This window comes from Stegostoma tigrinum, chromosome 24, assembly GCF_030684315.1.
Source record: "Stegostoma tigrinum isolate sSteTig4 chromosome 24, sSteTig4.hap1, whole genome shotgun sequence".
NCBI classification, from domain to species: domain Eukaryota; kingdom Metazoa; phylum Chordata; class Chondrichthyes; order Orectolobiformes; family Stegostomatidae; genus Stegostoma; species Stegostoma tigrinum.
Window position 1 is genome coordinate 25237027 of NC_081377.1, and position 72089 is coordinate 25309115.

The window sequence follows — 72089 nt, forward strand, 5'->3', positions numbered from 1 at the left end:
CTTTGCGCACAACAGAACACATCCACCATCTTCAAAGGTTTCAAATTTGTTTTTTCTGGCATGGAAAATATTTTTAAAATTAGTTATAAAACATGGTATGTTGTTCTTTGTTCCCAAATATCTCATACTGTTGGCCTACAAAGCCAATGTTGGATAGATTAGTAAAATTTATACTTTCTACTCAGGGTAGGGGAGGTGAACTCACATTATAAAATTAACATTCCAAATGACATTTTCAATAAAAGTGAACCCAGACTGTTGCTGTTGGCTGATTATTCGATTTGTTTTATTCACAGATATTTTTCCACCAAAGATCTTAGATGGAAATAATAACGCAAGCTGATTTTTCCTGTTTTTTTCCAAGGGATACAGAAGTAATTGCAAAAGCATATTGTTGGCTTAGTTGACATTATCTAACTCAGCACAGACCATGGAGTCCTGATTATGGAATCTTCCTGGTCTGGATGAGTCAGAGTGCAATGAATTTCTTAAATATTCCATGAAAGAAGTTTCACCTTTTCTAAATAGTTACAACGTCAATGTTTCTTCAACAGTTTTAATGCTAGCTTATAAGTTTACACATGATCAAGACATGCAAGTTTTCACATATTCAGTACAATACTTAATCAAAAACAGAAACAACCAAACAATATGTAAAGTTCTGGTGTTTTGACAAGTGCTTATACAGTCCACTTGTTTAACATGTGTTTTCAACATGCATGGATGTGTTTTATATTACATTTGGGCAGTAGCACAGCAGACACAATCATGTATAATCGCTTGCTTAAATTCAACAGACCTTTGTTCTTTTGTGTACTTCTTGTGAAATTACTTCAAACCTTTGGAAATTGATCAACATCTGTCGTCGGTAGTCTTATTGTTTCCATATAGACACAATGCTGGTGAATGTTTTCAGATCATAGTTGCTAAGTGTGGAAACTATATAAAAAAGGAAAATGAATCAGCTCCATTGTCAACTATTTAAAGTTCAGTTTTACAGTAGACATTTATTCTTTAGAGCAGCTGATGGTTTATGTGTCATTTAAAATTGCATACACCTTAATCTATAAAATTGTAGAAAGAAATGTTTTAGCTTGTGAAGATAAACCAGACCTGATTTAGAAGTACTGAAGACAGTGGCATTTTTATTTCAAATGATAAAGCATGCAACAGTTCAGTTTAAGGTCGGGGCAATTATTTGAAAGGCACAGGATGGAATTTTCCCTTTCTATTTGGTCCACGGGGGGCTGAATGTATTAAGTGGTGAAGCAGACGTCGCCACAACCACCGAGAAAGTTCCTCAATTGCCTGGCAAGCAGCTGTTTAAGAAGTGAGCATGGACTGGTGTCTTGGAGGATTACAAGACTCAACACTGGTGCTCCAGGTGGCCAGAAGCTTATGGGTCTTAAAGTCTGCCAGTTGAGGTCAATACTTCAAAGGACCCAGGAGCAATAAGTAAATATTCCTATATACTTCTCACAGAAGAGGGTGTTCATGCAGAGAGGAGGGTGTTAAGAGGGTCTAAGACAAGGAAATAAAATGGCCTTCTAAGATTACCCATCCATGCATCCAACTGAACTCAGACTAGAGGGATTAGAGACCACACCCATGACACTGGCTGGCAGGTCGCCATCGTTTCTTAGTCCCCTTTTTTGCCTGCCTGGGGAGGCTGATGGTGGAGAGGTGGCAAGTTGGGACAATGGCTGGGTCTGACATGTTGGTATTTCCAGAAGGTCGCACAGGGACCTTTTTGCCCAAAATTTATTTAGTGAGAAGTGAAAAGGGGAAATAATTGGGCAAGCCAGAGAGAAACTCACCCACTTCTCACCAAGTCAAGGAGGAATAAAGAATAATCACACCAGAAGGTCACTAAGGAAAACCCTGGTAACCATCAATTATGATCAACTCTAATCTTTCAAATGATTTACAGAATAGTTTAATAAAACCTTTTTGCCACTTGACAACTCTATGATGTGAATCTGCAGGCATAAATGCCATATGTGCAAATAGCCTACAGCTCAATGGGACAGCTCAGTTCTGCTGCTGCTATGCCTAGAATGAGACAGTTCATCTATTTTCTAGAATGGTCCACCCCTTGGACAGAAATAGTCACAAGAGAGGTAAATGGAGGACAGAAAGGGAAAAATTGAAAGATTGGACAAGCATATGGACGTACATGGAATAGTGTAGGTTAGATGGGCTTCAGATCGGTATGAGAGGTCGGCACAACATCGAGGAACGAAGGGCCTGTACTGTGCTGTAATGTTCTATGTTCTATGTTCTATAAAATGTGGAGGCAGACAAGGAGACCTAGAGGACAGGAGCATTGAAGTCTCAGCCTTTGAAATTGTTGAAGAGGCCTGAGATTTTTTCAACTTGTTTGTATGAGAGTGGGGTGGCTGCAAAGTGGATGGGCTAACCAACTACGGCAATGTGGCACAAGTAACTATTCAAATTGGGGGAGCAAATAGTAACCAGAAAATTGAGGAAGGAAAGATTAGAGTATGAAAGAAAACTAACCAGATAGCAAGAGTTTTTGTAAACATTTTTAAAAAGGTCAACAAGGTGCTATTGATTAAATTGTTGGAGCAGTGGATTCATAAATGTTTGGATTCTGATAGACTTTTTGAAATTCATTCATGAGGTGTGCATATTGCTGGCTGGGCTAGCATTTATTGCTCAACTCCTAATGGCGCTTGAGAAGGTATTGGCAACTTGACTTCTTGAATTGTTGCAGGACATTTAGTACAAGTAGGGAGTTCCAGAATTTTGATCCAGTGACACTGAAAGAACAGCAATATGTTTCCAGGTTAGGGTGGTGAGTGACTTAGAAGGGAACTTGCAGATGTTGTCTGCTACCCTTATCCTTCTAGATGGTGTGATTGTGAGTTCAGAGGTGTTGTCTAAGGGGCCCTGATAAATTTCTACAGTGCATCTTGTAGATGGCAAACATTGCCAATATTGAGCAACAGAAATAGAGAGGCTTAATGCTTGTGGGTGTGGTGCTAATCAAACAAACTGCTTTGTTCCGAGATACAGAGGGATCTGGGTGTCCTAGTCCATGAACCACAAAAGACTAGTATGGAGTTGCAGCAAGTAATTAGAAATTTAATAGTGTGTTATCATTTTTCATGAACAGAATTAAATACAAAAGTTGGGAGATTATCCTTCACTAATAAAGTTATCACTGTATTTAAGGAATGATCTAAGTATGTTGGAAGCAGTTCAGAGAAATTTTATAGGACTAATATCCAGAATGGGCAGGTGGTCTGATGAGGAAAGGTTAGACAGACTAGTGTGTATCCATTGGCATTTGGAAGAATAAGTGGTGATTTGACTGAAACATGTCAGATAATGAGGGGTATTAACAGAATGATTGTGAAGAGGATGATTCTTCTCATGGGAAAATTTTACTTGGGGACACTGTTTAAAAGAAGGGGGTTGCCTATTTAAAAATGAAATGAGGCAAACTTTTTTTTCTCACAAAAGTTCATAAATTTTTTGAACTCTTTTCCAGAAAAGGCAATGGAAGGGAATATTTGTATATTTTTAAGGCAGTGGTATATCAATTCTTGATAAGCAAGGGGGTGAGAGATTATCGTAATAGGTAAGAACATAGATTTGAGGTTACAATCAGATGAATCTTTGAATTTATAAAATGGCAGACCAGGCTCAAGGGGCTGATTGGATTACTCCTCCTCCTTGTTTATATGTTGATGTGAAGGAGGACAGAAATTTTAACAGGAGGTAGATTAAAGCCAATGGGGGAAAAAAAAGAAAATTGGAAGTGCAGAAAATAGACTGTTGATGCATTATTGCCTAGTTTTATTGCTGCTTAAGATGAATTTCATCCTTTCTATTTTTGCTAAGATCAGTTAGGGTACTTGGGTAAAAATAGTAGACAACTTAAGTGGGGCCTGGCCTGGCAAAATTTGAAGAACCACTAAATCAATTGTTCTTGTTGAAATTCATGATTAAGGATAACAACAGAGGTGACCAAGAGACTTCTTTATAGGAACATAGATGATATTGTCGTATTTGGAGCACTAATACATTGTACAAGAGGATGTTCATTTACTTCTACTTCCTAATGAACTGCTCACCTCAAAGGCACAACTGTTGAGAAATGTAAAGTGACACAAGGTAATTTTCCAGGTGGAGACAGAGACAATCATATTGATGTCTATCTCTTATTCTGGCTAAATAACAATGTAGTTGTGAGCCTGTGATTAAGTAACTTGCCCACTGTTGTGGGTGCAGAATGTGCATCACTGAATGAGGTTAAAAAAGGGACAGACATAGAAAGATAAAGATATTGTTAAAAACACTGGTAGTAACTGAAAACAAAAGGTACTGGAAATGATAGCAGGTCAGGCAGCATCCATGGAGAGAGAGTCAGCTAACGTTTCCTCTCTAGATGAATTGTCATGAGAGCTCATGTGATGTTTGGAGGGGACAGCATTTGTGCAATAGTGAAGGGAGGTTTCTGGGGGAGAAACAGCGCAGATCGTGCAGATTAAGTGATCGAAATGTGAGAAAGGCTGAACAACAGGGAGTCTAACTGTCAGCCTGGAAAGAACAGACTGTCCCACTAGAGTTGGAAGAGGGGAGAGAAGACATGGTGATGGGTAGTAATGGATGAGTCCTCAAGTAAAAAAATGTCAAATAATTGGAAATTCATATCCAAAATTGTGCTGCCACAAAATTAATATGTATTCATGGTTAATTTTTGAACATGTGTGTAAAATCTTATTTAGAACCCAGTAACATTCTTAACGTTTCTGTCCAAAATCGGTAGTTTCCTCCTTACCTTCCAATAAATTTGGTCATCATAGCATTTTAAATCAGAGGGCTGCTTCCAAATCTTTAACTTCAGGATCAAACCTGCAACCAAAGTAAAATGGTGTAAGTTTGTATCCTTAAAGGCACAGACATAATGAGTTTAAAACTACATTCAACTTTCACTGAAGATTTAAGCATTGAAACTAGTGTTGTGCTGATGGAGTGCTGCTTGGTTAGAGGTGTCATAATTTTGACAAAATATTAAACTGGGCTTCCATGCATACATTTTGATTTTTGAAATTGCTGATATATTAACATCAAGTGAAGCAGAGAGCTGGTCCATAGTGTTCTGGTCAACATTTTGATTACAATCATTCTTCTTCAGATTTTCTGAAGATGGGTCTAGGCCCGAAACGTCAGCCTTCCTGCTCCTCTGATGCTGCTTGGCCTGCTGTGTTCATCCAGCTTTACACCTTGCCTTAGATCCCACCTTCATTTGTCATTGGTAAAAATAAAATGCTTTTTAGAGAATCTTCATTTCAAGATAGTACTTCCAGGAAGGTCTATTCCAAATATAAAAAAGATCAAACATATGGCTATTAAACCGAAAAGAAGCAGTAGGTCCTTTAGATCTGGTCCATTTATTGAGATCAATGCTGATCTGATCATCCTCAACTCCACTTACGTACTTTTATCTTGTAACCCTTGATTCCTTTCCTGATTAAAAATCTGTCTACCCCATCCTTGAGTATACATAATGATGGAACCTCGACAGACCTCAGTGGTAAAGAATTTCACAGATTCACTACCCTCTGAAACAAATGATGTGGGGGTATCGTTGTTGGATTGGGGTGGGCAAGGTCAGAAGTCACTCAAAACCAGGTTATAGTTCAACTGGTCATTTGAAATCACAAGCTTTCTGAGCGTTGCTCCTTCATCAGGTGAAGTGAAGAAAAACACAGTTACAGAATTTATAGCCAGAGAGATCAATAGGTAGAGAGATCAAAGTCTCATATCGATAGTTTAAGAGGAATGTTCATAGGCTGAATAATAAATCTCTGTGGGTGATCAAGTGTCAGACGGTGCGAGTGAAGCATCAACAGCTGAATAACAAGTGAAGGGATGACCTATAATCCGATTAATTGAGACAGATTGATAATTACAAAAAAAATTAAAAATAAGGCGGTGCTGAAGACAAACCAAATTGCTAGAATAACTCCATTTGAATACTCTTTTGATCTCTCTGCCCATTGATCTCTCTGTCTAAATTCCGTGCCTGTGTGTTTTTCTTTACTTCACCTGTTGGACTATAACTTGGTGTTGTGTGACTTCTGACTCTGAAATAAATGCATTTCCCTGATCTCTGTCTTAAATTGGTGACCTGTTATTCTGAGATTATGCCCTCAAATCCTAGACTCTCCCACAAGGGGAAACCTCTCTGCATCTCCCCTGCCAAGACCACTTAGAAATTTTTATGTTTCAATAACGTCTCCTCTCACTCTTTTAAACATCAATGTGTAGAAGCCGGATGTACTCAACAACTCTTCATAAGAAAATTGGCCTAGCAAGCCACTCAGTTCAAAAGCAACCAGGGATGGGCATTAAATACTACCCCCAGCGATGCCCATGTCCCATGCATGAATAAAAAAAATCTCTCAATACCTGGTATAAGCCTTGCAAACCTTCTCTGGATGGCTTCCAATACCTTTCCTTAGATAAGGGGACTAAAGATGTTCACAATATTCCAGCTATGTCTGCATTGTTTCAGCAAATCTCCCCTACTTTTATATTCCATTTCCTTTGAAATGCATGCCAACAGTTTATTTTCCTTCTCTGTCACTTGCTGAACTTGGATGCTACCTTGCTGTGATTCATGCACAAGGACCTCCCCAAATCACTCAGTGCTTCAGCTTTATAAAAGGATTCATCCGTTTGAAATCTATTCAGCTTCTCTAATCTTCCCATCAAATTTTATAAGCTTATATTTATCCACGTTATATTTTACATACCAGTTTCTGTCCTATTCACTTAGCCTGACTATATCCCTCTGTTGACTGTATGTGTTATTCTCACTATTTACCTTCCCTTCTATTTTTGTGTCATCTACAAACTTGGTGATTGTACATTCACTTCTGCAGCTAAAATATATTGTAGTAATTGTAATCCCAGCACTAATCCCTGTGGCACCTCATGTTACAGCACTACTTCCAGTATTATATGTTTTCCTGGTCCGCATGTTATTTGGGAAAAGGTTAATGCTGGGGAATGGGAATTGGGAATCTTCAGTGTCAATTTTCTCCTATTCGGAAATATTAAAAATTTAATCTTAAGAAAAATCCAGCAATCAATATGGATAGTTGTTTTCTTCGTCTTCTATCAAAAAAGTTAGCACTGAGCATTGGTGTGGAGGATTTCCCACAGTTGACTAAGATGATATTACCTTCGTCTTAGCTTGATTTTATGGCTGATGGGTCACCTGATTTTCCTCACATGAATGAGTTCCATTGTGATTACTGAATCTGCTAGATCACGACAGAGTGCATTTAGAACCAATCACCAAGAATTAGCCTGGAGTCACATGGTGGCCTGATTGGTCAGGTTGTCAGACCTCTTTTCTTGAAGGGAATTAATGAACCAATTAGATTTTTTACAACAAATGAAGTCCAGAGCATTTTATTTTCATGACTTCAAAGTTTGATGATATTAAAAAATTTAAGAAAAGAACTTTCAGTTTTATGAACAAAGCCATTGACAGTCAAAGCGTAGACTTTGGTGCAATGGTCAATGTGACCAGTAGAGGGAGAAATTGTGTCACTTTAATTAAGTTACATAATGAGGTTCATTTGTTAAATATACTGTCTAAGATATAACTGAAACTGAAGGTTTCTGCATCTTAATTTCCAATCTTGAAAATCACGGCAACTTCTGCAAATAAGAATCCTTTAGTTTTACAATGTTTGAATGATTATACAAATAACATTTTCATGAACTACTTCTGTTTTTCCTTCAAATTTAACGTACTATTATAGTTTCGGCACAATCAAATTAAGGAAGTTTCATTCTGGAATGCATTTCAATTGTTAAGTTTTGTTAAGTTATAAAACGTATAGTTTTTTTATTTTCATGCCACCCACCTTTACCACTATTTCTTCCGACATCAGTATTTCATTTTAAGTAATAGTGTTATCTGTCCTAACCCATGAGCACGTTGTCCAACTGTCTGTGATCATTGTCGTTATCTAACCTACCACTTTCAAAATCCACAAGAACTTTCTCCAGTTTACCACTCTATTGTCCCCATGTAAGGATAAAGCTTTCCATTCCTGAGGGAAAGTGCCACAAAACTAAGCCAATTCCCTGAATTCCACCATCAATACTAGGCTATCTTTCACTTTGATCCATCAGGCGATCCTAATAGTGCCTTCAAAGACATCATCATCAGCATTCACAATTTTTATTCTCCTTAATCTAATCCAGTGAAGAATATAACATGTTTCCTTTGCTTGCCTATCAAAAAGTCTTCATCCTACTCGAACTGTATGCAGCCTTTGACAATGTTTAAGTGTGTCATCTTCCTCCAAAGCTTCTCTACTGTCGTAATCTGGTTGGCACCGTACTCACCTGGCCACAATAACGTGCATTTGCATGCTACCTTTAATATACTAAAATCTTCCAAGATGCTTCACATTACTTTTCTACATTGATGATGAGTCCTTATTTTCAAATTCCTCCAGTGCTAAAATTATCCGATATCTACACTCTTTTATTTCTACCCTCTTGAGCATTCTAGGCATTAATTACTCTTCCTCTGGTTTCCACTCCCTCAGCTGTTTAGGCTCTAAGTTCTGGAATTCCTGCCTGTTCTATTTCTCCCTTTACAAATTAAAAAAAAACTCCTTAAAATCTACCTCTGACCAAATCATATTAGCCCTGCATGCAGCTCAGTGTCAAACGTTGTTTGCTCTTTTTCAGAAAGTGACAGGATGTTGGCAGGTTTCCCGTGGATCCTAAGTGACTGCTGAGAACAATCTGTGCCCAGAGGATTCTACTGAAAACTGCACAGGATATAGCAGATCATTGAATTTTGGACGAGGTGCTGGTTTGAGATTTCCTGTACTCTGTTTCCTTTGACTGATTTGATTTTGGCTTGGAAGGTGGCCACATGCCACTTTTACTTTTGTTTTGCTAGGTTCTGTGATCTTGGACATACTTCTTACAGGGCTTGAAGTTCTTATCAAAGTTCCTTAATGAAGTTTATATCACTGCATCGACTGTCTTGAAAGCATATCCCAAACTCAAGCTCCATAATGAAAAATTCATTTTGGCATCCACCTGCATGACCAGCTAACTCAATTATGACCATCTCAAAATGGTATGGATGCTTGGCATGCTAGTTTGACTGAGCATGTGACTATCTGGTATTTCACATTGCTATCTGATCTTCAGATGCTTCTGAATGCAGCTCATACAAAATTAGTTGAGCTTCTTGGTAAAATGCTGCGACATTGCTCAAGTCTCATGGTTATATAGCAGACTGGGCAGGAAGAATGCATTACAGACTCTCTGTCACGGCGGCAGAGTTACTCATTTTCATTCCCAGGCTGATCTTTGAAGTCTGCCAACAGTTACACTTTCTTTGCAAATTCTTTCATTTGTCTTGTCATCTACATAGACACTCCTATGAAGCACCTTTGGAGATTTTTGTGTATTAAAGTTGCCATGTAAATACAAATTATTGTGGCCATAAAATTCTGTTGGGAAAAGACCTGCATTTTAACAATTCCATGATGCTGATGTAATGTTGGTGGTTACAGCACTCATTGTTTTGCTCGACAACAGATTAAAAATATTTAGAATATCGTTAGGCTGGAGAAGACTTGATTTTAAATATCTGACACTTCTCACAGCTAGTTAGAGCATTTTCTGTATCCAGATTTTATCATGTCACTCATGGATGACAGCTATCTCTCACCTGTGACAAATCCTGTTAAAATGCCCATTGTCATGGTAACAAACAGGGCTGTTTGCCAGTAGTCAGTATGTGACGTCTTAACTCTGAAAGCAGAAAAATACACAAAGTTTAAAATTGTGCTGGAAAGAAACCTACAGATGTACTTTTTGCAAGTCTACCCACCATCGAGAGAAATTAGTCATTCAGGCACACAATATTAAAATGAAAAGTTGCGTGGCATATATGTGTGCTTTCAATTTGTGCTGAACTAGTGGAGTCGGAAAATCACATCCTTATTTAGAAGTCACAAACCTTGGAAATCACAATAAACTAGTTAGAACACGGTTAGCTCTAGGATAAATACAGAATGTTTTTTGCTAATAAATAAGTGGCATGACCTCTGGAGAATAGGAACCTCTTCAACTCTACTCCTAGAGTTAATGTAAACAAGATCCCTAGAATTCTACAGCACTTTAAAGTCAATTTCTGTATAAAATCTATCAGGTTCTGCAGAACAGAATAGAATGAGAGAGTCTTAGACCATTCAAGAGGTCTTTTGCCACATTGTGCCTGTACTGGTTCTTTGAAAGAACTCTCCAATTTAATCGATTCAAAAAAGGAATCTAGATTTTGTGACGCATTGCCAAGTGAACTAAGTATAGCTATGGCTTAAGGATGATGCAACGGGTAAGATTTATGGTCTCAGCTCTCTTGAACTTTAAACATATGGTCTGCCATGAGAAGGAGAAGATACAGAAAGCAGCAGTGGAGCAAGAGTGAATGCAGAGACTGGAGACAGGAACTAACTTGCAAATCAATTTGTAGTCAATCGGCTTCCTGTCACCAGCCAGACAAGCCACAGGCAATCAATCAAACTGTAGTAAAATTCTTTCCCTGTAATGACTGTAGCCAGCATCTGTGTGATGCACTCAGCAAAGATTACTGCCCAAACCCCACCCATGGCTTTTCCGTCTAATTTTAGAAGACAGATGCTCCAAGCTGTACCACCTTAGCCCATTATTGTGGTAGAGGTTTTTCCCGCAGCCATGAATTGGCCTATTCTAGTGACTACTCCACCTGATTGCTGCTGTGTTGGCCTAAGCGCGATTGACAATAGCTGATCTCCTTCTAACTGAAGATTTGGATCAAGAGCAAAGCCATACAACCAAGAAACACATTTGAGCTGGGAATGAAGCAGAAATGCCAGCAATCACCAAAATGAATTGATGGAACTCAAATAAAATCTCTTTCTAATTCCACGCTGAGGTGAAATTCTAAGTTTCCACTGCTATTAAATCTTGGAGAATTGGTCCTCATGCTCAGGAATGTCTTGGACCTGATACATAGTGAAGCTCTCTTTACTCTGCCAGAGCATTTGTGATCCATGTTCCAAGAAAGGAACTTCTTGAACCTTGATTTTTCTTTCTATTCCACATGAGCAGAAAAAAAGGTTATATAAACAAATTGGTATAGAGGATCCAACTGCACTTTACAATCAAATGTTTGTTTAATGATTTGTAAGCCAATATTTCCTGCAACTGAGACTATTGCCTTCCACATCTCCAAACACAACTGTCTATTTGGAGGAGTAGATACCTAGCAGCTGACTTAGCAATTACTAACTCACCCAACATGGCTTGTTCAGAGTGAGGTAAATTAACTTTGCTCTCTTATCTTTCTGTAAAACTATTATTTTCTGTGAAGGAAGTAATCCAACGTTACAGAATCACATATGAAATGGGTCAATTATGGAGATCAGATTGAGATTAATTGAAAATGAAATAACTCAGTAAAATTACGCTAAAAACTAACTCAAAGACCAACGTGCTTACTTGTTCATCCTAAAAGCAATTTTATGATAATCTGTTTCCGTTGAAAGTGTACAATTCTGACACAGATGCTAAAAGCAGAAATATTCAATTCTTCAACATAAACTTACAGGAATGGGAATTGAGCTAGGAAAAGAAACTGAAGATTTCTCTACTTGAAGGAAACTAGACTAAAAATACATTTGGAAAAGATGTAAAATGAGAGAACGAAACAGAATTTGTTAAAAATGTAAATGAAGTGTTTCTTATAAAGCAACATGAATCATACTGGTGTAAAAGATAGGTCATGTATAAGGAGTTCAAGCAGATTTAATGTAATAAATTCATTAAAATGTTGAATAAATTAATTTGTGTATGAATGCATCATGCATTCAAATGTTGATGTAGCAAAATGTTTCAGGCTGTTATTTTAGCATTACGTTTGAAAACATACCTTTGCAAATCCTCACTCACAGAGGGCACTGAAAGTAGGACAATGTACACTATGCCTCCTATGATTCCAGGTAAGCCGTGGGTGTATAAAATGCCAGAAGTATCATTCAGGTTCAAATATACTTCCAATGTGCCCTATAAAAGATGTTAAAATGTTAGATATTGTCTACATATGTAAGCAAACAAGCAAAGACAGCAGCAACACTTTAGAGTAATTTATCAAAAATGAAACCTGACACATGCAATAATGGAACCTTGATGGGGTGAGTATGATGAGTTTGACAGTGAAAGCATTTTTTAAAAAATATTTTTAGATGTTTCCACTGCCCTCTCTTCAAAGTATTGTTCTTGCAGGTGTACTGTTTTACATATGCCTGCAACCCTTTGGTACGTGACCCAGCTGCTCATTCTACACGTGTAAGCTTCAACAGTGAGTATTAGCAGGTAGCTCAACTTTGGACATGTGCCAGGGCTAAACATATGCCTACTCTCCACACTTGTACGCTCTCCGGTCCAAGTGACTGAACAGCAATCAACAGTAGGAGTTTTGTCAACTGATTTCTTTCTCTTTGCTTAGTACAGCAGCTCACTTATGATGAGCCAAATCGACATAAACCAGGGATCAAAACATGGTCCTGCAGTCTGCATGGATGAATGCATTCTTACATTGACATATGCTTATGCATTTGGCTTGCTTAGCTAGAGAGCTTCTTCAGCAGACTTTCTCCAAACTGTTCTGATAACCATCTGTGTATTAATAGTACCTTCCAGAAAATCCAGTAAGTCGCTTACAAACATCTGAAAGATGTACTCTTGAATTTACATGGGTGGCCAGTCAATATAAGATCAGCCATGTAAACAGAACAGGAATTAAGAAACTAGAGTAGGCCATTCAGCCCTGTAAGTCAATTCTATCATTTAGAGAAATTGTGGTGACTGAATACAATGGCTCCATACTCTAATATTTTTAACTAATAGAAATCTATTATTCTCAGTCTGAGAGTTAACAATTTTTCTTTCAGCAAATTCCATTTGCATAGGAGAGTTCTAAATGTGTATCCCTTTCCCATTCAGGTTCCTAATTTTATTCCTGAAAGGTCTGGCTGTAATTTTTTGACTTTGCCTAACTTTCCGGTCTTAGACTGTGTGGGAATAGTTTCTCCAAATCTACCCTGTCTGTTACCCTCAGCATCTTGAATGCTCAATCAACGCACCCTTCGGCTTCTCCATTTCAGAGAATACAAGTTCACTGGCAACACCACTGTAGTACAATAGATATCTAACAACGACGACTCAAAATACAGAAGAGAGCTAGAGGGCTTGGTGACGCGGTGCAATGAGAACAACATCTCTCTCAATGTGAACAAAACTAAGGAACTAATCATTTGACTTCAGAAAGAAAGGAGAAGAATATGCCCCCATCTAAATCAACAGAACTGAGGTTGAGAGGGTGGAGAGTGTCAAGTTCCCTCAGAGTGACAATAACTGACAACCTGTCCTGGACTTTCCACATAGATGCAATGGTCAAGAACGCACAACACTCCTTTTCTTCGTCACGTGGGTCTGGAAACTTGGCATGTCCATAAGGCCTTCTACAGGTGCTCCTTTGAAAGCATACTGTCCTAATGCATAAAGGCCTTGTATGGCAACTTCCAGGACTGTAGGAAACTACATAAGGTGGTGTGCACTGCCCAGACCATCATGGAAACCAACTTTCCATCCATGGTCTGTGTTATCATGGCTTGCTGCCACTGAAACGCTGCCAACATCATCAAAGACCCACCACTCCCTGGTAATGAACTCCTATAACCCTTTCCGTTAGGCAGGACAGACAGAAGCCTGAGATAACAAGGTGTGGAGCTGGATGAACACAGCAGGCCAAGCAGCATCACAGGAGCAGGAACGCTGATGTTTCGGGCCTAGACTTGACATAAGCCTAGCAGGTTCAGGAACAGCTACTTCCCAGCCATTATTAGACTGATGATTGGACTCACTAGCCTCAAATAATGCTCATCTTGCTAATGTTGATCTCACCTAGCACACACCCTGTGCAATATAACCTGTATGCCTCTGCATCTTTTTGATCTGTACATCTTTGCTTATTATGATCTGCCTGTACCACTCATAAACAAAGCTTTTCACTGTACTTTGGTACAGGTGACAATAAATCAATGAATGAATCAATCAATACATCCCTAGTTTATTTAATCTCTCCATGTAGATTGACTGGGAGCCCAGTTATTTTCTAATAAATGTAAGCCCCACTCTGTCAAAGGCCAGTACACTCTTTTTAAGATGAGGTGGCCCCAACTGCTCACAGCATTACTATTGTGAGACATGAGGTTCATTTAACAACCTGCAAAAACGATTGGATTCAAAGACTGGATTTCACAGGCTTTGCAATAGCAAACTGCTGGTCTTAACTGTGAATTACAACCACTACTGCAAGCTCAATTTTCTCTCTTAACTTTGAATTTCAAAGATAAAAGGACATTAAATGACAACAGAATAGAAAAGGGAGCTATATAAACATTTTATTTATGATCTTGTTTCAGTACTACCTTTAGGTATTTCATCCCCAGTGTAGAAGTACCACCAGCAATGAAGCCGATTATCATTGCAATGTAAGCAGATGGTATCAAAGGAGCAGAAAGCCCGACAGCAACTCCTCCTGCCAACATAGCATTGCGGATATGTGACTGTAGGAACACAATTAAAAGATTTATGTAATACTCCAATTATTTTCAAACAATTATTTTAAACACTAAATGTGGCTAAAAGCCGAAAGTCCCGAAATTCAGGTCCACTGATACAACCTGCGAATTTGTGAAGGGTCATGGGTGAAGGGGAGGTGCACCGTTAACAATAATATTCTAGCATATTTCTCTATTATCACAGATTCTGTCTTTGCCAAAAAAAATTGGTGAAAAAAGGCACATTTTGTCAAAGACTTTTGTCTTATGCACATTACGACAGTTCACAAGAATATAAATTGAAGAGGAAGATCTTAATTTGACATTTTTATCAATTGTCTGGATGAGTGGCAGATAAAAATCATTGACGAAATGTCTCTGTTTTCAACAATACTCAAGTTCTGTACGACCAAGACTATTAACCAAAACACCATAAATTATAAGCATCTTTCCAGATGGTAGGCAAAAAAATTGATCTTTAACAAAAAACTCTTTGCAATCAGTGATATGTAAATACAAAATAAGTAAATTTGGAAAGAAAGAGGGTCCACAGAAATATACTGATAAGTCACAAAGGTACATACAAATGGAACACACAGCACAGAGAAAAGTCAGAATCTGAAAGAGTAACATAGACAGAAAACTGGAAATGGAGTCATAATGAAGAGCAAAAGTGAGAAAAAGATGAAAATAGAACTTCACTTTGCAAGAGATAAGGCAAGACTTCAAAGAATAGGAATTCATATGAATGGGCCAGAAATTCCATCATGCAGTGCACTCCAAGCTGATCTGTTTTGCCATAATCTCATCCCAAATCTTGAATGAGGGATATTTCTGTTTAGGCCAGGAATATAAGTATTGACCAGGCAAATAATTAGGTGAGCTTATAAGCATAAGTGTGAGCAAGCAGCTTAAATACAGGACACATTCTACATCTTATCCCCACGCAGATTCCTGGTTTCCAGTGGATGATGTCTGATAGCAATCAGGAGAAGGCACTTTGGTCAATTTATGCAGAGACATCAGAAACAATAGAACCAATTACTACTGCCCTGGCAACTAACCCAATGCAGTGAGTGTCAAAGGTATGGCCATACATATGAGATAATAAAGTGTGAAGTTGGATGAACACAGCAGGCCAAGCAGCATCTCAGGAGCATGCTGCTTGGCCTGCTGTGTTCATCCAGCTTCACACTTTATTATCTTGGATTCTCCAGCATCTGCAGTTCCTATTATCTCCGCCATACATATGACCTGGGTGACTCAGCTTGTCATTATCCGAACCTCCTCTGCATTGGTGAATTGCTTTTATTTTCATGCAGTCAACTTTGTGCAATTCAGTACTCAAGTCTGGCTTATAACAGAGTGCTAGGGTTAAGTGTTTAAGGAGTTTAAGAGGAGGAAGGAGAGAGGTGTTCTATTGCTTTTGCTTTTCCCAGTATATGTTGCAGCCCCAGGAATTGATTTTAGTCTGCCGGAATTGAAGAAGCTGGTTAATTATTGAGTATCCAATAAATGACTATGATCTTTTGTATTCCTAAAATTCAACACAAATTGAAACTGGTGACAAGGTAAATAAAGTATATAAAAATATAACTGAACATAAAATTGTATAAAACAACTAAATAGCTCCTTTGAACACATTAAAGGTGGCAAGACAAATTGTGCATCAGAGTTACAGCATGTAGAAGTACCCAGATGCCAGTTTTAACTGAAACAAACATATCTGTGGCAACAATATAAAATTCAAGAAACTCCAGCTCAGGGCTTATGAGCTAGAGGCCGAACTGTAGACACCATTGTGGGGAATAGGGAAAGGTACCTGGATTCTTTGTACCAGGTGGCAGTCATACCAATTAACATAGGATTGTCTCATTTTGTCAATGTTCAGGGTTAGGACAGTATGACTGCACATGAGACAGGTAAGGGGGCCCAAAGTGGAGGGAGCACAAGAGAGTCAGCTTTTGTAATTCATAGAATATCTACACTCTGGAAACAGGTCCTTTAGCCCAACAAATCCACATCAACCCTCAGAGTATCTCACCCAGACCCATCACCCTATAACCCACTTAATCTACATACCACTATGGGCAATTTAGCATGGCCAGTCCACTTAGCCTGCACATCTTTGGAGTGTGGTGGAGGGGGGGGGGGGGGGGGGGTGGAAACCAGAGCTCCTGGAGGAAACCCACAAAGACAGTGGCCTGAGGGGGGAATTGAACCTGTGTTCCTTGCGCGAGAGGCAGAAGTGCTAACTTCTGTGCCACTGTGCCACCCCAAATTTGTCCAACATGTTTGAGGTTCTCCCATTTAGTCTGGATTAAAGTGAAGCTTGTAGGCTGGATGAGCTGATTGATCATAGATGTGGTACAGGAAGCCTTTAAAGGGAAGGAAATGAGAAGGAATGTAGTGGTAATAGGTGACAGTACTGTGAGGGGATTCACACTGCTCTCTGTTGCAAAGAGTGAGTCCAGATGGCTGTGTTGGCTGCTCAGTGTCAGGCTTTGGGATATCTATTCAAAGCTGGAAAGCATCCTGAAGCAGAAGGAGGAAGATCCCACAATCATGGTCCACACCAGTATCAACACTATTGGTCTGTCAAAAAATGAAGTTCTGTATTGACAGAATGATGAGCCAAACACCAAATGATGAAGCAAAGGTCATCAACTCTGCATTATGACTTGAGCCACATGCAAATTGGCATTGGGCAAGTAGGCTTACAGAGATGTGTGTGGCTCAAAGATTATGGGAGAAATGGGTTCTGTTTTGACACTCAGTAACGTCACGTCTGTACTGATGGAATGATTTCTATCTGATCCGTGTCAGGGATGGTGTCGTTGTCAACCACATAACTAGGGAAATTGAAAGAGTTTTATACTAACTAGTGGAGAGAGGAATCAAATTGGGGAAGTTGTTGAAATTGAAAACACAGACAAGATAAAAGGAAAAGAGATTAATACAGGGAATGATTAAACAGAATATGACAGAATAGGATAGTGAGTATTAGTCCAGGAGTCAACCAGCAGATACAATATACAAAGAGAATGAAAGGATAAATCTAAAGTATCTGTTTCTGAAAAAAAAATAGAACTCAGAAAAAAAATAGAAGAAGGGGCAAAGTGAGTGAACAATAATGTGGCAAATGGAGCACAATGTGTGAAATTGTCCATTTTGCCAGGAATAATAACAAAGGAACATAATCTCTTCAGAGTGGGAGATTGTAGAGTTTTGAGGTGTAGAGCGTTCTGAGTATTCTTGTGCATGAGTCACACTAGATTAGGACACAGGTACTGCAAGTAATTGGGAAAACTACTAGATTGTGATAATTTACCATGAGGGGGGTTGAATGTAAAAGTAGGTAGGTTATGCTTCAATTTTACAGGTCACTGGTGAGACTGCATCATGAGTACTGAATGTTGTATTGGTCATGTTATTGAAGGAAATATTTGAATGCATTAGAAACAGTTTGCCAGACTTATATCTGGAATGGGCTGGTCATCTAATGAGAAAAGACTTGAATCCACTAGAGTTCAGAAGAGTAAGAGAAGACTTGATTATGACATTAAATCCTGAGTGGTCCTGATGGAGGGCATAGAGAGGCTGTTCTCTCAGCTGGGAGAATCTATAACTAGGAATCACTGTTAAATATTAAGGGATAACGTGATTCTTTTACTCACGTAGAGGATTGTGGATCTTTGGAACTCACTTCCTCAAAATATGATGGAAGTAGATTCCTTGAATACTTTCAAAGCTGAGGTAGATGAATTCTTGTTAGGCAAGGGAGTGATAAGTATCAGGGATAGACAGGAATGTGATTTATTGTTACAATCAGATCAGCCATCATTCTTATTGAATGACTGGGTAGACTCAAGGGGTTAATCTTGCTTGTCATTCATATGTTTGTAGGTAACTAGGGAAAAATAATCTTTTTATATTAAACTTGAAATTGTGAGTTCTATAAAGATTTTGTGACATTATCTCTACGCTCCTTTCAGGAGCAACTAAAACTGATGGAATGCTCAACTTGGCCTTGTAATTTGTTGCAAAATCTCCATATAAATAAAAATTATGTTGAATTTACAGAAAAAATACTGGATAACACTGGAGATTCGAACAAAATGCAGAATCTGAAGAGATAACTCTAGCAAATGTTTCTGCCACTGAACTAGAAATTGTTCATTCTTTAATAAAGTAAATAACTGCAGATGCTGATGATCTGAACCAAAAATGAAAATAGCTGTAGAAACTCATCAGGTCTGGCATCTTCCATGGGGAGAAAGCAGAGTTAACATTTCAAGTTCAGTGACGCTACATCAGAAGTGTTCTTGTTTGTTATTGACAATTCTTTACCTTTCAGATTGTCTCGGATCATTTATTCCTACATAATATGTTTTTTATCCTTCCAAGAATTGTGAAGTAAACAACTCCTATTAATTTTTATGCATCAAGTAAGGTGGTAGGTCTGTAAAGATATCTATAAAGAAGTAAAATACTACAGATGCTGGAGATCTGAAATAAAAGCAACAATTACTCGAGAACCTGAAGCAGTTCAGGCAAGAGTTAACATTTTAAGACCAACAGGACTCATCTTCAGGACTGCTTTATGACAGCAAAACCCAACATAGACTTATATAAAATAGCTTTAAAAGCAGAAGTGCTGTAGCACTGGTAAAACATTACACAGAGTATTTTTCCTCTGTCTCAGTGAACAGAATATTCTACTTTGAGGCTTAAACTTAAAGCTTGCAAAGAAACAATACAAGCATGTAATATCTTGGCATGGTAATAATGTACTTTTTGGAGACAAATACACTGATCATACACCTTAGCTCTTAGTCTGTTTAAAACTGGAATGAATTGCAATGCTTACCTCAAAAGTTTAAAGCAGATCTATTATTTAAGCAGTGTCCTAATAGTATATACTTTATCCCTTTGAGTGAATAATGAAGCATTGTGATCCCACGCAAGCTTATTGTTTACAACCCAGAATAATAACAGTGCAACAGTAGTACAGTAATTATATGGAGGAAGCGGGTTAGTTGTCACTGATAGAATTCTGATAAACATGGTTAAATGAAGTGGATGAAAAATATTCTGTTACCATGTCTAATTTCCCTTTATTATGGATCTGACTGGAAATCGCAAACGTTGCAATAGTGCAAGCAGCCAAGGCATAGTAGGTGTTGTAAACAGCTTTTGCCCTATTTAAAGTAAGAAGGGCTGCATTAAAACTGGGCCAGAACATCCACAGAAAGCTTGTACCTGTTGGCAGGAAGAAGAAATTCAATCAGTGGACATAGGACTGCAAGATATTCAACATGACATTTGTCGAGAGAAAGGACAAAGATCAACCATAAACACGCATTATAATTTTATCCACTTGTAACAAATATTTCTCAACATAGTATTTACTACAAGTGGACTATCACACACTACAGGTTTCCTGGAAAATTGCTGAATTTGTTTATTTAATTGGCTGTTTTCTCTATTTATAATAATATTGCTGGTTTTTAAGGGCATTTTACAATGTTTTACTTTATTTTGTAAATTTTGAAAAGTAATTAGAAGCATACAAAAGTAAAACCAAACCTGGTTGTGGCCAGAGGGATAGAACTGGATTCTAAAATCTGACAAATGCAGATTGTTTCGGAGCAATTCCATCAGATAAATAGATGGGAGACACCACTAGATGAAAGTATCTTATCTGTGGTCCTATCTATTGTGGAGTGGTCCGAGAGATGTGTCAAACATTATTGGCATAATTCAAAGATTGGAAAGTTTTCTCATGTCATGATGAACATTTTTCCGTCAACAAATGCTGCCAAAAGCATTTTGCTGTTTACAAAATGTTGCTGTAAGGAAAATGGCTGCTATGTTTATCCGCATAGATGTTCAGATTCATTACATTTGAAGGATTTTAGGATTTATCTGAAGTCATATAAATACAGCCCCTCCTTTCTTGTCAAAGTGTAAAAATTAAGTAAGTAACTATTGGAGAAGTATTTCATTTTTGGTTTAATCTCTTTTTTCATTGTATTTAAATATTTTCCAAAAAACATTACTTTCTACATGAGACCAGAGTTGATTTTGGCTTGATTTCGCAGCAGTAATGATTGTGAAACTGTCAGCATTCATTTTTGTTGCTCATTTGAAGCTGGCTGGAGCTTCTGGAGTCCTCGTATGCATAATTAAAGACACACACCCAGAAATTACTTTCAATGATTCTCTACTCATCTGCAGGCTATGCTGCTGAATTGCAATCAATTAAAAATCACTGAAGTGGTGAGAATTTCCACTGTTGTAGTATTTGACTCATTCTAAAATAAACCCTTCAAAGTGTTATGTCTTCTTCAATGAGGCATAACTCAGATGTTTAACTACAAACTATGCTCTTTAATATTGTTAAACCACCACTTTAAACACAAAAAAATTTTATACTTGCAGAATGTAAAATTTCTCCGCTAGGACAAAAGATATATTCACTTAGGTTTTCATTTTATTTAAAGCATGTTTATTTTGTTTCATTTTCTACTGTAAACCTTTGTGTATTCCCCAATCTTTATTTCACTTCTGGTAAAACAATAGTAGAAAGATGAAGAGTAGTCAGTGCTTTGCGAACAATGGAATTTTTTCAAGTGATTGGTTGCTTGCCCTACTTGATGGCATCATTGTTGCTCTGGTGACTCTGGTGATCTCCTTTACTTGGTTCCAGAATCAGGTCTACTTTGGGAAAGGTGAAATTCACTCCAAAGAGATCATTAGATCTTTGATAAAATGGTGTGAAGCTGGATGAACACGGCAGGCCAAGCAGCAACAGAGCAGCAGGAAAGCTGACATTTTGGGTCGAGGCCTTCTTCAGATCTTTGATGGTAGCTTTGTTTGAGATTGACAGCAACTGTCTTTGCTTACCAACTGACTGAAAAATCCTGGCCAATATTACTATCCTTTCTAATGTACTAAGTAAAACTTCATCCTGCTAGCTACCAGTAAAAAAATGTCTCGTAACAATTGTTATCTTCTCTCGTCTTTTTTAGCGCATGGTATATTAGATATTTCACAATTCAATTTTTTTTGATGATTTGAATTGTAAAACATGGTGTGTAAGGTTGTAGACACGTTTGCTGCATTGCAATATATGATAATGACTCTTCCACACTTCAGCACCAAGGACATGGTCTGATTTTTATTGAGCATTTTCAAGAAAAATACACAATTCTTTAAAAAAATGCAAACATTAATTTAACCATAACAAAAATTCTTTATGCATACAAGTTTGCTTGCCATGATATTGAGACATAGGGCGGAATTTCCCCATTTTCAGTTAAAGTGTGTTGTCATGCGAGAAATCATGTCACCTGGTGTGCCATGACTCAATGATGTTACTCAAGCAATTTTCCTTTCTTCACTTTAATATTTACGCAACTGGGCACTGGGGGTCCATTCTCGGGGACTTCATGGGGCAGAGAACGAAATGTTCTTGTCACTGCTGCCACCTTCTAACATTCATGCCTCTGGCACCGATGTTAAAATCCAGCTGCACACACTTCAGATGCTGCAATCCAGGAACTGACCTTCAGCCTGTGGTACACATGCTTCAACATTCCAACACATGGCATAGAGGAGAGAAAACTCACTCCCAGCTTTGCAGGCGGGATCCTGGAGGTATTGGTGAAGTGTGGAGGATAGGGGGATGTAGTCCTTTCTCCAGCCAAATAAAAATCAAAAGAACGGCGGATGCTGTAAGGATACTGTCAGTTCTGAGGAAGGGTCACCAGACCCGAAACATTAACTCTGTTTTTTCCTTCACAGATGCTGCCAGACTTGCTGGGCTTTTCCTGCAATGTTGTTTTTGGTCTTTTTTTCTAGCTGACTGTAATGAAAGGCCACAAGAAGGGATCCAACCAGCTTTCACACAGATTTCAGCCACTTATGTCCTGAGTGAATTAGAAACCCTGACAGTATAGGAAGAAGGTCAGTGATCTTCTGCCCTCCACAAATTAAGTGCCATCATCTTCTGTCTGGTACCTCATGCTCACAGAGCCAACGTACTCTCTAACTCTGCCACTAAACACACATCCTACCGAGGCTCATGGAGTACAACTTTCAATATTAAAGGAGTCATGTCTACTCATCTTCTCAATCTATTAATTCTTCATCTCTGTGCTTCCCATTCAGTCACTCAGGACACATCACCATCTCTCTTCATGTGTCACAGCTTAACTACACTTTTATCCTCTTCTGTTATGCTCAAACCTTCCCTTGCAGTCAAAAGGTTGTACATGACAATGCTTAGCCTGATGCGGCTCATTGTCACTGAGCAACAACGGGGACCTCAAGAGTGACCATTCAGAAAGAGGTATATTTAGGGCAAAGATAGAGCGAAGAGCTGTGATCAGGGAGCTTAGTTGGTTCTTGGGAAGATAGGCAGAGCATTCCTTCTCCACAAAAATAATTTCAGCACTTTATTGAATAGAGCATCCCCGTTTGCTGTTTCAAGAAACGGGTAGTGAAACTGAAATTGGGTTTTCTGTGTGAATGTTAATTTTCTGATTTGCAGGCATAAATGAAGTCTTTCCATGGTTTTGGTTAGGGTTTCAGCAGAAGGCACTGAGAAAAGTTGTCAGTGGAGCAGGAGAGAAACATTCAACGTGTTATCTCCATTTGAACTTCTCAACATTTAAATGACTGGAGGGAGTTAAAATTTCCCTTAGGGAATGATAAGTCGTCAAACCTGGTGCAATTAGTAACCAATTTCACAACCTCAAGTTGTCCTAGTATGTTTTAGAGCCAATGAAGCATGACACATCCAGGACTTGGAGATGCTCTCTGGAATGAGGCAGTTGCAGCCAATAACAGAGCAAAGATTAAAAAAAATCTTAAACTAACTGATAGGTTTCCATGAACATATCTTTGAATTCCAAAGCCAATCTGTAAATTGACACATAGGCAAAAGTAAAGTTGCCATTGTTCCAAAGTATTTTAGGGCTATTCTCTCATTGGAGAGGAATGACTAGTGGTGATATAATGAGAGGGGTTAAACACCTCAGGTGAAGAGAGATGCTGAGATGGACAATCCTTCATGGTTACCTCAGCTGGTGCAGGAAATGAACCAATACTATTCACATCACTCTACTTCGCAACCCAGCTATCCAGCCAAATCAACTAACTGACCCCCAATGTGGTACATACCAATCATGGAAAAGAGGTCAGATATCGGGAGTGATCCTTTCTTTTCATGGCCTTTTTGTAGCCCTGGGCGATAGAGAATTCGTGACACTGTCAATCCAAACATTGCTCCGAAAAGGTGAAGATACATGGCACTAGTTTTGCGGTCAATCTGCAATAGAAAAGAACTTACAGCTGTTTGCATTTCAGTAAATTATGAATTAATTTTGAACATTATTTCTCTTATTCTAAAGCAACGTTACAAATAGCACCAGCTCCACTTCCCGAGGGCTTACTGAGGAGATGCCTTTGGAAAAATACATGGCCACAGGAGTATGAGACATTCAGCACCTCAAGCCTGTTTCATCATTCAGTTAGATCATGGCTGATGTGGCCCCCAATTCTAGTTACTCACTCTTGTTTCCCATAACAGCCTGCCACTCTAAACTTTCTTAATTCATCTTGAAAATGCAATTGAACTGGCAGGTACAGCCTTTTTTGTGGCAGAGAGTGACAATGTTTGTAAATGATGAAATCTTTAAGCCCATTCACCTGAGATAATAGACAGCAGCTAATGCTCTTTAAGGTGTAGATTTAATAGCTGGCTTTCATTTGACTTAGCTTACTCCCTACCCCTCCTTCACCTTTGGTATGTGCATTGTCCTTAACAGCTTTTGCTTGCAAATTAATCAATTGGAAAACATGGGTGATTTACTGGTGGTGGTTAATAGATGAAAAATGTCAGTAGTGACTGAATTAAAAAATGCATGTAAAAGAAATTTTGAATATATTTTAAAAGGGGTTGGTTTTCCCCAGTAAGTAAAATTGGTGAGAAAGGGGAGAATGTAAATTAGAGTTTGTGTCGAACTATGAAATGCAAATAAACAGTTGCGGATGATAGCTTGACTCCAGATTTAATAAATGGATGATTTACAATTTAACAGAGTTCCAGTTTTCCACTAGCCTTTACTTTTCTGAACAAATACTTCCTTATTTAACACCAACATATCTCTTTTTTGTAGATTCCCCTACCAGATGACATAATTTCCCTAAATCTACCTAATGGATCCCTGATTGTTTCATACACCTTGATAAGACCATCCTTCAACCACAGCTATAGCTGAAATTAATAAAATAGGACCTAAGGTTTGAGAACCTCAGCTATATCTTGAGTCTCCAGTTTCTGGTGTATGCATAATGTGCTCACCATTATGAGTTGTATATCCTTTGGCTGGTTCCTCCTGGAGGACAGGTAATCAAGGGGCACGCAGCAAGAGTTAGTGCCTAAAGGCACAAAAAGTAAGGATGGGGTAGGGAACTCAGCAAGATTGCTCCACCATTTAATATGATCAGGGCTGATCTCATCTTGGCCTAAACTCCATTTTCCTACCTATGCCCATAACCTCTTGACGTGTTACTATCTAAAAATCAGTCTATTCCTTCCTTAAACTTATTCAGTGTCCTGGTCTCCACTATACTCTGGGGCAGTGAATTCCGCAGATCCGTTATCCTTTGCTTCCTCATCTCTGTTTTAAATCAGCCCTAGTCTAAAACAATGACACCTCATTCTAGGTTGCTTCATTAAGGGAATCGTCTGCCATTTTTCCAATTCCCAATAATGTCTTGTACACCTCAATTAGACCTCCTCTTGTTCTTTAACCCTTGGTGAGGAGGCTTAAACAGCTTATTGTTTCAGAGTAACTGGAGTGTATACACCAGCCATGGTTAAACTGAATGATGAGGCAGCCTGGAGGTACTGATCGGTTTATGTTCCTGTTTCCTGCTCCTCTGATGCTGCTTGGCCTGCTGTGTTTATCCAGCTCTACACCTTGTTATCTCAGATTCTCCAGCATCTGCAGTTTCTACTATCTCTGGGCTGATAGCCTCCCTGGCTACCACCCACAGGTAAGCTCTCAGGGAGCATGGGAACAGAGTGATGCTGCTGGGGGTGTACTGACTGTACTTCATCTGAAATTGGGCCTTGACTAAATTTCTAAGCTTAGATTTCTAATGCAAATTGGTTACTTTACTAAGAACATAGCTGTAGAATGTCATACATCGTTCAATGGTCGAAACAATGCCAGATATTTTAATGGGTAAATGCAACAAGAAGATCCCTGAATTAATTCCTTCCATTAGCTTGTGGGTCATCATCCATAACCCTAACCCTAATGCATCAAATGGAGGAAATTAACAATGGCTGATGTTCCAAGACCAATTTCCTGTTACAGCTGTCCAATACAATCCAGGTATGGACAGAGTTGAGCTCAATGTTTTGACATGAGGACCCTGAGATAGGCAGTCAGCATCAATTAGAGGAGCTGGCAAACTGAGGATGCAGAAGCAGAAGGTGGGCATTTGAGGGACTCAAGCGTCAGCAGTGAGATTAAAGGGAATAGAGACAGCAGAGGCATCCCAGAAGCAGACAGAGAACAGTGATCTGTGTGGGACTCGGGAGCAAGGACAGTGAGGTTAAGGGGGCTGTGAGTGCAGAGAGAAAGGAGACAAGACTGCTTCAAAAGAATCAGAACGTGACACTGTAGGAAAGTGGTAAGTAATTGTTGGTATTTCACTCTGTTGTCTTCTGACTAGATATTATTTAAGCCACGACCATAACTACAGCTTAAATGCATTACAAAGATGATTCAGATTTTAGAACTGCAAAACTAAATTGCTCCATTTGATAGAAAATTGTTATGGTTGTTTATGCGATGTAAACAATAGTAAGATTTCTCTGGTCTATACTTAAATAGGCATCAGGATAAAATAAAAGCTAAGGTCCATATTCTATTCAATTAAAATATGCCTGAGGAGCTCAAGCCTGTGATTTGCACATGCTGCATTATTTGGTAATTCCTCAGTGTTCCTGGAAATCTGGATGTGACCCTGTACAAGAGGTGCCTCAGAGCTCCAGGTTTTCGAGCTTATTCTTCTGTTGGGGATCCCCTGTGCATTCATGAGACTGAGAGGGTGGTAGTAAGTGGATAGGTTCAAGAATCTCTGATGATATAATGATTCTGGGTGAAGATATGGCACAGATGCATTACCAAATGGAGATTTATTAGCCACTCCCAGAATGAAACATAGGAGATGTGAGGAGCAGTGTTCTGATCAGTAACAAGAACATCTCAGAAAACCTAATGGACAGGAGACACTGTACTGCTTTCTCTGTTTTCCCTCCACTCACATCATCAACATTTTTGTATGTGTTTGTAGAGGAAGTTTTATGAGTGGGTTAGAGTTTTGACTAGTGAGTAATATATTGATAGCTCATAATTGTTTACCTGTAATTAGATCTTTTTGTTTTGTAATAAATAGTAACTTCCATTAAGCACAGACACCTAGTCCATGCCTTACGCCAACCTGAATCTAAAAAACAGGTAAATTTGGGAATGCCCAATTTATTTTAAAAAGCTTTAGCATTTTGTTACAACCCCAGGAATATTGGGGCATGACTTTCAGTGCACTCTCCCAGTGAGGTGCGACAGTAAACAGGCACTCTTGTGGCATTAGACTGGACTCCAGGATAGTCCTGGTGGCTCAGTGTTTCGCACTGTGGAAGGAAACCAGAGCACCCGGTGGAAATCCACACAGACAAGGGAAGGATATGCAAACTCCATGCAGACCGTCATTCAAGGCTGGAATCAAACTCGGGCGCCTGGCACTGTGAGGCAGGAATAGTACCTGGAGGTAAGGTGGATTGGCTATGTTAAATTGTCCAGAGTGTTCAGGGATGTGTGGGCTAAATGGATTGTCCAATGGCAAATGTGGGATTATGAGTGTGAGCTGGTGGGGGGGGTTCTGGGAGGAATGCTCTTTGGATGGTTGGTGCAGACGTGATGAGCCAAATGGCCACAATCTGCACTGTAGGGACTCTATGATTCTATGATGGTATGTTGGCTACCAGGTGCCAGAGCTACAGGGCACTCTTAGTGGGGTGGATGAACAGCCAGAGGTAGTAATCCATATTGGAATCAATGACATAAGAAGAAAATGAAATAATGTCCTCCAATCAGTCCTTAGTGAATTAGGTAAAAAAGAAATTGGAAAGAAGGACTTGAAAGGTAGTAACCTCTGGATACCCCTGGAGCTACACAGTAGTTAGGGTAAGAATGGAAGGGCAGAGCAGATAAATGTACGGCTGAAGGGATGACATTGAACTCAGTATTTTCAAGCATTGAGACCATTTCTGAGGGAAGTGGAAACTGTACAACTCAGATAGGTTACACCTGAACAGGAGTACTGCCAACATCCTCGCTGGGATATTAGCTAATGCTGTTCAAGCAGATTGTAAACTGGATTGGCAGGGGAATGGGATCCTGACAAACAGTTCAGAGGGGAGAGAAGCTGTTATAGAATTAGAAGTTAAAAGGCGAGTGAGTGCAGCAGAGAAATATCGGTTACATAAAAATGAAGTGAATTTAGCAAGGCTAGATGGAATATGTTTTAATGCAGAAGGCACCAGGAATAAGACAGTCAAGCTGCTGGCAAAGAAAGGAACGTGGGAGGATGATATCATAGTTACGATTGAGGCTTGGCTGAAAGATGGACTGATTGGCAGCTCAGATTATAGAATATTCAGACACGACAAAAAGGGAGATAGAAGAGTACGGGATGTTGTGTTATTGCTCAAGGAGTCGATTATCCCAGAGCCCTAGTCTAAAACTAGTCTATCCCAGAGAGGGAGGATAATATCTTGGAAGCATCATCAAATGGGACCATACAGGTAGAAGTAGAAAACACAAAAGAGGGAAACACATTGGTGGTGATTGGTATAGGTCTCCAAACTGTCAGAAAGAGACAGGATCAAATCTGTAATTAAATTTCAAGGAAGTATAAGAATGATAAGGCAGCCAAGATAGGGATATTAACTGAGACAATTTTAATAGGCAGAGAAATTCTTAAATTGCATTGAGGAGATTACATCAGTCCAACCCAGTGGTGGGGAGCTACTTAGAAAGAATTCTGAGGAACAGGATAGATCTGCACTCAGATAGCTACAGATTAATCAAGGAGAGTCAGCATGGCATTGTGGAGGGAACACCATGTTTGACAAGTTTGATCATTTTTTTTGAGAAAGTAACCAGGGAGTGTTGATGGGACTAATGCATTGGATATTGCCTACATGGGCTTGAGCAAAGGTTTTGTTAAGGCCCCTTGTGACAGACTAGTCAAGATAGAAAGAGGTCATGGGATCCAATGTAAAGGGACACATTGGATCTAAAATTTTCTGAGAGGAAGAAAATGGATGATAGTGATTGATCGATGTTTCTGTGAATGGTGCTGTTTTAAGTAGGGTTCTGCAAGGCTTGCTGATGGTCCTTGCTATCTTTGATGCACATTAATGCTTTGGACTTCAATATCAAGGGTACGGTCAAAAGTTCACAGATGACACACAAATTGGTCAGGTTGGAAATAGTAAGAACAGGCATAACCTGCAGAAGGATAGCAACTGACTGCTCAGGTTGGCAGATCAGTGGCAAATGAAATTCAACACAGAAAAGTGTGAGATAAAACACTTGGAGAGGGCTAACAAAGCAAGGGACTACATTATGAATGTTAGGAAAGTTCCCTGGAGCGAGTTGAAGGTTAGAGTCATTTTAGTGTGCATTTCCATGGATTCCTGAAAATAACAAGGCTGGCAGATAAGCTGGTTAAGAAGGCAAGCGTTCAAGTCATAGAGTACAAGAGCAGGAGCTTTATGGTGGAATTGTATAAAGCACTGGTTAGGCCACAACTGGGACACTGCATGTAATTCTGGTCACCACATTATAGGAAGGATGTGTTTGCACTTGCGTTGGTGTAGATGAGATTTGTCAGAAAGTTGCATGGGCTGGCGGTCTAGGAATGAGAAATATTGAATTTGCTGGGATTGTTTTCCTTGGATCAATGAATGTTGAATGGAGACCTGAGAGTGGAGTAAACAGTTATGAGCAGTGTAGATCAGGTGGAAAGGGAAGCATTTTACTATTGGTGGATGGGTTAGTTTTCCATTCTTGGGGTGTAGATTTAGGGTAAGAAGTGAATGGCAAAGAGTAGAGTTGAATAGAGCATTTTTTCCCCAGATGATGATGGGAGTCTGGAAATCATTATTTGAAGGGTGGTTGAATTAGAAACTCTCTTAATAGGTATGCAGTATCTAGATATTCACTTGTGGAGCCAGTGCTTCCAGAGTAATGGAATAAGGGCTGAAAAATGGGATTAGTGCAGTCAGATCTTTGTTGACTAGCCAACAAATGATAGGCCAAGTAGTAGCCTCCTTTTGCTCTGTAAATGTCTATGATTCTTTCAACCTGCCAACAATTAGTCTCTGAACTTAGGTGTTGGGTCACTTCAGTGACATATCGAATGACCATTGGCGCCCACGAAATCATTCCTCAAAATTAATCCAAAGCAATGAGGTTAAAACCCAGGAAAGTTAATTGGAAAGAATGCTAGTCTGCAGGTAACGTTATTATCCATAAACTGATGAATACCAATATTTCTTACTATTACCTACAGAAAAATTGGATCAGGACAACATTAGATGTAAGAAAGCACTGACATACCACATGGGGAGAACTTAGAACAGACTTCTTTTGCCTTTCTAATTTTTTTCAATTAAATGCAATTAATATCTCCATTAAAAAAAACTCCCAAATGCAGCTTTTTCCTTCACTGTTTACTTACCTGAAACAAAAACTTCAGAAGCCATTTATTAGCAGTGAAGGATGTCACCTCCAGGATGGCCATCAGGAGTAATTGTATATGACTGGTATTTCCCAGTATTGCTCCTATTGAGACCAGTGCAGATACTGCACTCAGGTCTGCATGGATTACACTAGAAATAACAATAAGTTCAATTAGCCATAATAAGTGATCAGGAAAATGAACCAAATAAAAATAGATGCATACCAAGACAACGTGGATTGTAACAATATCCTTTCAGATACATCTGTAGAAACTAAAAGTTGTATTTATGTAGGGAGTGATATAATATTGCAGCTTTAACCATCTGCTTCATTTAAAGTAGTAACATTCAGTGTATCAGTGCAAACACTGGCAAATGAATCAGATCCTCATATTATACTGAGTGTGCTAAAGCAAAGCGGTGTGTGACTTCCTTAACACTTCCAGATAAAAAATTTCTGAAAAAAAGACTCATTTTGTTAGATTTTTCATCTTACACTCATCTGGACATTTCTCAAAAATACCAATTCAAGGGTAAACCCAATCTTTATATTGCATGAGTGGTAAGAGTGTTGACATGAAGAATGTACCCCTTAATGCTGATTTAACAGTTCACTACCAGGACTGGTTTAAATTTTAAGACAGCAGATTAATTCTGACTCTAATTGGTCAGTGCATTGCCCTGAAAAATGAACCAGCAAATGAATGTCACCAAATTGGTTGAGTTGAAACAGGCACAGTGCAAGTACATGTTCTTAATGTCTGGAATGAATCAATCAGAGTGGAGAGTCTCCTGTCATGCCTCCCCTCGTGGTATTCTTGTGAAATATCCTGCTAGAATGTAAGATGAGAAGTATGGACAAACTGTGTATTATCTTCTGCAATACTCAAGCCCTGTACTTCCAAACAACTACTGCTAATTTGCAAAATCCAAGATTCTGGCAGAGTAGGGCTCCTCACCAGAGCTCATCCAATCTGATCACTTTTCTTTATCTTCTTTCTTTGTCTGCCCTTTATTCCCACATTTCTCTCTCTTTCTTTTGGTTCTCTGGTCATTTGGAGCTCAGACATAAACGCGGCAGCAGCGGCTGGGGGTCTTTGATGATTGGCTTTGAGGCAGCTGGTTGTGGTCAGCGGCAGCACAGCTTCATTGATGTCCACAGAAGTGCTGGACCAGGGCTTTGCAGCTAAAGGGTAGCAGTAGCTGGGGCTCAGAGGAGGCCCAAATGGCAGCAGCGGCCGGTGGCAAAGAATGGCAGTGGTCAGCAACGTAAGGTGGCAGCAGCAGCAGAAGTCAGTTATGAAGGATCACAGCAGCAGCAAGGCAGCAGTTGTGGTCAAAGTCCTGTGAGCGGTGGCAAGGTCTGGCGTGCCTGATGGAGGTCAGCAGCAGGGGCTGATGGTGAGTACTGGTGGGTCTTGGCCCACCACGGGTGAAAACATGTCTGGAGCAGGGGAGAGTAGGTTTCTTGGGGAAAGCCCAGCGTGGAGTGTCTGTAGACCTACAGCTTAAGTAACGACTGTAATGTTTGACTTTTTAACTTTATTTCTTTATTTTTCCACCCTTTTTCTGAGAAAAATGTAGTGCTCAGCGTTCTAGCTTATTTATTTTTCTATTTCTGTAACTAAAATTTGTAGCTAGGTAATTTATACCACAATGACGTGTGTGGCAGCATTGTACACTTTTCACTTTACTTTGTACCCCGCAATTGAGTACACATGACAATAAAACCTAAACCTAAAGCTAAAGCTAAATCTAAATCTGGCAGCGGTAAAATTCCACTCTAGTGTTTTGCTGCATTTCCAATGTTTTTAGATTGCTAATTCTGTCTTAAACTAACTATATCCACAACCAACTGAGATTGTTTACACTTCTGAGCAATCCTGCTTTTTGATGAACAATGTGATGAATTTACTTCTTCACAGAACAGTTTTCAGAAGCAAATTGATTTGAAACTAAAGAGAAAATCAGGAGAAAAGAAAGTCAGGATATTCAATATGCAACTTCACAGATTTAGGAATATGGATAAGAATGAGTCTTCAGTGCACAACCCATTGGATAGTCTAAAACCAAGATCTATCATTACTCATAGTTCTCTCTGATTTATGCCAAATTATTTTAAAAAGTGGAAATTAAACTGTACCCCTTCACTTTACCCGGTAGCATTCTGCTGCCCCTCTTGCAATGATCAGGCAAGAACTGCATGGGCACAGCACCTCAAAGCTATTACCTCTCTGGCAAGTATAATCAGCTTTACTGAGTGCATCTTTTGGATTCTGTACAACTTAACTTTTAAATTCTCTGCAAGGCTTTCCAGCCCTGATTAAATATTGCCTTTTTGTTTAAAACTCTACCAATTAAAAGTATTCCTACTCAGATAGCTTCAAAGCAAGTTTGAGACTTTTCCAACTATGAAGTATTCTTTTGTATTGGACAGATTTTTCAAATATTTCTGGTAGAGATCAATGTTACAGATTCACATTTTAAAAATTATTTTATTCATTCGTGGGATGTAGGTAACAATAGCTGTCCATCCCTAGCTGCCCTTGAGAAGATGGTGGTGAGCTGCCTCCTTGAACCACAGCAGACCTCCTGCTGTGAGTTGACCTACAATGCCACTGGGGGAGTGGAATTCCAGGATTTTGATGCAGCGACACTAAAAGACAACCAATATTCTTCCAATTCAGGATAGTGAGTGGCTTGGAAAGTTGCAAAGTTTGGTGTTCCCATGTGTCTGCTACTCTTGTTCTTCTGTGGTCGTGTTCATGGGCTTAGGAGGTACTGTCTAAGGAGCTTTGATGAATTTCTGTACTGCATCTTGTAGATGCTATACACTGTTACCACTGAGCATTGGTGTTGGAGAGAGTGACTGTTTCTAGATGCTTTATTCTGGATGGTGACAAGTTTCTTAACTGTTTCTGGAGATGCACTTATCCAGACAAGTGAAGAATATTCCATCGCACTCCTCACTTATGACTTGCAGACAGTGGATAGGATTTGGGGAGTCAAGAGGTAAATTATTCACTGCAGAATTCTTAACCCCTGACCTTCTTTTGTAGCCGCAGTATTTAAATGGCAGATCCAGTTCAATTTGTGCTTCTTGGTAACCCCCAGGATATTGATAGTAGGGGATTCAATGATGGGAATGTCATTGAATGCCAAGGACCAATGGTTAGATTCTCTTTTGCTGGAGATAATACTCAGCTGGCACTTGTGTGGCATAAATGTTACTTACTACTTGTCAGCCTAAATCTGGACAACATCCAGGTCTTGCTCCATTTGAACATGGATAGCATCAGTATCTGAGGAGTGTGGGTCTAGAATTAGCAGGAGTACAGATAGCAATGAACTCCAAGGGATGCTGCAACTTCCCAGAATTTCTGACATTAACATGGAAATGCTCACATTTTCACATAATTTTCAAGAAATATTCCATGTCATAGCTTTGTACATGCAGATTTCTCAATAGCAACTTCTTATCACAATTTCTTTTTGTTTTTACATCCATAAAGAAAAATTATTTTCATCTTTTGTTCTTCTTTGCTTAAGCATTACTTCCTTACCAAAATTTAGTAAATGATGTGCTGCTACACATCGTATTTGCCCACGTGACAATGAACTGTCCATGATGAAATATACATGAGCAATGTGAGTAGATTCATCTCTGTTTTTCTTTCCTTGCTTATGGTCAACATCTTTACTCTATTCTTCTAGGTAAAGCACTTATGACCACAACAGAGGGCAAAACCACATTGCACAACTGTGCAGTACAGTATGTTAGTACAATACAATGCTAAGTTATATAAGTCATTATATAGTCAATCAGTATGACTCTTTGCTACTATAACATAATGATAAGCGGCATCAGCTTTTATCAAATGCATTGTATATGAAGAAGGTTTGGGACAGGTGCTTGTCCAATGTTGAAGGTCTTCACAGACCAGAGAAGAAATGACAAAGCCAAGGCTAATGAATAAATATAATAAGGTGTGAGCTGGATGAACACAGCAGGCCAAGCAGCATCAGAGGAGCAGGAAAGCTGACGTTTCGGGAATGAGTCAAGTTAAGTTTTGTGAGCTTCACGATGCAGTTGTACGCTTAAATCATTCCCTGATTCTCAGTCTTGTTTAATAATCTAAAGGAAGTGAACTTGGGAAGTTATATGAATCAATTATTAGGAATGTAATATTAATGCATGTAATGTGAATGCGCCATCAGTAAATTAAATGATTGTCTGCTGTAATGCTCTTTGAAATTGGCTAAAATTTAAAACCAAAGCATCTTAACTGAGGCAAAATAAATGTAGTGGCTGGTAGTTTTGGAACTTTATTTACAAATGCATTTGTTGAATTTATAGGTTGTGTTGTTTGGAAATTCCTACAGAGAGTGAAGGAGCTACTCTCACCATTCACTGTATGTTGCCAAAGTGTTTCTGCAGGTTTATCCTCAGGGAATTGGAGTTTTTAAATGCTTGATCCAATATAATGTAACCTCCAAAGATGTTAGTGAGTAAGGCGCACAGCAGAGAAGCTTGTCAAACAGTAATGTAGAAAAATCCTCCAAAGACATAAAGACTACAAAACAGGAAATATAAATTAAGTTTAAGTCCTTTCACAAGCTAGGAAGTAAAGATTGCGATATGTACTGAGATTAGGAGAAAAATGGGAATTTTTTAACAACAGTTACAGATTTTTCCAAACATCTCTGGTATTAATTTTTGCCTGAGGAAACGAAACTCCAAGATGGTAACACTGAGCTGAATTTTAATATAATTTCAGGGAATTTCATATGTTACTCTCCATGAACTCTAGCAAGTTTTCCCTGACAATTTTATGCAGACCACTAAGATAGTTCCATTCCTATGCCATCTTACACCCGCCAGTGGCAGAACTCGTCAACACCTCCAGGAACCTTCTGCGTTTTTTCCACTGACACCATATTTAAAGCCCAGATGTGCACCAGGTAAATCACTGCCAGGTTTTGAAAATAGTCCTTCACAGTAAATGTAATGGGAGGGAAAAGAAAAGCAAAAGTTTCTGTGGGCATAAAGGTGGCATGATTGGGGCCTCATTGGAAATAGAAACTCATGTTCTTGGACGTGTTGCAACTCTACATCATATCTGCCTGATCGACTGTCATTGTAACAGCAGCTACAAGAATCAAGTTATACAGGGTACACATCCTTAGTGCTATACCCTGTTAGGAATCTGTCAAAAAGAGAGTTACTCTTTCCCTATTGTCCAGAGTAGCATAACATCTGGCCATGGCTCAGGCCTGACTGTGAGCTGCTCCCCGAACCGTAATGATCTGGAATTTCAAACTGTACGAGATCCAACCACCCACTGACCATACCAAGTCACTGAACTGATGACAAAAAATGTCCTTGATTTCCTTTGCTGGTACTTATTGACTGATCACAGACCTCCTTGACCTGGCTGAGGACTCCCCTTTTTAGACTTTGAGACACCACTGTTAGGTTGAGCATATTCAGTGTGTTTACCATATAGCTGCTGACATATGTTGCAGGTGTAACATTGATGTATCATTATCATAAAGCAACATGTCTGCTCCTTAGATGGATCACAGTCGACGAGGTTATCAAGCTGCCTGACTTGTGTCTTTATTAAGAGGAAAAGCAAGATGAAGTATGACACAACATTGTGCAGAAATACAAACCAGGAATGCTGAAAGCATCTGAGATAGAGTGAAAGAGCACTAAGAGAGCAAGCAAAAAGTCTGAGATGCCAGCTTCTGTAATCCATGAGACACATTGCTGTGCCTGGATGCAGATCAGCCTGATAGCAACATCACAATGTAAGTGCTGGTGCACTTCAAAATGCAACATTGAAGTGGATAACTGTATTCTGAGTCAGAGGTGTGCCATGCTGATGTAGTGAGGTTCTTGTGTGTCTGGTGTCTACCACCCTGAACAGATGGTACAGACAATTGCTACCCAAGAAACATGGTCTGACATGCTGGGCAATGCTGGACAAGGTGGAGGCCCAGACGAGCATGCAATGAGCTGGAGCTGCCAAGTACCAATTCTGACTTTCATGTCAGGAATTGTTGGCAATTACTTCCTCTCTGCCTAGTGGAGCAAACCACATACGTAGGTGACAATTAGATGTTAATACATGTGAATGAGTCTTTGTCACTTACAAACAAGATTCTTGACTCACAATTCAAACATTGGGTGGAAAAATCAGACTTTGTTTTTCTACGTTGAGAATTTCATTTTTCCCAACTGATTCACCTTTGCTCACATCATTCAGGGACTGGGAAAATTCAGCCCATAAACATTTCAAGACCAGAGAGGCTGTCCAACAGACTTTATAAACCATGGACAATTTGTCTCAATTCCCATCACTAGTGTAGAGATTCTATTGGTAAAATACTGAAAACTTAGATCGTCGAGAGATGCAGCATATTTCTGATATTCTGCTTAATCATATTAAATACCAGGTTTCAGTGTTTAGCTGAGCACATACAGTTGTCACAAATTGCTGCCTGCATTATGCTGGAATAATGGTAAGCACAGGTACCATTGTTGCTAATAAACAAGCTATCGACTTGTAAGCACACTTTTTTAAAAATTATAAACATGTTAAAAAGTGACAATAATATATTTATCCTGCTTCTTCAAACTGAACACAATTCACAATGGTTTGGCAACTTTTCCGCAGTATGCTGGGAATTACTCTAAAGAAATCTGTAGGAAGAGGAATTACCGAAGACATTATAATAGGAATCTTATGACTTGTTAGCCTCTGTTGATCCAACGTATGACTATTCAAAATCTGCAATCATAAATAATCTCATTGAAACTTCCATCTATCAAGCATCAAGTGAAAATTAAAACTAAAATACAATACTGGAAATCTGAAATAAAAACAAAGTGCTGAAGAAATGCTGCAGGTCTGGCAGCATATAACAACGTTAATGTTTCAAATCTGATATGACTCCACTTCAGAGTGACAATAGTTAAATTTTGATTTTTGCTCCACAGATGCTGCCCGAACTGCCAAGTGCTTTCTATTTTTACAAGTAAACATTTCCGGTCCAACAGGAGGCGTCAATCTAGTCGGTCCTGTTGAGCATAAATATAGGTGATCTCTAAGGAAAACAAAGGCCTGACAAAAGGAAGCTCAAGCCTGCTGTACAAGAACTCTCCAAAATGGCTGTATTCTCATATAATCCCATTACAGAAAGAATTATTCACTAATCCAATTCAATTTACTTTAGGCAGTAGGTGAAATTAAACAAGAAAACACAAAATATAGATTTACTGAAAATGTTCACATTCTGAACAATGGATTAGTTTAAGGTCTGTTTTAATAATAAGGTACAAAGAAACTTTTACCTGGTCATGTTTATTCGTATCTTTGAGTTCTCAAATTCAAAGAACAAACCTTCTAGGATTGTGGCCCACTGAAGTGCAAAGGCTGCAAGAAGCATGTTAAACGCAATGCCACTCCGCCCGTACCTCTTGAGGAACGTAGCCATGAAGCCAAAGCCAAGAAAGATCATTGTATTGACATCTTGAAATACTGTTGTATAACAAAAAAGAGGAAAATGCAGCATTTTGAGACTTTCCAAGATCATCATTGTCTTGTATGAGTGCAGGTTCTTTCCCTCCATCTGTGTGTGTGTGTGTGTGTGTGTGTGTGTGTGTGTGTCTGTGTATGTATGTGTGTGTGTGTGTGTGTGTGTGTGTGTGTGTGTGTGTGTGTGTGTTACAATTCTGAAGTTTCACCATAACTGAATCTTGATGGACTGGAAGTCTTGCCATCCAGTTAGGGACACAACAAATGACCCACATTACCTCTTCCAGGGAAGACCCACCATATCTAACACCAATAATGCATTGATGAGGCCACTGGCCAGCCTTTGCCTGGATTTAAGACTCTAGGATCAGTAATCGTGCCTGGCAAAGGCTGTCAGTTTATAAAAGGGTTGCAGCTCTTGCTGTTGGTAGGCCACCCAGAATCAAAGAGGATTAATGAGTAAGAAAAGTGACTTTTGCAAGTGGGTCATAAAAGGGCAAAGGAGTGGCCTTTGTCCAAACCTTCATTTGGGTGCTGGTTGCTTTTGATTGAGAAATTCCCTCAACAGCTGACAAGCTATTCTCACAGTTTCACACTGCCTCATGCACACTACATGCCAGACAAGACTGACTACATCTTGGTGAATCCCAACATTCAGCAGAGGCCCTAAATTGGTCCCTTGAGAGTCTCTACTGAAGGTGAGCTTGGAAGTTGACAATGCACCTTCCCACAGCAAACTTAATACCATTGGAGATAAGATGGTGATGAGGTTTCTGTTTGTGCTGAGCTCCTGCCTCCAAGCTCAGCACCTCCAGGAGAGAGGAATCTGCCTAACGTCCGTAGCAATAATGCTGAATCTGGATTTCATTGTGAATTGAACATGCTCTAAGTACCAATATTAATTGTTGCAATGGCAAATAATTTGTGTTCTTAATCCTCCAAAAACCAGTGGATCAGGTGGACGTTGAAGATCTCAATGTCAATATTTAAAGTAGAGAAGACAGTTCTCTCAAAGCCCTGGCTAACACTTTCCTACTCAATCAATACCACCAAACATCATACTCATTAAACACATTGTTGGATTTTGCTTCAGTAAATTGGCTATCCTGTTTGCCTGACTATGAACTGCTCAGAAATGCTTCCAAACTTGACTTGATGACATGTAACTGTGAATCTTTCACAATATTAATGCACAATGATGTAAATATCAACTGCATAGCTGAAAACTATTTCATGATTTCTAATTCTTCCTGTGCCATTTCAATTTCCATTTCTAATACTTCTTGTTAAAATACTAAAATATAACTAATTAAAGTACCAAAATGACTTTAAAAAAGAAGCAGTTGTGGATTTCTCTTATCAGAACTTCCAGAATTTCACACCCAATTATTTTGACACTAGGCCTAATGGCTTGCTTTTATCACATCTTGGAAGGTGTTGCTGTGCACTGCTGATCTTTATACTCTCGCCCAAACATGTTGAGTCAGAAGTCAAAACACTATGTTCAAGCATCTCCATTTGTATCCTAGATTTCAGATATTTTCATTTCTATTGCCTTACTTTTGCTGTTTTCAGCCACTAGTAACATTAGATAAACATGGATATTGCTTAAAACAGGATGCAATATTATTTTAAAATCATGAGATGCACAGCCAAGCTAGCTTACCAACCTGACGACATTACATTTTGGTTTGGAGATGATTTAATTATTTTTATAATGCATAAGCATTTTAAAACCTCTTTGAATTCCTATGATTTTGTTCTAATTGTCTTTCAAAAATAATTGGGAGAAAATCCATATCCCATAGAGATCTGGATTGTTATTCATATGTTGCTTTATAGAACATTCCGTAAACTATGTATTTTATCTTAAATTGTATGAAAATACTAGTAATTTACAAGTCATTTAAACTATATAGGGTTGGCTCCTGTATTTTAATTTACAACAATTAACATTTGTCTTCTAGGTTATAAATAATTTCAGTCACTGGAGATAATATTCAATCTAATTAATTATAAACACTCTGTAGTTTTCTCTGACTATGTGAAAGATAATTAAATAATTAATGTAAGGAAACTGCCCAAGGGCTCTAGAGGCATATTGCTTTAATCCATAAGATATTTCTGTCCGAGTGCAATTTCCCTTCTGTAATAATGTTATGAATTAAGAAATAGTGCTCAAATAGGATATGGAACTACTTTTTAATGTTTGGCTTATAAAAAACATGGTGGTGCGACAAGAAGTTTTGTTCCAGTGAGCTCTGCCAACTACCAACAATAAGCAAAGTTTTCACTTATAATTCAGACTATGAACATAAAAAATTCATGATTTCAGCTGTGCATTAGGGGAAGATTGATGTTGGGTTATTCCCCTTGGCAAGTAGCAAAAAATTGGAGAGTGAGTCATACATATTCCTACTTAACAAATGTCAGTCAAAGAAGGCATGAAGTGAAAGAGACATACAGGAAAGATAAGGGAACTTTAACAGAAAAGTGAAAAAAAAGTGAAAATAGGTGGAAATAAGAAAAGCTAAAAGTTACATTTCACTGCCGTTACATAAACGTAAGCATCAGGCATCAGCATTTGAATTACTCCAATGAGTGATACTTTCTTTTATGTTCAATTGTGGGATATGGACATCACTGACAGGCCAGCATTTATTGCCTATCTCCAGTTGCCCTTAAGAAGGTGGGGGTGAGCTGCCTTCTTGAACTGCTGTATCCACGTGCTGTAGATTGGCACACAATGCCCTTAAGGAGGGAATTCCAGGATTTTGACCAAGCAACAGTGAAGGAACAGTGATATATTTCTAAGTCAGGATGGTGAGTGGGTTGGAAGGGAACTTGGAGGTGTTGGTATTCCCATATATCTGCTGCCCTTGTCCTTCTAGATTGAAGTGGTGTGTGTTTAAGGTGCTATCTAATGATCTTTAGTGAGTTCTGTAATGCATCTTGTAGTTGTTACACACTGCTGCAACTGGGCATTGGTCGTGGAGGGAGTGGATGCTTGTGGATGTGGTGTCAATCAAGCAGGCTGTGTTATCCTGGATGGTGTCAAGCTTCTTGAGTGTTGATGGTGCTGCATTCATCCAGGCAAGTAGGGAGCATTCCATCACATTCCTGACTTGTGCCTTGTGGACAGTCTTTGGCATGACATGATGTGAGTCACTCATTGTAGTATTCCTAACCTCTGACCTGCTCTTGTAGCCACTGTGTTTTTGTGGCAAGGCTAGTTGAGTTTAGAACATAGAACATAGAACATAGAACAGTACAGCACAGAACAGGCCCTTCAGCCCACGATGTTGTGCTGACCATTGATCCTCATGTATGCACCCTCAAATTTCTGTGACCATATGCATGTCCAGCAGTCTCTTAAATGACCCCAATGACCTTGCTTCCACAACTGCTGCTGGCAACGCATTCCATGCTCTCACAACTCTCTGCGTAGGGGCAATAGTAACCCTAACTATGTTGATAACGGGAAATTCATTGATAGTAACACCATTTAATGTCAAGGGGTGGTGGTTAGATTATCTTTTATTAGAGATGGTCGTAGCCTGGCATTTATGTGGCATGAAAGATACTTGTCACTTGTCAGCTCAAGCCTGAATATTATCCAGAACTTGTCACATTTAAATATGAACTGCTTCAGTATCTGAAGAGTTATGAATGGTGCTGAACATTGTGCAATCATTGATGAACATCCCCAATTTTGACTGTATGATGGAGGAAGGTCATTGATGAAGCAGCTGAAGATGATTGAGTCTGGAACACTACACTGAGGAACTCCTGCAGGGATGTCCTGGAGCTGAGGTGTCTGATCTCCAACAACTACAACCATCTTCCTATGTGCCAGATATGACCCCAAGCAGTGGAGAGTTTAGCCTGAAGTCCAATAATTTAAATTTTGCTAAGTCTCCTTGAAACCACATACAGTTGAATGCAGTCTTGTTGTCAGAGACAAAGTCTGTTGTTTCTTTACAACAACTTTAAAATTCAGGAAATGTTCATCTTGATCTTTGAGTTCTCATGCTTTTGCCTTTATTCCAAAACTATAATTTTTCTTCATTGGCTAATGAAAATAAAGAAGTGGCCTATGTACAAACTGGGGAGCAACATTTTATACTCACAACTACTTCTTTTTGTTCTGAGCAACATGGGCTAATTCCTTTGTTACTTCAGACAGTTTTGATGCATGCATCCCAATCTTTACCTCAAATTTACACTTGTTTTTGACTGCATAGTTTACAATAATTCTACCAATGCACCTTCGGGTATAGAGAACTTTTTTGTTACTGAGTTTCACTTAAAGGAGGCTCAATTAAATGTAGTGAAAGCCTGGTAGTGATTGTGGAAGTCTAAGTGCTGTAGAATGTTAGAGCTCTTCCTTCTGACATTAAAATCGAAAGCTAACCTAGATAGCGTGGTCATAGATTTTCAACGTGTGACAGCTATAAAAGTTCCAACGTGAATGAAGTCTTGTTATTCATAACCATGTTCTATTGGACAGGAATTCACAGCACTAATCATTTTTTAAAAAAATGCATTTAACATTTTAACTGCAAGGAAAATAATTTAAAGCACACTTACCTGCATATGTGGCAATGTATTTCTTTGGGCTGTATTCATGGTAATCCATAAATAATACAAATAATACTATGATTATGCACTGTAAAGTCAGAGCCAGCAAAGGAAAGCTAATCCTGATTCTTGGACTCAATTTCTGAGGCATTATGGTTTTTCTAAAAATTTTAGCAACTTTTTCCTATCAATTAAATGTCAATAAAATGAATAAGAGTAATGTCCTCGTATTTTCCAATTTATTATTACTTGGTCACAAGCGAAAGCTGCTTTTAGATAAATTCATGGACACACCTATATCGTCAAGGGGCTGTGACTTAATCTGATGCAAAGTTATGAAAAAACATTGAACAAATTAACTAGCGGGCAAAAGATGTTTGCCATCTCCTTTAAGCCCTTAATCAAATTGTACTTAACATTTATCACCTCCTTTAATATCTCGCAATACAAGTTTGTATTTAGGATCTTAATCTGCAATTCCATTTGTTGTTACATGTTATTGGCTTTGATAGTGTCCATTTAAGTGAAACTCAGTAACAAAAAAGTTCTCTATACCCGAAGGTGCATTGGTAGAATTATTGTAAACTATGCAGTCAAAAACAAGTGTAAATTTGAGGTAAAGATTGGGATGCATGCATCAAAACTGTCTGAAGTAACAAAGGAATTAGCCCATGTTGCTCAGAACAAAAAGAAGTAGTTGTGAGTATAAAATGTTGCTCCCCAGTTTGTACATAGGCCACTTCTTTATTTTCATTAGCCAATGAAGAAATTATATGGGCAATTATATAGATTCCTGATCACTCACCAGGAACAGATTGAGGTGCTGCCTTCTTGCAGATCCTTCAATTGATAGAATCATAAAATTTTACAGTACAGAAGGAAGATATGCAGTCTACCATGTATGCACTGGCTCCCAAAAGAGCCATACGTGACCCCTTTCTCCATCTCATTAAGTAGCCCTCTAAATTCATCACTTTCAAAAGTATGTCCAGCTCTCTTTCCTAGGATGGTGAAGGTGAGCACGAGGGGGCATAGCTTTAAATTGAGGGGTGAAAGGTATAGGGCAGATGTCAGAGGTGGTTTCTTTACTCAGAGAGTAGTAAGGGAATGGAATGCTTTGCCTGCAATGGTAGTAGATTCGCCAACTTTAGGTACATTTAAGTCGTCATTGGATAAGCATATGGACGTACATGGAACAGTGTAGGTTAGATGGGCTTCAAATTGGTATGACAGGTCGGCACAACATCGAGGGCCAAAGGGCCTGTCCTGTGCTGTAATGTTCTATGTCCTATGAAACCTCCTACAGAACCCATCTGCACCATGCTCTCAGGCAGTGAATGCCAAATCCTAACAACTCTCTGAGTAAAGAGGTTTCTCCTCATCTCACACCGAGTTCTTCTGAAAATCTTGAAGTTATGACCCTGAGTTACTGGCAAAAGAAATAGTGGAATCATAATATCCTGTGCACTGTCAAACTTATTTACAATTTTGAAAACTTCAATAAGATCACCTCTCAATATGATCTTCATGTGAACCTCAGAGCCCAACAAGCATTGGACATGATTGCCCTCACATTGAAGAGTTATTCGCACTGATGACAAGCACAGGAGCAACCCTGGAGAACCAGGGTACTGAGCACAAACCTTGCAGAAGCATCCAGCTCTGGGAGACCATGTAAAAGCAAAATACTGTGGAAGCTGGAAATCTAAAACAAACACAGAACCTGATTGAGGAACTCAACAGTAATATCTCTGGCAGGATCTATGGAGAAGCAAACAGAGTTAACTTTTGAAAACTGATGTGACTGCTCTTCAGACCATTAACTGCATGCATGTTGCACTTAGAGGGGCATACCTTAACACCACCCCATTCATCACCAGGAAAAGGTTCCATTCAATACATGGTCATATCATCTTTGATCACCATTTCTACTTCTGCAAGGTTTGTGCTCAGTACCCTGGTAACCAACACATTTCTCTGGAGCACTCACATGTATCTGATGCTTTTGGGGAACTGAATACTTTACAGGGATAGGCACTGGAGTTCAAGGGCTAGCTGCTGTGTCCATGGCTTATGGCATCATTACCGTGGCTGTGCTCGCCATTAACTGATGCAGTGCACAGATTTAATGCCAATCATGCTTTGATCAGGGTTGTGGTGGAGCAGGTGAGAGGGGAGCTGAATTGACAGTTCTGTAGCTTGGGCCAGTCAAGGGGGGCCCTCCAATATAGTCTGGACCAACATTCCCTCATGGTCATGCAGCCACTCAGAGGATCCATGCATAGAGATCAGTGTGCAAGCACCTTTTACAGCATTCATCACTGATTCTAGGATTTTCTGCCATGCACAGATCATGGAGGTTTGCATTTCAAGGAGCGCTTCAACCTCTGTTTCTTTTATTTGTATCTCTTTTGCCTTCTGTGATAAAAGCTTATGCTTGGAATTGTCCAGTTGCTTGCCAGTATGTAATGTTCCCCAACTGAACAATGACCAGCTTTAGGTCTACAGTAGGCATTGGGGAAAGGGTAACATTGACTTAGAAGATGCTCATTTGGGATAGATCTACAGACTGGTAAAGTTTGTGATGTGGTGCTTAAATAGCAACAAAGAAATGAAAGAATAAAGTTGTACATGCCAAGGTGTGTCCGCTGTGCCCAGATATGGGCCATGAGCAGCATGGTTATGGTGGTTGCACCACCATATTGCTAGGGAGGGGTAACATTGGATTGCAAACATTTTTTCCAGGTGTGCCGTGGCCTTTCAAAGATGGCATGGATGCAAGGGATGCCAGTCTTTCAGAGTACATTGGTGAATGGAGAGTTGATCCAGGAACAGTGTGTGGCAAGGGGGCACAGCGGACACTTTAGGGGGTCATTAGGTAATTAATGCAATAAGTTAGATAACATACAGTGAGAGAACTCATTAGGCCTCACATTGAAACATTGACACAACTCAGAATTAGTTAATAAATATAATTCAGCCCATAGACCGATTTAGTCAATTGAGATGCTGTGGAAAGTGGAGCTTCTGGTGGGCAGGTATGAGGCCATAAACCTGAGGGCTGAGAAAATTAAATCAGAGAACTGTCTAACTGGGGAAAAACTAAGAAATGAAGAGTATCAAAGAGATTTGGGCATTCAAACTCCAAACTAAATTAAAACTGGCATACAGCTACAAAAAAACAATTAAAAAGGCTAATGGAATGCTGGTTTCCATCTCAAGTGGATTGAATTATACAGAGCTGGGAGTTAGAGTTCAGTTGAATAGAATCTTGGGTATTGTGACAATTTTTTGGACCTATGCAATAGGAATGATATTTTGTATTGGAGGGTTTGCAATGCATATTCACTAGATTTATACTGGGGCTTAGGTAGTTAAATTACAATAACAGGTTACATAAATTTGACGTGTACTTCCCTGAATTTAAGACATTGGGGTGCAATCTGGTCAAGGTGTTTATAGTGTTAAAATGATTTGATTAAGTAGATTTTATTTTTTCATTTGGTGAAGGAATCAAAAATGAGGGAGATACTTGAAATTAGAGCCAGGCAATTTAAGATTGAAACAAAACAGAAATTGCTGGAGAAACTCAGCAGGTCTCACAGCATCTGTGGAGAGAAAGCAGAGTTAGTGTTTCCAGTTTGCTGACCCTTCAAGAGAACTCTTTTAAAAAATATATATTTATTTATTGCTTCAAGACTGAAAGCAGGAAGCACTTTTCACAAAAAGATGTAGAAATTTGTAATTCAGGCCTTAGTTAGCACATGATTCGGCAGAATGTCCAACATCTCATTTGTGTCTTGTTTATTTTCTTCTCAACAGGGAGGGCCCATTTTGTCCCTTTTACACCTTAATTTATATCCATTATACCTTTCACCACAATTAGCAATTGTTTTGACTTTCACAATGGGCCTCCCCTAAACATCTGCTCCTCTCATTTCTCCACTGCCTCTGTCAAAATTATATATTACTTTCCAACCCATTTCATGAATGAAGAGTCACATCAGACTCAAAACGTTGATCACTCCTCTCTCCACAGATGTTGCCAGGCTTGTTGGGTTTCTACAGCATTTTCTGTGTTTCTTTCAGATTTCTGGTATCAACTGTATCAACCTCAAACTGCAGATCAAGAAGCACATCCCAGCATTGGGACCCAAAACAAATTAATTCGCTTTTCAGAAGGACCTTTCACTTGTTTACGAACCAACAGTTTTGTTTGAGAATAATTTCTAGTTCAGCACGGAGCACATAAATTCAATACTTCGACGCATTCACAAGGGACAGTTTAGAGCTGCTTGGCCTCAGTGGTGGAATCCTGTTTCTTTAAGATTAAGTGAGGAGCCGGGCTTAAAAACAGGAAATGTATCCGCTCAGGGCTCGAAGTTTTCTTGCATGATTATATTCTCCTGATTTGCTTGGGTAGGTTAAATGCCAACTTAAATGGGCAGAACGCAGGAAGTTGAGCCCCCACTAGGACCTTCTGGGTATTAGATTTAAAAATATTGAGGTGGGATTTCATTCTCTCTAACCCAGGAGCATCATTCAACCTCTATTCATGAACGTCATCCATTCCGGAGATAGAATAGAATTGACATTATTTATTGTCACTTGTGTTTTTTACAAAACAAAATAAAGTGACTAGTGTTGAATCACAGGGCCCATATTAAAAACAGAAGGCATAGTTAAGAAATTTTTTTTAAAAAGTTCAGACAAAGTCCAACTGAGTTAATTTCATGGTTCCTGGATTCGGGAAATATGGTACCTTTGCAAGACGGTCATGCTGTGATACTGGAATCCCAAGCCACAAGACTCTGCAAAAGCTGCCCAAGGAATAATTTCACCATCAATCTTGGGAAGGAAGACATCAGAAAAGCCTCCAAAAAGAATCCTGGGCCATGCCACCGAAGATGGGGAAGCAGACCACGACCGAACGAGGCCACAATGGCCATGAGGAACTGTTGTATCCGTCATTCAAAACATCTGTCCTGCACCTCTCCGACATTGCCTTCCCAAATACTGGGACTCCATGTTCGACCCTCCGCAAGCCCCCTCCTTGACGTTGCTGCCAGAGTCATGCTCCGGACCCCATAAAGCTGACATCTTACAGCCTTCCACCTAAAAAAGAGAGAAAAGAAAAAGCAAAAAGATGAGAAAAGAAAGAATAGAAAAGTGAATGGAGTGGACGAGCCCTGGGCCCAGGAGCCTGGATGCTGCCTCTTCCACCGTCACCATCTTGCTAATAAAAATGTCAGAGGCGTCTGGCGAGAAGTAAGGCCATAGTTCAGTGGGACCTCTCTAAAGGAACTCCTGAAGGCTGCCTGGGAGAGAAAGGAAGTTCATTTCCCAAGGCAACAGAGGGGAATCCTGACTGATGAAAGCAGCTTGGACAGAGGTGGTTGTGGAGGTCAGTATTATGAGCAGCTCAAGAGAACTGCCCCGATATGAACCATCATCCACTCAATGCTTCATGCCCTGTGAGTATGAGCCAGCATAATAAAGTTACCACTGCACCGGACTGTCAAACACAAGATGGGAGCCATGTGCAAGCCTGAAATAAGGCTCCTGACCCCGTGTTTGAGCAGGCTGCAAGTTGGCAAGAGAGCTTTGGGATCATGTAAGTGCTGAAGGGGAGATTAGATAGTGTTAAGATCCCAGCTGATATTAAAACTGATCACGTCAGATCCCAGACTGAAGTATGGATTGAGAGATCGTATTTTGTTCTTTTATCAGTCTTGACGGCTTAAACGGTTTAACCTTCTGAGAGCATAGGGAATTGGACAAACTATATTTCTATCCTGTAAAGAGCATCAACGATCCCCTGCATACACCTACAGACTGCTCTTTGGAAGAGACCATAAATGTCCCTCATTGACATTTGGTAACTAGAAACATTAACACTGGCTTATAGCACTGCCTCCCAAGCTCTGTGGCTCTTTTTTGTAGTAGACCCTTTCTTGGTAAACTGCTCAATATTGTTGTTGACTCTGGTTTCCCTCTTCAGGCGCTGTCTGTTCTCTGCCACCGCTCTCGGAACCTCGCGATTCAGGTCATATTGCCACTGGTCATTCCTTCTTCTTCTCTTCCTCTTTAACCCTAAGCCTCTTAACCTCAGCAATAGCAGTTCGGCGCTGTTAAGGTGGACAGACAGCTGGCTTAGAAGTGTTGATCTGTGAAGAATCATCAGGAATGACATTTGTCAATTTGAGAACTTGACATTGTTATGTATGCTTTGGTTCCTTATCCAGCTGCTCATGAGTTGGATGAGAGCCTGGTTTCCAGCCACATCAACATGTTGGAGCGCACCCTTCAGAACCCATGTCTGGTTCCATCATAATCATTTTGCCATGTGCAAAATCTCTGTAGACTTGATCTTTCCATTGCTTTCAATGTATACAGCAATTAAGTCAATCTGGCTTTGGTAACTTTCATGAATGCTTTGATAAAATACTACAACCTTGGAATTTATAGCCTACATAATGGTTTCATTCTCATGTCCATAACTTCCAGACACATGGGCATGTTGAATACCTCTACACAGCTACCTGTGAAATGAATACCCTCACCATCATCACACCTGTTGGTCTCTCTTCAGTGTCATTCTTCTCAGAGTTAAGGGAATCATAGAAGGTAGTCAAGATGATGATCTGAGGTGTCACACAGACATAGAAGAAGAGGTTGGCAATTCAGCCCCTCGAGCTTGCTCCATCATCCATTAAGATCATGGTTGATCTCATCTCAGCATCAAATCCACTTTCCTGCCTACACTCCATCACCCTTCAAGTTGTTACTGACTAAAAATCTGTCTATCTCCTCCTTAAGCTTACTTCCTGCACTTCCCTGGGTTCTACTCTCATTCCATTTAGTTTTACCTAGTCTTAATCCTACAATGCCCCTTATTCAGTTCACCCATTCTTTCTCTTTCCCGGTTACTCTATTGTGAATCCAGCTATAAATATGCAAATCCCACCTTTCTTTGTCCTTTTTGCCCTTTTCATTGTCATTTTACCCTCTGTATCCCAGTTTTCTTCCTTCATTCCTCAGGACGTTTCAAGAGCCTCTGACAATCACACCCATTAAATTCCATTCCTTTCTCCCTAACCAACCTTAATCTGAACGTTTTGAGTTGAGACTCTTTTCTTGAGTTGAGCCCCGTTTTGAGTTAAGCTTGGCCACCCCGGTCAGATTTTCTGGTCTCAGCCAATATGGCTGCCTATCTTGGGCCAGCTTGTTGACCTGATATTTCTTTGCTTTTACACTGTAGGTATTTTAACATGATACATAACAACACATAAGGTTGCATATGATTGATACTTCTCATGAGCTGGTTACCTGGCCGGGCTTCACCCATTATATTGTAAGAGTAGCTTGGGTATGAAGGAGCTTTAGCTCACTGGAACTTAGAGGAAGATGTCTATCCACCAGTTACATGCCTCATGTACACATAGTCAAGTTTGTGAACAGAAGTGTTTTCTTGAGTTGCCCAATTAAATTGCACAATGAACATAATGTCAGTGGGCTGCTGCGTTAATAAGTATTTATGGCATGCAAATGAATGCAAAAGACGTTCCAAACCATCACAAGCAGAAACCTGATCAGCTCTGAGAAGTACCAAAACTTTAGCTAATGGTCCAAAAACTGAACTTTTGCATCACATCCAAATTAAGCTCCCCTACCCAACTTCCTAAATGCTCATTCTGAGAAGATTCCAGTCAAGGTGTGGGATATAGTACTGCGGTGAATTAATTGGGGTTAGAAGAGATTTTGCAAATGTGCTGCATGGATTCAATAGAGATGGAATGGACTACGTGAAAAGTGTACCTGGAGGCTCCAGCTTTAATGAAACTGAAGCCTATCAGGTGCCATTGATTTGAAGTAAAGAAGGACTATCAGATAAAATTGAAGAATGAACAAATGAAAATTATTTGGAGTTATCACTAAAAAACAATTGGAATAAATATTATTTTAGAATCAAGGGGATTTGGGCAAAGAGTTCTGTTGATTGTTCCTCGCCTAAGCTGTTCACTGCAAACTAGTGGTGAAAGAAATCCGGAGACATAATAAATTTCACTGCCTCAATTGTTGCTGGCTCTGGTGACTACCTGGACGTGACTGGTCATGAATTCTGGGACGGGGAAATGTGCTTATTCCCTAACTTCTAAACGAAGGCGTACATGTGGGATTGTCCCCCTTCTTCATGGCACTTTACACTTACGTTTGAAGCCTTTGATATTTAGTGGGGGGGAGTCTGATGATTCCCTTTCAGTGGGACATGCAACTTTTTGGACATTGTAATGGCTGTCCTGTTACATCATTACTGTTCTTCCTTTCCTGGCAATAGACGGTGATCTCTCCCTCGTGGGTGGAGACCCTACCTGGAGCTCACCCTTTATCCCTGGAAAAGACTCAGCATCAAAACAGGTAAAAATTCCGTTCTGATCCTCATCCAAGTGGGAACCACTCTAACTGAACATTCAAGTCCATGTCTCATAGTTACCTCTTGCGCCCCGTTTTGTGCATTAAATCTGTTGGTTACAGACAACCTGGCAGCCGATCTGCAAATACTAAAAGTCGCCTCGTGTGATTTTCATAAAGTTCCATCCAAAATAACATCATGAATTGTAAAATGCATTGTGGGTACAACACTTCATTCATGATGTCACAGGAAACAGGAGTTCTATCAAAATGTCTGCTTCCAACAGTTCTGAAGTGTAAACCAGCCTACATGAGGTGACTGTGAGACAACAATTAAGTGTGCAGGTATTTCACTGAATAATGATTAAGATTATGAGGCTGGATGATAGAATAGATTTTAAGTAAAGCAAACAATGAAGGCAGGTAAACATCGAAGAAAATTTATTCCATTCACCAAACAGTGTACATGGAGCAATAATAATATAGGTTGATTCATTTAGAAGCAAATAATTATTAGACTAAATTTGAAAACAAGCTATATTCTAAACTATTTTAATTTCCCATCATATAAACTGACATGAACAAGATTTTTGAAATTCAATTAATTGCTACATTGCAAACTTACCCAATTTTGTTTAAAACAGCAGGCAGGAACTTCACTTAAACAAAAAAAATCAGGATCTATAATTACACCTCAAGCTTAAACCTTCCATCTCCCAGAAATCTAAAACACACCCAACTCTAGGTTCTTCTCTCACATGTGCTCTTGGGATGACTATATGGTGTCCTGTAATTGATATTTCTTTCTTTTGCTCACTTCCTGTTAACTGTCAAGTAGTCTTCTACTTATCTTCAAACACATCCTTGTGTTTTTACATGTCAATATTCCCATAGAACTATGAATACCTCAGGAGGAGTCCATTTTAAATATCAGCTAGAACATTGTCACACCAATGACAAACAGGAGAGGGTTCAAAGACTTAAATATATGGAACAGCCTATCAGTTTGTCACGCACATGCCCACTTCCAAGTTCGGTTACAGATACCATAGCATTTACATATCCATCCAGTCATACATTGTAGCTACATGGGTTTCCATGGGTTTGGGAGCTCATAGAGGAATGGAGGCTTAGATTGGTGGTTTTATTAGATGTATATCTATTCTGGCTATCCTCGTGGGCTAGGAGAAAACGGAATGCTTCACCTCACTTGTCCAGAAATTGACATTTTAAGGAAACCTTCAAATGTAGCAACATCTTTCTCGTACAACCACAGTCAATCACTCCTTCAGTCCAAATGGCTAACCTTCTTACTGCTGTTTGCTGAAGACCACCCTTGTTATCAAAGTGGTCCATGTCCTGACCATTGCCAGGCTGTTCTGTCCCGCATGCCCTTACCAACTCCCCTTAAATATTATGGTCATTGTGGTTCTTTGCTTGACCAATCCTCTGCCTTGTTATTTTCCTTTAGGCTGACAGTGTCTGCTTCTGACAAAAAAATACCTTTACTTCGTAAAAATTGAAATGTCTAATTGGTTTAGACATCGGACAATGTAAATCAAGTAATAATTTAATGCTAAAAACTTTAAAAAATCAAAAAATTTGAGTCAATTTGTGTTGATATTTATTAATTATTTGAATGTCAATGCCATTGTGTGATGTAAATTTATATGTGTAAATATGTATATATTTTTGGTGGTATTTGTTTTGAGTTTGGTTTTCTCGGTTTTGTGTTAATAATCGTTGGGTTTTCTGTGTGTCTGAAGTCAATAATTAACTTGGAAATAGTTCTGTAGCCATGGTGATTTATTTTTAAAACATCTTTTGAAGTCTTACTTTTAGAGTGAATGGGTTTTGTGCAGTCTAAATGGACTTTTGTTTATTTAGATTGTTTTGTGATTTAAAAATGTAAATGATGGAGTCTCAAGGTTTCTGAGAATATACTGGAACTTGGATTCATTTTTCAGCTATGGGGAAACACCCATAGCTGAGAGAGAAAAACTTCTCGATTCACCTTGAAATTTTAGTATGGCAGTCCTATGAAGTCCTTGGAATAGGATGGCTGTGTAGAAAAATGCTTCTGTGAAGAGAACTTGGAGTATAAAATGAAAGGCAATTATGTAACCCATGTATCTATTGATATAAACCAGGTTGTCCATGTTTTATTAACTGCTCTGTCAAACTATCTTGCCATGTGTGATGGCTTTTACACAGGGGCATCCAAGTCCATTTGCTCCTGTAACCCTTTCAGAATTCCATCTTTCACTTTATATAATGTATCTGCATTCTTCCTACCAAAATGAAAAACATTTCCAACTTCTCTACATCAAATATCATCTGCCATGTGTCAATCCATTCTATAAACTTGTATATCTTGTTTTGAAAATCGACACCTTCCTCTTTTTGGTTCATGACACTTCCAAACTTTATTTCAAAACTTGCAGATTATACAATCCATTACAGCAAATTCCAAGTCATTACTATATACCAGGAAGTGTAGGGTCCCAGTGCTGATGCTTGGGAAACTCCACTATAAATCTTACTTACTCTGAAAACCAATTTAGACATGATAAAAATATCTAAATTCATTAATTGTATCCACAACTTCCATCTGAATTTGAAAATAGAGCAAACTTCTTCAAATACACATTTTAAAATGTAACTCATTAATCTAAACATAATTAATTCAGAATACTGTCAAATGTACATGAAACTTAAAGTCAAAAGTTTAACAGAAAGTTTTGTTTGTCCAACATCTAATATGTTATTGTTATAATCCTTGTGGGGAAGCTATAACCAAAATGACCAAATATATTGTGACCCGCAAATGAAGAAATTACTAACAAGATTCCATTTTTGTGGCTGTTACTTTGGCATTAATCAGAAACATTGCAAATTACAAATGTATTAACAGGGAAATGATACTTCAAATATAAAGTTGTTTCATTTTAAATAGTCAATTTAACAAAGATATATTTTACACAACATAATTAATCATATAAATCCATATTCAAATGTTACAATTTATGTTGTTACACAACTCTTAAATTTGAGCATTGAAAGCTTAGGCTGTTTGAATATGATTTGTACTCTGATTACCACAAAACAAGCAAAGCAACATGCTGCTTGATTCATCATCAAAACACCTACTATTTGGATGTGATGTTGAAATTGGGTAGTACATAGCGAGAAGAGTGTATTAATAGTTACAGTGAAACAAGTTAAGATAATCAGTCAAATTTATAAAGCAGCTTATTTATGCTTGCTTGAAGTGACATACATTTATAAACAGGGACCTGTTCTCTGCAAACTAAAGGAGTATGTTCGATACTTTCACTTTTTCCAAATTATCTCACAGCTTTGGGAGCCAACAATTTCCTATTGTTTTCTCCAGGTATCCATCAGCCAATTGGAGTTAATTTAACATCCAATTACTATCCCCTTTTCCTTGTTTTACAAATTATTGTGATCATTTGAAGTTTGGCATACTTGTGCTTGACCTGATGACTGCAAGATCAGCCATCAGTCATTTCCAGAAATGCTTTTATGGCTGACAATTTACATTGTAGATACCGTTTATTATTCTTCTATCATTCTTCTAGTACTTTACCTAGAAGATAATTCAACAATATTATTAACCCTGACATTACATGGTGTTCCTTCTCCCACCAAGGCCCTAGGCTCTGCACTTCCCTCCTTAACTTTCTTTGCCCAATGTTTCTGTTTGCCTCCTTCTAAGCCACTTCCTAAAATCCGTGACCACGGCCAAGCTTTTGAATGTGTGCCTTAATACCTCCTTATGTGGCTTGGTGCCAATATTTGTTCAATGATGCTTTTCCAAACAGCCTTTGGACATTTAACTTTATTGAAAGCACGAAATAAATGCTAGTTGTTGTAAAGCACTTTGTTCGCAATATTCAGATTTCCCAATGTGACGTTCTTTGTTTACCTGACTCTATTGACTTACATGCGCAGTGAAAAGGATCAAAAACATTTTAACAAATAATATATTGACCAACTTTCCTCGACCAAAGGTAGCTGATAGCCAACAGCCATTGTTTGGATTAGAATTTTAATCGGGATGCTTTCTATCGGCTCAATTATAATTATGCTGTTGTCTTATGAACATGTGTTTCCAGTCAATCAATTGCAAATGTGGCATAGTTTTTTAAAGATGTATAGTTGACACCCAATGTGTCACACAGAAGTTGCAGCAAAGAAATTGCATCTGAATGCAATTTCAATATTTTAAATAACTTGTTTTCAAATCTATATTTTAAAATGGAACTTACTTCTGCAATCCCAGCTTTTGACATGAGTTATTATTCTGAAATAAAAATGTTTCTTTATTGCTTTTACAGCAGACGTTTCCTTTGTGTTGACATATATAGAATCCTTGACACTTTACCATTGGAATCAGATCCAATGACAATGGCAAAATGAATGTGTATGATGGACCACCTACATTACCTTCACACCAGTGGAAAAAAATGAACAAGTTGCATCTATGTTCGGTTCGCGACAAATGACAATGTCTCCCAGTCGGGAACCACTTCAACTCCCCCTCCCACTCCCTGGACGACATGTCCATCCTAGACCTCCTCCAGTGTCGCAACGATGCCACCCAGAAACTGGAGTAATTGCACCTCATATTCCGCCTTGGAAACCTACATCCCAATGGTCTCAATGTTGACTTTACTAGCTTCAAAATCTCTCCAGCCCTGACCTCCTTCCAAGACCATCACCTCCTATCATCCCCGCCTCCTTGGCCTGCCCATCTTCTCCCACCAGCTATCTGCACCTCTGACCTCACTGACCAACCCCCACACCCACTCCCACTTCCTCCCTACACTCATGTTCACTAGCCTCATCCCTGCCTCCATGTCCTGTCTGTCTCCCCTCCCACCTACCCACCCTCCCTCCTCACTGGCCAACCCCATCTCAACTTCCTACCTACACTCACCTTTATAAGCTTCATCCCCGCTTCCTTGACCTGTCCATCTTCTCTCCCACCCTATTTGCTCCACTATCTACCTGCTCTCACCGCCCATCCCTCTCTCTACTTATTTAAGAGCCCCCTTCCCCTCCCCCATTTCTGAAGAAGTGTCTAGACCCGAAACATCAGCTTTCCTGCTCCTCTGATGCTGCCTGGCCTGCTGTGTTCCTCCAGTTCCACACCTTGTTATACCAAATTACTCTATTTACATGTGCAGAATACATCAGCTCTGACCACTCAGCATGAAGCCAGGCCCTAGACTGAGGAGATCTTCTGAATCTCCTGTTTTTTTTAAAATTCACTAATGGGATGAGATCATCACTGGCCAGGCAGCACTTATTGCCCATCCCTAATTGCCCAGAGGGCAGTTCAGAGTCAACCACATTGCTGTGGGTCTGGAGTCACACGTAGGTCCAGACCAGGTAAAGATGGTAATTTCCTTCCCTGAAGGACATTAGTGAATCAGATGGGTTTTTCCAACAATGAACAATGGATTCACAGTCATCATTAGTGCTAGCGAGTTTTGAGAAGGTTTGTAGCTCAGGTTGAGGTACTGGATGTGAGTTTCTTAATTATTAGTTTCTTCATTAGTTTCTTAATTCTGGATTTTTATTGAATTCAAATTCCACCATATGCCATGGCTGGATTCAAACCTACGTCCCCAAAACATTATCTGGGTCTCTGGATTAACAGTCCAGCAATAATACAACTAGACCATCAGCTCCCTGTTTATATGTATCAGTCAGGGCTCCCTGATTAGCCCAGGTTAACAATCACAATTAAGGATCTCTTAATTGATTAGATCCATCTGGCTGTGGTTCCAATGACTATACATACTTTGTATAAATCTTGGATGGGGGTAAGTCTCTGACACACTGTTATGAGTGTTACTGAACCAAGTTGATAATATAAATGAGATTATTTTGACCGATGCCTCACAAAGGAGTACCATAGTAACAGATACCCATTAATTTTATACTAATCAGGCAAAAAGAAAACATCACAGGAAAATAAGAACACCAAAAAAGAAACAAATGAGTAGAGCTAGCTCCCTAACTTTAGAATACAATGTAATTTAAGCACCAGTACAGAGTCAGAACATTCTACAAAATGCAACTTTATCAAGCAACCATATTTTCCTTTGAAAAAATTCTCAATACTTTCCTCAGTTAACAAATAACCACAATAAGTAATTTAATTTGCATTGTTTATTACATTTACTGTGCAAACTGAATGTAACTGCCCTGTCCAAACTAGCTATCTCAATTCAAAATGATATGAGATAGTTTTCTTAATGCCATATGAAATTCATTGGCTGTAAGTTTCTTTCTGATAACTCACAAACCCAGTGAACTTTTCTTTCATTCACAGCTCCATACATTCAGAAAACATTAACAAAATCTCTATCCGTTAATGCTGCAATAAATACATCTTGACCATATGACTTACCTTACTTTAATCCCTTAAGTGGTCCATATATCATCTGCTTGTTAAATATAACTCTGATGTTTTTACCATTTGTAAATTTTATGTGGCATCTGTAGATTGCAAACATCGGATCTTTTGATAAAACGTAATTTGTCCAGTAACAGTACTTTGTGTTATCACTTGACTACCTGTCCAATCAGGAATGTTTTACATGAGGTGGCATTTCCCAAGATCTTTTGTCTCTTACCTGCCTGACAGAATGAATCATGTTATCAGGTGATGTACTAAGTAGCGCATATCATGCCCACACAAAGTACCAATGCAAATATCATGTAGCATGAAGATGTAGCACAGTGTCCACATTGTTAAAAACGGAGTCTGATTGCAGAGTGGAAGAGTATTACAGTCAGCCAAGAGCATCTCTTTACTGCTAATTTCTAAAAAAACTGATGGTGAACTCGTTCAAGGATCACCATCTTTTGCAACAGTAATATTCATTGAACAAAAGAATGAGTCTGTAAACAAGAAATATATGCTTCACCATATCTTTTATTTTCAATGTAAAGTACAGTGTGAACTGTTTTGAGCTGAGAAAAGCTTAAATTTAAAACAAATTTGCAAACAAACATCGACATGAAGGTAATTCTAGTAAAGTAATAACAAAGATGAATGTAAGTTCAGATTGAACACCATAATTATTTATTTTTATTTAAAGGCTGCACTTGCTGATACCTAGGAGCATGAAAAGTAGCAGCGAAATCTTTCAAACATATTCAAGTGAAGAGTGACAAAAACTTAAGAGCTAAATTTTTTTTTAAATTAAGAAGGAGTAGGTCAGGGAAGAGAAAACTTTTTAATTGTTTTAATTTTTAAAAATCAGCTTTATATTGTGCACCTGGGGGAGGCAATAGCCTAGTGTTATTATCGCTAGACTGTTAATCCAGACATCCAGAGAATGCTCTGGGGATCTGGGTTCAAATCCCACCATGGCAGGTGGTGGAATTTGAATTTAGTAAAATGTCAGAATTATGAATCTAATGATGACCATGAATCCATTGTCGATTGTTGGAAAAACTCATCTGGTTCACTAATGTCCTTTAGGGAAGGAAACTGCCATCCTTACCTGGTCTGGGCCTACATGTCACTCCAGACCCATAGCAATGTGGTTGCAATAAATGCTGACTATCCAGCAACATCCTCATCCCATTAATGAACAAAACAAAAAATGACATGCACATAACCAGTTTTAACAATCCGAACATGCCCTGTGTAGCCGTAGGATTGTTAGCATTAGCAGACTAAATACGTTAATGTTGCTTGCTTTTGGATTTAGCTCATGCTGTGATACTTATCTACAAAAGCTTATAAACTGACAAAGGCAATCAGAGTCATGGCCCATGCCCCTCATCTGCTGCTGAACTCATCAACTCCTTCGTTATATCATTTTTGACCACTCTAGTGCACCCCTGCCTGGGCTCCACCAATCACCTTCCATAACCTTAGCTCATCCAAAATATCCCAACTTGCAGCGAGTCCAAGTCACACATCATGACTGTGTTTGCTGACCTACGTTGGGCTCCAGTTAATAAACAAGACAATTTGAAAATTCTTACCCTTGTTTACACATTCCTAAATCTTCATCCCTCCAAATTTCCACCAGCCTCCAGATCCTCTGAGATTGTGATGATTCTGCAATTCAGGTGTGTTGAACAGCCGTGATTTTGAAACCCCCCCCACCACCACCGCCCTTCATGGCTGTGCTTTCAGCTGTCATATTCCTAAGTTTTGGAGCTTCCACCCTACACATCTCTGTCTTTCTTCTCCTTTCCTTTTTTGATACTCTTTAAAAGATAAGTCCAGTAGATCGTACCCAATGTTGTCATGATGTGGGAGAGGTGGATGGCAAGAATGTATAAAGAGAAAGTTGGGATGCTGGTCAAGTGGACTGCTTTATTTTGGATAATATAGAGATACTTGAGTGTTGTTGGAGCAGCATTCATCCAGGCAGGTAGAGAGAACTATCCATTACAGTCCTGATTTTTGTCTTGTACATGGTAGACAGACTTTGAGGAGTCAGGAGGTGAGTTACTGAGTGTCAAATCCCAGTCTCTGACCAGCTCAGTACGTACATGGCTGGCCCAGTTCAGTTTCTAGTCAGTGATAACTTGTAACATTTTTAAATGTGAATGACAGCTAGTTAAATTCTTCCTTCATTGCCTGGCACTTGTGTAAAGTGATCATTACTAGCCTAAATGTTGCATTTCTGATCCCCAGTAACTTAGTTTCGTGAAATTTCTTGATGTTGCACTCAGTGAAATAACGCCTTGGTGTCAACAGCATCTGACTTCAGACATCCAGTAACTTTTTCCACAAATGGACTAAAGCTATAAATGAGTCTGAGGCTCCATAGATCTGGTAGAATTTTGTGATTTATAGGATTCAAGGGTCTCAGTGCCAAGCTCTGCATAACCACAATGGGAACAGATCTTGTTAGATTGCAGGCGTTCTGTGGTAATTCATTAATTATCTGAGGATATCTGTAAAATTGGAATACAAAATAAAATGAGTGTAAATGAAAACATCTTGACCACACTGACAATGATGAAATGTTCTATTTATTACTTGAATGTTCTTTGGAATAAGGTCTGGAGTTTGTCATCATCTTGCCTGGAAATTTCTGGTAGCAAACATCAATAACATCTGTCAAATGCAGAAGGTCATACGAAATTATTTTGATGCAAATATTTTTGCTCTATTATATTTAGTAGATTTCAAAATGGATGACATTGTCATGACTTGCTGGGATAGTGAGCTGGAAGTAAATCCCTAGTATTCCTGATGTCACAACAAGAAAAGATTTTTAAAAATATGCATAATTCACCAATTTACCTGTCCCTGATCCCTGACTGAGAAAACATGGACCAGACTACTGTATTTAACAAAAACTACTATTTATTCAGAGGAAAATAGACTCTTCAGGTAAATAATTATGAACCGACTCCCCTTAACTTACACACACACACACACACACACACACACACACACACACACACAATCTCTTCGGATGGTTCTTTTCATGATCAAAATGCTGCTTCTTGGTCTTCCTTCTTCTGGATGTTTCCACTGGTTTCCAAGAGACACTGGATGGCTGATTTACTGATAAAAGCTCCTTGACTTATTGACTAAAAAAACAAAGCTTGCAGCATCTGCTGAAGGAAAGGTAAACTGGTTTTCTTCAGGTTTAAAGTGGCTTTTACTGCAGGGAACACAGGAGAGCTTGTTAAGGAGGTCTGGTGGCCTTTCTGCATCTTGTTCACAGCCCCAAGCTGTTTAGCTACCTGAGAATAAACCATATAGTTATCAGCAAGCGGAAGGCCTTTGTCACTGGTAACTAGTCACAAGTACACAAACTAATTTGCTACCCGTTGTCAACTAATGTTCCATTTTATTCAATCCTTCAACTCAACGTTGATCTGCAACCACAGCTGTAATCCACAGTCGTGCAAACATTTCTTGTGATGGGCATCAAGTTACTTGCTTTCAAACCATGCAACAATCCTTACATTCCCTTTTTTTTAAAAACAGTTCTCTTCTCATTTCAGTACACAGTTTTTAAAAATGCACAGAAATAAAACAATTACAAAAGTTTACAACATTAATATAGGGTATTTCTTTCCATTACTATCATTAAGCCAATATATTTATGAATCATTTAACAATATATTTTCAATATTTTAATCCTTATCCATAATAAGTGAATTCCCTGAAGCACTAAAATCTGAAGGTTTTCATCAAGTTTAAGGGTGGATGTAATGAATGCAGTCGCACAGAGTAAGAAAGTAGGTTAATGAGATATGGGGCAAGAGGAAGAGACCTGTGACATTTAAAACACTAAGAAACAGATACCAGCCTCTCATTGGGGTGCGGGAATGAATGCTAGAGTATAATAACATTTTGAAGTCCAGATACATGTCAATACAGGACAGCGTGCACTGAAAACTCAAATTGCTGGAAAAACTCAGCAAGTCTGGCAACATTTGTAGAGATAAAGCAAGGTTACCATTTTGAGTCTAGTGATCCTTCTTCAGAACTGAACAAAGCAGATTGGGTGTTGTAGCGGTGGGACAATAGATTTAGTGTGTGGGTACACTGGAAAGAGGGTTGCTAGATGTGGGCACCCTCTAGAAGTAGACTGGAGGGCGGTATTTACTAAATCATGTGAAAGGGTTTTCTCAGGAACAAGGTCAGCTGTGGCATAAAAAGCACAAACCCTTGGTGTGAAGGGACTGGAGGACATAAAATGCCACCAGAATGTACATGGTGTAGTGAGTGTAGACCAGATCTAGTCGGGTAATTAAAGAGGGGGTTTCATGGAAGGTCAGGGTGGAATGCAGGGCCAGATGCATTGTGCATACTTCTTTGAAAGATTTACCTAACTGTGACTTAGGAAAATCTGCATGATTTCACATAGATCTGATTGCTGTCTCCACTCCTCACTTCCAACTGACCTACAATCCGAAGACATACCATCTGTTATTACCGCGCAGCAACTTTCTTTTCATTAGTGAATGTCCCTCTGTGGTTGGGTTTTCCAATTCCTTCCCATTATCCTTTACTCCCAAGGCTCCCAAATTAAGTTCTCAAAGCCCGTCTGCCAGCTGTTTCAAGAAACCAGTTTTTTGTGCTTTTGTTATTCTGTAAATACGTTTAAGAAACAGGGAATTGGGATTGCCGATGGGTGCTTCTAAGTTGGGGCATGGTCTGGTACTCCAGGAGTAAGAAAAAGCCAGAATGGAATATTGTTGGAGGAACAAGAAGCACTCTTGGTTTCATAGGAGGCAGAAGTCATGTGATAGCCAGGAGAGGGCAGTCAACATCAGGCCCTAGGCCTCGATTTTAAATCAAAACACCTGGAATGGTGGGTAAATTCACCATAACACCACACAACTTGAAGAAGCAATAATGTTTTCTTCAGAGGTAAGTAGCAATTCCAGCACCCCCGCTTGGAGAACAAATTTGGAACAATCTGGAATCCACATGATGTGGAATGTGACTGCACTGGAGAGGGTACAGAGCAACATGTTTATCAGCAAGTTGCCTGGCCTGGAGAGTTTAAATTATGCAGAGAGATCGGAAAGACTGAGGTTATTGTCCTTGTAGCAGAAGAGACCAGGGTGGGGTGGCGGGTGGGGGGTTGCATTGAAAACATCATTCAGGTATCTAAAATTATGAGGTGCACAGACAGAGTGGACAGGGAGAAACTTTTCCCATTGGTGGAAGGATAGACGCTTAGAGTGGATATGAGGAAATCTTTTCACCTAGAGAGTGGTGGGAATTTGGAACTCACTGCCTTTAAGGGTGGTGAAAGCAGAAACCCTCAAAATTTAATAAGTATTTAGGTGCACCCTTGTGATGCCAAGGCATTCAAGGCTATGGGCTAAGTATTAGAAAATAGGATTAGAATATTTAGGTGGTCATTTTTGACGAGCACGGACTTCATGGGCTGAAGGGCCTTCTTCTGTGCTGTAGACCTCTATGACTCTATTACTCCATTCAATCAGCAGCACTTGAAGTGGCTGGGCAACTCTATGATTGCAATGGAAATTCATGCCATAAATGGACATGAGAGGAAACTTTTATAGAAAGTAAGTCATGGCGCATAAAAGTAATCCAACATGTGGCTTATCCCCATTACATCCTAGCTAGAATGTGGCGTTTGAATTCTGTACATACACATTGAAAACTTTAAATATGATACTAACATATTAATAAATACATTATTCTACCTCTCATCCAATTTTTCAATCCCACTTAAACTTTGCAACACATGCATTTTTTGGAACTTTACACCATCTGTTTGCCTGACTGATTGTTCCTCATGTTTGACAGTGTCAGTGAGCCAATTAACCTTGAAGCCCATCCAGCCAGGTTTGGTACACTCCTCTTATCAGTGGACTCTCAAAAACATGCCCTTTCTAGTACACAGGAGATGATGACTATTGGTCAATCATGAGCATGATTAATTTTAATTCTTCATTTCCCGAGACATTAAGGCAAGTTGTCGCAGATCTTTGGACGTATAGTTGATGGGAGATTATGCAGGACAGGTGTTGCTCTATCTGAGCCTTTTCTTATCTAAATACAGCTGTCCATTACCAAGTGGAAAGTTTACTCCTGTAACCACCAAGAGAAAGGTATCAGAGTTGTACATCAAATGCTACAAATATAAAATGTCTGTTCTGACATTTTTCCTATAATTATTATAAATTAATTCAAAATTTAAGTGCTAATGCTAAACAGAGAAACTAAATATGGTCGAATTTATAGATTAATTATGACTTTAATCAAGCACGAGTTTTGGATGCCAGAGGATTCTTGTTTTGCCTATATAAAGTTCAACATAAAGAGGGGTAGAGTCCAATCTACACATTGCATAATCGTAGATTTCTCAGATTTAGATATGCTTCTGATATGATACCATGCACTTCTTTGGTAATTTGTTACCAAAGCCTAAACATTGTAGTTTTGATATTTGTTATTGAATTGCCTCCAAAGCTCCTGCTCTCTGCTTTGACTTCTTCCTGCCATGTCATCCCTAATGGTGCTTCTCTATTTGTAATTTCTGTTCATGTCATTGTCCTGCAATTCATCCTGTCCTTCTGTGGCATTGGATCCTATCAACTGGTGCTTGGCAAACTCTTTTGAATTTTCTTCCTGCCTCTCCCACCCCCACATCTCAACACATATTGAAGAGATATTACATCAATGTAAAGCTATTTTAGTTACCACTTCATAAGGCTCAATCAAAACATATGTCATAGTATGACAGCAAATTTTGATAAATATCTCCATGACTGAAGTCAGCTGTATTTGGTTTACTCGTATGTAAAACTATTTGGCCCATTTCACAACTGACTGTGACACATCCTTTCTATAACACTTGCAATGCTTTATTTGAATTGAGAAATAGAGGTGAAAGGCCAAGGCTGTTCATGCAGAACAGCACTGAGCTTAAAAGAGTAGAACAGATCAATAATATAACAGTTTATTTGGGATGTTATCTTTCAGGCGGATATATATTGTTCCCTGGCACCAATCAAAAAACGTCTGGGCAAACTGCCTATCTCACTTGCAGAAATAGATCACAGGTTTTTGGTGTTTCAGGGTTCTCCGTGTACTTGTAACGGCTGCTGCTTAACTTTGAAAGCTTAGTTTCATGGACTTGTGCTGCTAAAAGGAATGAATTAGAATGGAAGCAATCGGATGAGGCTTAATTTCAAAAGGTTTTGGTGAGGAGGGGTATTATGTTTATTATTAATATATTTTCTGATTCAAGGCTCTAGATTATGGTCATTGGTCATTTTCCTGTTCTCATTCAGTTAATCTTGAGTTTTTCTATTGGTGTCAAGTGTCTCCTTGGCTCAATTGTATCACCGCTCCCTCCGAGCCAAAGTGTTGTAGATTAAAGCCCTTCTCCAATGGCCACGTCCATGTCATGATTTTAACTTGGGCAGGGTATTGGGTCCTCAATTGGCCAACAGCAAATTATCCTCATTCAGTAATGGGCTGTCAGTGGGATGTGCAATGGTAATGATGTAATTATGTTAGTGTCACATGATTATGTTGAGAAATCTGCAAGAATGCAGAAAGTTGACTGACTTTCTTGAAAGAATATGTGCATTGACTAAGCTGGAAATACAGACTGCTTATAGAAGGTACAATGGACTCATGAAGTGGTAGTTGGAAGATGAATTAGAGTGAAATTTCACATTTACACAAAACAATCCTGACCTTGGCAGTGAAAGGCCTGGAAGATTTTAACTCTGGGCCTCATCTGCATAACCCTAGTAAATCTTCTACTTGGAGCAGAAGGTAGCACTTAGTCCATTGGCCAAGGGGCAGGAGCCAAACTTCAGCTGGAAGCAGCTACTGCTGGAGTCTGATGAAATGGTCCTTAGTGCTCCGGCAAGTCAACAGGGATTGTTTTAGGCATCTGGGAAGGAAGCTCGGGGCAGAGAAGGCCTCAAATTTCTTTGTGAGGTTCAGATGAACATTTCTGCTTCTCCTCTCCTCTTATAGAAAACTTTAAGTACAACAGCTTGCCTTTATTGGGCTTCAGCTGCTTCTTCTGGCTCCTTCCTGTACTATTAGCCTGCTGAAAAATGTTAAAATGACTTCTACATCCTGGCCTCTGGTTGCACTCTTTTTTGAATCCTCATGATAACATCACAGCCCAATCTGTATATATCACAAGGATCCTGTTTGGAGAAATGCAATTGGACTTAGTTGACTTGGCATAGTCATGAAACCTCTAACTTTGTGATAAATGCCTTTGAGTGCAGACTGTATCAACTGTTACAAACCTATCACTTGAAATTACATGGGACTGAATTTTGCCAAGAATCAGCTATGTGTCAATTTTAGAGAGTTTATGGAGCAATTGCCGACTAAGTTTTCTAATGCGATTTTACACTGCTTACCTCACCACGAATGCGCCATGGCTCTCTGGAGCAATACCTGTACAGAGATATTTGCCACTGCTGGCACCTCCCAAGATTCTTGGTGGCAGCACCATATTTATACACCAGTATGTATAGCACCAACCAGAGGGCAGGCTATATTGGACCTGTTTTTAACGCATAAGATAGAGGTAATTACTATAGTTAACTCAGCCACATATGGGGCATTTAAACAGTCCTTGGATAAGCATATGGCTGATGATGGGATAGTGTAGGGGGATGGGCTTAGATTAGTTCACAGGTCGATGCAACATCGATGGCCAAAGGGCCTGTTCTGCGCTGTACTGTTCTATGTTCCATGTTCTATGTTCTGTGTTCTATGTCCTCATTGAAAGTGCGCCTGGGTGACAGCCACCATAACATGGTTAAATTTTACAAACATTTTAAGGGAGAGAAGTGTAGGAGCAGGGCTACTATTCTGAATTTATTCAAGTGGCAATTATGAAGGCATGAAAGCAGAATTAGAGAAAGTGAACTGGTAATTTAGGTTAAAACATAAATATAGATAACGTTACAAACACTGAAGGGGAAATTTCAGACAACACAGAATAGATACATTTCATCTGAGGTACAGACCCGCCATCTGTGGTTAACTAAGAAACATGAAAGATTGTATCAAATGATTCAAAAGAAATTAATCTGGAGAATCAGATATGGAGGATAACAAGATAGCATAAGAACTGAACAGATATTTGCGGCAGTCTTCACGAGAGAGAATTCATGTAGAATTCGGGAAAGAGCTATAAATCACAAATTGAAAGGGAGGGGGGCACGCAGGAAAATTACAAATACCTGGGAAGTAGGACTAAATAAACCACTAGAGCTGGAAACTAACAAATCCCAGGTCCTGCCACATCTTAGGAGCACAATTGCTTGGCCTGCTGTGTTCATCCAGTTCCACACTTTGTTATCTTGGATTCTGCAGCATCTGCAGTTCCCATTATCTCAAATCCCCAGGTCCTGATGGACTTAATCCCAGTTCTTAAAAGAAGTAACTAATGAGATAAGTAGTGTGTTGGTTTAATTTTCTCAAAACTTATCAAATTTAGTGAAGGTTCTTTCAGATTGGAAATAGCAAATTCAATTCCTTTATTCAAAAATTGAGGGAGCAGAAAGCAGGAAACCACAGGTCAGTTAGCTTCACATATGTCATAAGGAAAATGCAAGACCTGTTATGAAAGTCATTATGACAGGAAACTTCGATAAATTCAGGTTATCAGACAGAAACAACAGGCTTTTGTCACAAGAAAATCATATTCAATTAACCATTGTAGTTCTTTGACGAAGTAAGTTATGTGGTAGATAAAGGTATTTAAATTTCCAGAAGACATTTGAGATAGTGCCACAGCAAAGATTACTGCAGAAAATAACCTCATAATAAATGGGGCAACATATTGGCATGGATAGCAGATTGGCTGATTAATAGGAATAAATGGGCTGGATTCAGTTTGAAAGGACATTATGAGTGGTGAGCCAGAAATTGGTGCTGGGGCCTCAATTCTTTACAATATGAAGGTGTGGTAGTTAAATTTGCTGATAGCACAGTGATAGGTAGGAAAGTGAGTTGTGAAGAGGACACAAGGAGCCTACAAAGGGGTACAGATAGGTTAAGTGAGTGATTAAGATCTGGCAACTGGAGCACAATGTGGGAAAGTGTGAAATTATCCATTTTAGCAGAAAGAATAAAAAGAAGCATATTATCTGAACAGTGAGAGTTTGCAGAGAGATCTGGATGTCCCAGAGTACTAATCAGAGAAGGTTAATATGCTATTAAATAGCAAGAAATCAGGAAGCTAATAGAATGTTATGTTCTCTTGCAAGGGGGAAACTCAATGCAAAATTAAGGAAGTTATGCTTCAGTTATACATGGCATTGGTGAGACTGCATGCGGAGTACTTTGTGTAGTAATGGTCAGCATACTTACAAAATGATATTAAACTGTTGGAAATAGTTTAGAGAAGCTTTACTGGGCTCATATCTAGAATGAATGAAATGAATTTAGAAGACGTAATGGTTGCTGAATTGAAACGTCAGATTCTGAGGGAACTTGACCAGCTAGACCAGTTAAAAGGCTGTTTATTCTTGTGGGAGGATAGTTTAAAAACAAAGGGTCACTCATTTCAGACAGCAATTAGGAAATATTTTACTCTGAGGAATCTAAGTCCTTGGAATTTCCTTACTCAAAATTCAGTGGATGCAGATGGTTTAGATATTTTTAAAGCAAAAGTAGATAGTTGCTTGATTAGCAAGGGGCTGAAAGATTTTTGGGAGACACAGGAATGTAGAGTTGAGGCTAAAATCATCAGCTATGGTCTAATTGAATAGTGGAGCAGGTCTGAAGGGCCAAGTGACCTATTTTTGTTCATATGTCCATCTATTCATTCCAATAAGCCCACACTGGAACTAAAAGAAACAATGCAGCAGCTCAGTAATGTGATCATTCAGCAGTTGCAACACATACAAATAACATTTGAACAGTGGCCTCCAAATATTGGGACATGGAAGCCTCCAAAAAAAAGGCCAGTCAGATGCCACCTCATGCACATTACACATCACTGCTCTGATTCAAACGTCTGTTGTTCATGCCTTTTGGCACAAATACCATAGCAGATTGCATGTGAGGCAGCAATAATAAAGTCCTCTCCACCCATACCCAACAGTCCACAATACTGAGGAAAGGCAGTGTTGCATATTGGATAATACTGTGGACATTTCCTATTCCAAGGCGTGAAGGGAGCAGCTCCTGCTTCTTGTCCAGGGTGCGGAACTATGGAAGGTGCTAATTTGGCAACCAAGTTGAATCTTTCCAGACCACATGGCATTGCGCATGCTTCTGCTATTAGTGGGGTTGAGTTGCAATGTGAAATCATGCGGTCAAGAACGGTAGTGGCTTGGACTTTTAGTCAACAGAGATTCTCACTGAATTCCCAGTTCACAGAGATTTTGCGTACAGATGTCCTCCACCTATACTGTGTCCATTTAATGCTATTGCCCTTTGAAGGGCCTCACTTCACAAACGGTAAACCCCTCTTCCTCAGAGAATGTAACATTTACACAACCCACTCTGGCAGCCGTTACATTGACCATTTGTGATTTGAACGAGGATGGAAGACAACACAGATGTACTTTGTGCAGTGAGTCACAGGTTCAGCATTTCAGTCTAAGTGACCTGCCCCTAACCCTCAAACCTTAATATTCTTTTTTGGTTTGCCCTCCCTGTCAATCCCATCGGCTGAGAGAGGAGTAGTGATGCTTCACTCTGTTTGAGGTGGAGGTCAGAATGCTATGTGTTGCTGTCGGGTATATCTCCAATTCAAAAACTGCCTCCATTGGGGCAAGTGAGGGAGACAGAGGACAGCCCTTCTGTATCATGTTTCCAAACAGGTCACATCTGGGCCTTTGTACCAGTACCTCCAGACAGAGGACAGTGCTTGTCCTTCAAAGTCCCTGGGACAAACAACTGGAGGACCAACCAAACTGTGAGATGGACAATAAGGCTCAGTAACAGCTGCAGCACTGTGATGATGTGGATGTTCTACAAATGGCACCTTTGGCATCTACCAGCGCTGCAGCATCGACCAAAGCAAAGCAAAGCAGAAAGTACTTTCTAGTAAATCTCATTCAATGGAGCAGAGTTGTGTGAAGCTATCTTTCACTGATTGTAAATGTTTCAATGGTGCTGACCTGCTGACATTGCTGACCAGCAGTGAGATTATAGAATGTCTAAAAGTACACTTTGTTCTTATGACATTCCAATCAGCACGATGAGTGACAAAGACCTTCAATTCACAAGTGAAGAATTCAGTCACGTCGTGGAAGATTGAGAAATTCAACACTATATATCTTGTCTAGACTGTCCCCAGTCAAATGGAAAGTCTGAGCTGGCCGTAAAAATCGCCAGATGCAATTATCCAAACCAGCACAGACTTGTACAAGGCAATCCTTGAGTGGAAAAATACACCTACTGAAAGCGTGGAAAATAGTCCAGTCTAAAAACGAATGTCATATCATAGGTATCAAAGTGTGGAGCTGGATGAACACAACAGGCCAAGCAGCATCTTAGGAGCACAAAAGCTGACATTTCAGGCCTAGACTCTTCATCAGAAAAACTTTTTCTGATGAAGGGTCTAGGCCCGAAACGTCAGCTTTTCTAGTCCTAAGATGCTGCTTGACCTGCTGTGTTCATCCAGCTCCACACTTTGTTATCTCGGATTCTCCAGCATCTGCAATTCCCATTATCTCTAATGTCATATCATAGCCAAGGTACTCTTCCAACAGGAAAATAAAGCTACTGAAGCAATTAGAAATAACAGGTATGAGTAACAAAATCAAGGTGAAATAAGATATAGAAATTCAAATGTCACTTCAGTCGAATTGATATATCATTGCCAGAACTAAGCACTGGAGTGCCAGTCAGGCTGCAAACATTCAATGCTCTCGACAAAAGCTAGTTTGCATTACAATTTGGGATCTGTGTTTAGAAATTGTCACCTTGGTCACACGCAATGAATATGAATGAATAGATATCATCAAATCTGTAGACATTTACGTATAACTAGAGAAACTGTGCCTGTACTTTAGGTAGTTTATCAGAAAGCTGTGAACTCACCACCTGCACAGAGTACAGAACAACCATCAGTGCCTGAGGTTCATTATTCCCTGGATCAGCAATAAGCATTACCATGGCAACAGCATTTGCCTCAAGAATGACACCGTGCTGAAAAGGAATATCACCCGAGGGAAAAGCAGATGCCATAAGAAGTCATTGATAAAGTGTATGTGTACCTTAAAGACTGTGTATGTAATTCATGTGCAGAGACTGATGAAACTGGTACTGCCTAGTGTTAACACAGTTTTGTTAATGAGTGATAATTATCTTTGTGACCATATAAATTGAGTCATCTGTGAAACCTGTAACTGCAAATGATATTGCATACTCTTTTGTTAAAAGAGCAATGTTTGGAGAAGTGTAATTGTACTTAGTGTACTGGCTGACTTACTGTAGTTGTCTGATCTCTCTTTTTGTTGCAAATAGCTTTGGGTGTAATCCATTGTCAGCTATTACAAACACATTACTTACAACAGACCCTGACAATGGGTGAAAAACAGAACTTTCTGGAGAAACTCAGCAGGTTTGGCAGTATCAGTGGAATGAAAACAAAGTTAGCATTTCTGGTATGGTGACTTCACCAGTTTTGGGAAAACGGTTTTGATTCCCACCACCGCAGATGGTAAAATTTGAATTCCATCAAAAGAAAAATTTGGAATTCAAAAAATAAACTAATCTAAGGGCAGCCGTGTAATCACTGTTGATAGTCATTTCAAAAAAGACCATGTGATTCACTAACGTCCTTTAGGTAAGGAAATCTGACATTCTTAGCTGGTCTGAATAAATGTAGTTCCAGACCCACAGCAATGTAGTTAATCACCCTTTGGGCAATTAGATGTGGGCAATACATGCAGGCCAGCATTTAACGTGAGGATATTTGCCAGCATTGCCCATATCCAAAGAATGATTTTTAAAAAAAACAGAACGATTTGTTTTCATCTTAGTGATACTGTACAAGAGAAAATATAACTTTTTAGTTCCTCTGATCTTTCTGCGTACGCTTATTGAATTGTGAAAGGCTTCTGCATATGAAGGAATATTGGTCACGGTGATACTTGACTTTTTTGGATATTGATATGGGTAACAATCATTCTAGAACTAGAAATTGTAATTCATCATAATGATTATTCCACCAAACAGTACAAAAAAAAACACAAGTAACAGCTCATCATACCTTAGAACACTGAAATGTCTCAAGATTTAAAATGTTCTATGCTTATAGGTGGCTCTGTGACTGGAAAGTTGCATGACTAGTTGAGTTTAATGGGACATTACCTAACGCTATATAACTTCTAAATCTGGAGTGGTGCAAAAGATAAAAGTCACAGTCCTTTGCCTTAGATAGTTGCAATGAGCGGAAACTCATTAAATATAACTTCTGACAGTACTCATGAATACAAATGCAAGGGTAATCTGTTAACTAAACAACTCCAAAGCCTAGTCAGGAAGGTTGTAATTACACAGAAAGTGGTGCATTA

The 72089-nt window shown here is 39.2% G+C and overlaps 1 protein-coding gene across 1 annotated transcript; it reads right to left on the bottom strand.

Annotated features, from left to right (window-relative positions):
- Window positions 1-269: 269 nt before the first annotated feature.
- On the bottom strand, window positions 270-42909 carry rhd (Rh blood group, D antigen). The gene is made up of 10 exons (XM_048558056.1): window positions 42657-42909; window positions 37883-38069; window positions 30522-30672; window positions 23877-24024; window positions 19789-19949; window positions 14556-14693; window positions 11996-12129; window positions 9755-9837; window positions 4811-4884; window positions 270-939 (listed from the first exon to the last, which is right to left on the bottom strand). Exons 1-10 carry the CDS (start codon window positions 42796-42798, stop codon window positions 913-915), a joined length of 1245 nt encoding a protein of 414 aa, XP_048414013.1. The 5' UTR covers window positions 42799-42909; the 3' UTR covers window positions 270-912.
- Between the last annotated feature and the right edge of the window lie 29180 nt (window positions 42910-72089).

Bases quoted from the DNA above. Each gene is read 5' to 3' on its own strand.
- rhd (XM_048558056.1), bottom strand. From the start codon at position 42,798: ATGCCTCAGAAATTGAGTCCAAGAATCAGGATTAGCTTTCCTTTGCTG. The intron at 24,025-30,521 runs GTAAGTAAACAG...TTTCTATTGCAG, and splicing joins TTCTGAAGTTTTTGTTTCAG to ATTGACCGCAAAACTAGTGC. The intron at 14,694-19,788 runs GTAACAGAATAT...GTGTTCCTACAG, and splicing joins ATAAAGGGAAATTAGACATG to TCACATATCCGCAATGCTAT.